Below are 72,089 nucleotides of genomic sequence, written 5' to 3' on the forward strand. Positions count from 1 at the left end.
AAGTAAATCTATATGTAAGTATGTAACTACGTTGTCATTTTGGACTTGTGGTGGTGTCGAAGTAGTGGATAATGGTAGTCCATAAGACTGTTTTATTATTATGCAGGTTCTGAAGACTCTCTCAAAGAAGAATGTCAACCATCCCTAAGCCTGCTAGCTGTGATGTGATTCAGTAGAACTCGAGGGTCCACTTTAGTCAACTCCAAAGCACTCTTAACTATTGAGATTATTGGCTTGCTCAACAACTGCTATATCTAATTAATCCAAAGAAGGAAAATAGTTTGGAGATTTACCACCAAAATACGATTCCTGATTAAATTTTTATTGTTGCAGTTATTGGGCGGCTCAGCCATATATAGGTGGCAGTTGACCACTGTTCCCAGGTTTAGTATTTTAATTATTGGATCAGCCAGCAGGCATTTGATCACTCAACCACTAGTCCCATGTTTCTCCCAAAAATCCCATAGTTTTGTTGCATTTGATGGTAAAATAAAATTAATAAATGAAACAGAAATATTATTTAACAAAAATAAAAACGACAATTTTATTTAAAAAGTAAAACGTAATTAATGATGTAAGCATATAATAAAATATGATATGTACTGTAAACGAAGTTTTGAAGCGATTAAATAAAAAAACAAGTTGAGATTCTTTTAGATTTTTATCGTCATGAAAGTTATATATGTGTCCTCATACATTGATCTTTAAATAAACAATATTTAGTTGCACAAGAACGTCAATTAATAATTTCGTATAAAAATGTATTTAATAAGACAAAAATAAATAGATTAGACCAACAGCAATGATATCTTAGTTGCTTATTAATTAATGAAGAAGTAAAATTTAATTAATATGTTAAAAATTCTTTACATCATACAAATAAAATGCTGTCATCGTTCTTCAGGTCAATGTTTCAAGTCCCGTTGTAAAAAATAAATTTAATTAAAGAGCAGTTTAGAAAAATATTAGATTTGCCATCTATATATATATATATATATATATATATATATATATATATATATATATATATATATATATATATATATATATATATATATATATATATATATATATATACATACTAGATGTGTGTCCGCACAAAGCGGTGACGATAAATAACTTTTTTGGCGAATAGTTTCTTACGGGGAAAAATTTATTAGATTTTAGTATTAGTTATTATGTAGTAAAAAAATATCACTTTTAAATACAATATTTATGTTTATACCTTATGTTTATATTGCATGTCTATATTATTGATGTAAATTAATTAATATTGGTGTTTAGTTTAAGAAATATAAATTAATTTATATACATGAATTTAATATTTTATGATTTTCATTTTGGTTCAAATTTAATTTATTAATTACTTTCTTTATATTTATTCTTCAAACTTTTGATAAATATTAATGAATTATTTAGTAAAAAAGCTTTCTAACTTATATCTCTTTTATAACTAATATGCTTTATAATATAATATGCTTTATAATATATATATATGGTTATGTTATATTGTTTCTAGTAACTATTGTGTGCCAGAATGCACAGATCTGGACCACCGGATGAATAGAATCAACAATCATGATCTGAGGGTCTATGATATTACAATAGGGTATCATGTATCCTATAATCACACAAATTTCAGCAAAAGGGTATTTTGGTCAATTAACCTATTTTAAAAAAGGAAATTTTCGGATTTTAAGGGATCATTAATTCCCTTATTTTTTAAAAATCTGAATTTTTTTTTAAAATTAATTCTAATTCAAATTTTAGTATTACTTTTAATAACAACCGATTTTATTCTGTCAGAATGACAGAAAAGTCAAGAATAAACTAATAAACATATTGTGGTTTTATTCTTGCAAAATATTGTTTCATTTAATATATTTTTTATATTAAACATGCTTAAAGAATTATACAATATATTATCTAGAATAACATTTTCTAAAAAATACAGATTTTATTCTTTAAGAATTACTATTTACATTCATCGGTAAAGAAAAAAATACTATAAACAGTTATTACAATCATTCTAAAAAAATTATGACTAATAATGGTTTAATGATTACATTTATTCTTAAAGATTAAAACTAAAAATGGTTAATAAAAAGAAAAAAACCATCAAAATCTAAGAAAAACACTACTCTATTCCGAAAGAATATTATTGCTAAGAAACAATTTATAAATTCTGACAGAATACATTCTGTTAGAATACAAATATCGTTCTCCATGTTTTCTTCATTTTCCACATTAATGGCAACATCTTCAAAACCTAAATTCACAAGGAAAACATAATCAATTTTCAAAATAATAAAAATTTTAGTGCATTAAATAGAATAAAACAATTAATCCATATTCCATTCCAACAGAACTGGAATTCGTGATTTAAAATCAAAATCAAAAAGCAATTGGATGAAAAGTTCATAGATGATGGTTCATTTTAATTAATAAAATTTGCAAAGTAAATGAGTTACACAGGAGGTTATACCTCCTTTGTTCGGTTTCTAAAAGAATAAAAACTATAAAAAATATCCATATTCCATTCCAACAGAATTGGAATTCTTGATTCCATTCCGATAGAATTTGAATTCAAGATTCAGTTACCGTATGCATTCTATTGGAAAAATATCAAAGTGAAAAATGCATAAATCAGTAGAACAATGGAGATGATATGCAGAATCGATAAACATTCGATAAAAATTCAATCACTAACCATGAATACAATTTGAAGCCATGGCATGTTGAGCGATCAATACGGTAATATTTCTCTTTGGCATTTCATCAAACACTTTTAGGGCAACTGTTAATTTGGTCCTAACAAAACCATCCAATTGCAGTAAAATCGAAGCACACTGATTAAATCTCAGATAATAGAATATTGTAATCAATAAAGAAAATAAGACACCTGATTGAGTTTTAAATTAACTTTTATTATGTTTCAACATGTGTTTCCTTTTGATTGACAGTCAATGAATCACCAAAGAAGCAACATCCAGTTACCTTATTTCTTTTTCTGAGTATCACGTTCCAGTCAAGAACACGGTGTTGTTCTTGACAAATCAATCAAGAAAATGGGACATCACACCTTCATTGCTTCTCCTTCATTTTCCCTGTCAAAACACCAAAGCTCAAACACACAATCAAAACACCCATGGATTTCCTTCAAAACTCAAACCCATATCCCCTTCATTATATCAATTTTCCAGGAAAACCCAAACATCCCAATGATTTCTATTAAACATCAAATAAGAAAAAAGAATTTTTTTTACCTGATTGATGATCGACGACCGGTAAACCAGCCAAACACCCCTTGATTGACGAATGATAACACCTCCTGCGGCCAGTCAAAGACTGGAGACCCTTTCCCTTAGTTCCCGTCGATCCTCACTGCCAAACCACCCTCATCGGAGATGTTGTTTGTCACCACCCACGTTATTGGCTGCAAATCCTTCCTCCCTCGTTCTTTCTGTAAATCAACAACAACCAAACACCCATAGAATAATCGACCACCACCAAGTTCTCTCATCCCCCACTCGTTTTCCTGTCGGGTTTAAGGCTTCAAGGGTGGCTCCCTGCCATACACCACTGTCTTCTCCATCGTAAATCTTCGATTAAAACTTCCATTCTCCTACAAGAAATTCTCGAGAAATTATTTTGAGACGAGATGATTTTGTGATCGACGGCCGACTGATAAAGGGATGTTAGTTTGGTAGGGTTTAACTAATTAAGGAGAGATTAATTGAAATATTTTTTTACCATAATTAGATAAACCAAGTTTACCATTATACCCTTTTTAATTTATTTAATGATTTATTAATTCTTGAATTCTCATTGGTGTATTTAGGCACACAATACTTGCTAAAAACATTTGAACCTAACTCTCTCTCTCTCTCTCTCTCTCTATATATATATATATATATATATATATATATATATATATATATACACACTGTCATTTAAAATTTCAATTATTATAATTTCTTTTAAAAGACATATTGAAACTTTTTACATCATACAAATAATTGTCGCATCTTCTTGACACAAATGAAATACTCTAATTTTTTTTACAGCATTCAGTTATCATACTTTCGTTTAAAATACTCTAATTTCTTTTAGAGTAAGTTAGAGTTTTGGTTTTTGTGGTTGACATTAAGAGCATACGGTGTGAGTCGTGTTGCTTTTTGTTGTAGCTGAGTTAGCAGCCCATAACATCATTATAACATCAAAAACACCACCCCTCATTATTGTTGCATCTTGTTGTGGTGCTTCTTATTGTCTCCATGATAAGAAGAAACGTGATCACCTATTGGTTGCCAAATTATCTCTCTCTCTATCTATCTCCTCTTAACATGGTGTTATAACACCATGAACATCACCCCTTCATCTTGTTGCTTCTTGTTATAACATCACTTCAAGTTGCTCATACCATATGCTCTAATATATAAACCTATTAGTTTTTTTTATTTAAAAAGGAAACGAGAAAAAAACAAATCAGTTTAATCATATTATTTAATTTCCAAGATTTAAACAAAAATTAGCTACAGGACGCCATGATTTCCGCATGTATTATCTACAAAATCTTTCAAACAACATGGTTTTGAGGATATTCACCGATGATATTTGCGAAAATCTAAAATGCTGCTTGTTTTTTTGAACGTAAATTCATGAAGTCTACAGACCACCTCAACAATCCTCTGCAGTAGTAGGGTTGGACCAAACAGTTGGAACTTGTAATAAGAAGTTTGTTTGTTTTTTAACATCTGCATACTGCTGCAACAAATTGAAATTTAAATAAACTGATAGTATAAACTGAAAATAGTTCTCAACAATTAAATTTTTAATAATTTCAGTCTTAAAACACCGAAAGAATACTAAAAAGAACATATAAAAAACAAAAATATAAATTTTTCAAAATAAAAATCTAAAAAAATATAAAAGAACCTATCAGTTTTTTCCTAGAAAAATCAAATTTAAAGAACATAAAAAAGCAAATTATAAAAAAATTAAGAAAATATTGCAAACAATTACTAGAAAATTTATAAAAAAAACATACATATTAAAAAAGATGCAACCAATTGAAAATATTATTAAAAGAAATGGTAAAAAAATTAAAAAAAAAATCAAATTTAAAAAGAATCAAGTTATAAAAAAAATTGTGGAAATATATATATATATATATATATATATATATATATATATATATTATAAAATCCGTAAATAAAAGTTTTTCAAAAAATCAATGTTAAAAAAAATCAAGTTATACAAAATGTCTAAAAAAATCAATTGGAAAAAATAAAAATTAAATAGATCTAAAGTGATAAATCAAGTGTTGCGTCGCGCAGAACGCGCGTAAAGATTTTGTAGTCGAAAGTGATCCAAAAAACAAACTACTGCGAGAAGGAAACTGTTTCGCGTGTCCTGCGCATGACATCAGAAAATGGTCTAAAGAGGTTTTTCTATAAAAAAAAAAAAAAAAAAAAAAAGACAAACAACCTCTAAGCCATCTATGCATAATGGGTCCCCAAACTATATTTGGAGAAAAATTCAAAAAAATAATTCGTAGATTCTGTTTTCGAAAATCCAGGTTATACCTATGTAATTTTGTTAAATAAGAAAAACCATCTTTTTGAAGTTTTTGTTTTAGTAGTTTTCAAAAACTATTTCCAAAAAAAGTTTAATATTGTTTTTTATCTATCAAACTAACAAAAATAGATTTCATATATCTATTGAGATATCTCTATGAATTATAAAGTGTTTGAGATATCTCTATGAATTGTAAATTGTTAGAAATCTTATTTTTTTGTTAGTTTCATAGGTCAAAACTATATAATCAAACTTTCGTTCGTTATGGAAACAATTTTTTGAACGTTTCTAAAATAACAATCTTAAAAATATGATTTTTCTTTTTTATAACTTCCACAGGTGAAAATCAATTTGCGCTAATTAATTTTTTTTTTCCAATCTAGTTGTGGATGTCTCATATTGTCTTTATAATCATCTTGACAATATTATGTAGATCATTTCCTTCAAATTCAATAAACTGAAATAAAAAATTGAAAAATTTGCAAAAATGGTCTTTATGGTTGTCAAAATTATGTGGTTTTGTTCCAAAATTGTTTTGTGATGTAAAACTGGTCCAATTTTAGATACCTTGTGTGACATCCCAAAATATAGGTCTAAAATTGTAAATAGCCAATTTATCGTGAATTTTTTTGTAACTTGACCTCTTGAGCTTTTATACATATTTTGAAAAATAATTAGTGTCAATACAATTAAATAAGATATAATATGGTATCTTATTTATCGTGAATTTTTTTGTAACTTGACCTATTGAATTTTTTTGTAACTTGACCTCTTATGTTGATGGCTGGATTATCCGACGACCACCCAACTTGGATGGACCTTACAGATCCATATGAGCTTCATGAGGTCCCGTTGCAGCTAGCAGGAGACCCGTACTTCCCAGAGGACCCACCAATTGCCCCAACTGACCTCTCAAAAGAGGAGGATCCTTTAGAAGATGAATAGGAAGATGATCCAGAGGAAGTCGAAGAGTCTGAGGTTGAGGGCATACTACATGATTCCTAAGAGGAGATAAATGATGACAACCAAGTAAAAGATGAGGAAGGCCTTACTAATGAGGAACCTGCCCCTCCTACTCCACCACCCTATCCATATAGGCCATATTATCAGCCATACCACCATCATTGAAAGAGTCCCCTACTAATAAGAACCTTGAGGATAAGTGTTCCTCTAGTATATCATTTGGACCTTTCCATTTCGGGACCCATTAGTGTTCAGAAGAGGAAACTGACTCTGGCTCATAAGCTAGCTTGACTCACTTACATGCTCGACAATAGGAGGACTACTGATGATCCCCAACGTTTCGAGATATGAGAGTCTTCTCACGAATCACCACATATACCACTCGAGGATAATCCCAAGAATAACCTGATCCCTCGACTGATGACTCAACGCGGATGATTTTCTAACAGAGTCCAGTCTTTGGAGGAGATCTTTAGAGCTTTAGGCACAACTTCCAGGGCACTTGAGCAGAGATTCGGAAGACTCGAAAAGGAGGAGAAGGATGACAAAGTGATCATAGAGACCCTCTACCATCACATGGGTGCAAGTCGCGCCAATGCGAACACTTTGGGTGCTCATTTTAGAGCCCTAGCGTACTGGACTCAGATTGTTGAGATATCGAGCGGTTGTTGTTAAGAAAAGGCAACGTTAGATTTAGGAGCAATTCGATGAGCTCGTCCACTATTTGATTGCATGTTTTGGGTGATAGACATTTCATCTAGGGTGGCTTATGCCCTACGGTACAGTTAGAACTTTTAGGGAATAGCTATTTAGTGCAAGTGTTAATCAATGCCTATTTAGAAAATGTTATATGTTTGGTACTTTTGTAACCTTTTTAACCGAAAACAAGCATATCTAATCTATGAAACTATTTTCAGCATTTTATAAGTGTTGTTACTCATTATCTGTGTTGCTTGTAAAACACTATCATTACTCAGTTATAAATATCGGTTAAGACTTTTAATCTATAATTTAGAAATCTATAGGAATTCAGGAAAAAATTATACTAATACACTATCATAAAATACAACTCATACGTACTTGTTTATGACTAAATAGTGTAAAACAACTTAACGTGTCTATCTAAGCATATTAGGACGATGCCTCCACAAAAAATTTATGTGAGTTCGTCTACCACCAACTCCGTGTGTCACTTTAGGAGTTTCACTAACGGTAACCCCAACTTTTGGAGAAACTCCAGTCGGAGCCACTAAAACCCCATCAGTTATCAATCCCTCAAACCCACCATTTCAAATAGACCCACATTAATGCAGACCCTACTTGCACAAGGGTTTGCTATAGCCTTAGCTGCATATGAGGTTGCCTTGAACGAAACTTCCGAGAATAGTTGAAATAGTGATGGTATCCCAATTGTTAACCAAAGCAATCCCAAATATTAATCATACAAGGATTTCATGGGCCGCAAACCCTGATCCTCTTTCGACACGTAAGGAGTTATCGATCTATCCCAGTAGATATAGAAAATAGAGGCAACGCTTCGTATCAATTCTTTCACTAAGGACTTCCAATTCAAATATGCCACATGTATGCTAATGCATTCCACCCTGACTTGGTGGAATAATCGTTCCAAGTCCATAGGAATCAATACAATTGATGCCATGGGTTGGGAACTTTAAAATAAATGATGATCGAAGAGGATTGTCCTCGATAAGAAGTCCGAGCTCTGGAGTAGGAGCTTTGGAATCATACCATGAAAGGATCTTAGGTGTTTGCCTACACCTGTCGATTTAACGACCTTGCAAATCTTTATCCGTGGATGTTGAATGCGGAGTACAAGAAGACTAAAAGGTAGATCTGGGGATTAGCTCCACCAGCTCAAGGTCTTGTTACTACATTCATACCTATTACCTTTCAGTGTACCATGACCCTACAAAAAGACAGAAACTAGATAGGGGTAAAAAATGAAAGTTCCATGAAAAGTAAATAGGGAACTTCAAGCATCAAAAGGGAACCAGACATTAGATACAAAACGAATCACTAAGCAAAAATTGTAACCTTAGTTAATACGTCTGAAAAGCTGAAATTCCATATTATGGATTTGTGAGCAAAACAAACACTCAAGTATCGTAGTATATGTTCACCTGTTTCGGAAAATATAAAGAACGTCTAAAACGGAGTTCATATGCAAAATATACGATTGTTATAAGAAACCAAACCAGTATAATACTAGTTTTCTTAAAATTGCATAAACTATTTCAAAATTGGTCCTATAGCTCTTTAAGTGGAAAAAAAATGTGGATGCCTAGGCGTACGTGGCTAACGGACAAACCCTAATTTTTTGGGTTTGTACCTTATTTAAGCATCATTAACTACTAAAACCTCTTCCCCTTATCAACCTCCACCCCTCATTTTGTCCATAGCAAACCCTAATCTCTTGTGTGTGCATTTTGAGCTTGAAAGTGTGTGTTTTGTTGTCATTGAAGCAAGGAGAAGATTAAAGAACCACCTTAGAAGATCTAGTCCACTTAGATCCAGACACTCCTCACCGTCAAGTAGCGTTTGGAGGTATAAAGTTTGAATCTTGATAATCTAGTTGCTTAGATATGCTAGATATAAAGTTTTATGCTTTTAGTCCCATATTCTTGGTCCAAGTGAGTATGGATTACTCTAGACCAAATGAGTTGTGCTTTTTGGATGTTTTACAGTGTTTAAACTTATAAAAATGTGATTGTGGCCCTTCGTTTCCTTCCATGCAAGAGTTGTAATGTCTAAATGGATTATTTAGTTAGGGTTTTAGCTTTTGGGCCTTGTCTAGTCATGCAAAGTCATAAAGGTGGAAACGTTATGACTTAGAACAATGTTTTTGTAACATCCGTCCCTTGAGGTATTATTTAAATTATGTATGTAATATTAGCTTGGACAATGGACACTTTTAGGAGTGGACCTTAGAAAATGGGCCAAGAAGTTGGACTACCCATAAGCCGTATGTCGGGCATAAGCTGGCGTACGCGGGGCGTAGTGGCCATTAGATTCGAGGGACTCGAGGGCGTACGCGCAGCGTACCAAGAGGTACGCACAACATACGTGGGCAGATGCCAAACCCTAATTATTAGTGTTTAAGACATATAAATACCCCATTATAGCCTCCCCTTTGGCCTCCTCACCAGTCCCTCACCCTCAGAAAACCCTAGTTCGTCCCATACTCCATTGCTTTGTCTGCTTAACTTTTTGAGTTCATTTTGGTAAAGGAAGGCTTGGAAGAAGTGAAGAGAAGTTGGAGGAAGAAGCACTTAAGTATCTTAAGCTCAAGGATCTAGAATAAGTTCATATTTTAATACCCAAAGGAGGTATAAAGCTCCAATATTTCCTCTTAGAAGCTTAGATCTAGGGTTTTAAAGATTTAGACCTTTTTAGGTCCAAATAAAGGATTTGTTCATGCAACTTCGTTGTTGAGCTTAGGGTTGACACCCTTGAAGCTCAAAGTGTTCCTTTAGCAGTAAAGTTGTAAGCTTTGAGGATTTTATGTAGCCATTCAAGAGATCTAGCCATTTCCATGACAGTTTATTGCCATTTTTAGTGTTGGGCCCATTTTGTAGGTTGCAAGCCACCAAGTGATCGACTTTACGGGTTAGGATGAAGTATTGGACTTAGATCTGTAATTTGGACGTTGTGTCTTAAGGGATTAAGCAGTTTTGGAGAAAAGCACTTAACATGAGAGTATGCTGGGAGTAGACGCCAGTACGTGCAGCGTACAAGCCATTTCAGCAGTACGCGCAACATACAGAAAGGTACGCCTAACGTACCCTCAGTCAGTGGACTTTTGTTATTGGGCCTCGGTTTGGGCAAAGTTTTGGATATAGCAGTAGTTGGGCCGTGATGGGCCTTCAGAAGTCAGCTAGGGCCCAAGGGGTAGTTGGGCTTTAGAGGAAAGCCCATTTGAGGAGTTGGGCCCAATTTAGAAAATTGGGCCATTTAGGGACTTTAATGGGCCTTGTTGAGTTTGAAAGGACTAGAAAGGTTTGGGCCTAGGTCATGGCCCAAATTAGATAAAATGGGTTAAAATAATTATTTTACCCTTAGAAGGATTCTCAAATTTTGACTAAAATTTTATTTGGTCATAATAGTGAGGAGAGTAGTTGGAGCAGCAAATGGAGTTACTTTGCATGAGTTTTCAGCAGCTTGATTGAGAGGCGAGTTTTCCTCTAGTAGGAACGGGTCTAAGGCATCAATGTCGGCCCTTTTATGTAGCTATAGTATGTTAGGGTAATCTTGATGTTGGGGTTAGCCCGATACAGTTTATACGTTTCCAGACCTCTGTCTGATGTCAGGGCGGTCCCGAGGAGTAGTTATGTATGCTTGATGTCTTTGTGGTTCATGTATGTTATATGTTATGTATGTGTTGTGGACTTCGATCTGATGTCAGGGCGGTCCTGATGCAATTTATGTGATTATGTTATGTGTTTATGATATATGTTATGTTGTATATATATATATATATATATATATATATATATATATATATATATATATATATATATATATATATATATATATCGGGGTAAGCACAATGTCGGGGCAAGCCTAATTCCAGGGTGAGCCCGATGCCCGATATGGTCAGATGTCGGGGCGTACTCAACTAACTGGACATTTCCTTTGATTTTGAGTTGTTGGATTTGACCTATGAAAAGTATTTTGAACAAGTTTGACATAGGGTAATTTTGGGTAATTTGAACAATACTTTGAGACAAGGTCACTATTTGTTGTACATGCGACCTATAGAGTTAGGATACAAAGCACTACCATGTTCTACTAGCTTTCTAGACTGAGAGGGGAGTCTTCCTCAGTATACTTGTTGGTCGAAGGCACTAATGTTGGCTTACTGGCTTATGCATCCTGGTTTTGAGGATGTTGCTATGTTGTATTGATCTGTTAGAACTGACTCTTGATATATAGGATTTTGTTATGTGATAGTGATCTATAGATCTACCTGTTAGTTTCTTGACTGGTTATATGATTATCTGTTTGCTGGATATATGTTATCTGTTATGTATATGTCAACATAGTATAGTTGGGTTCATACAATGCTTCTTTGTGCAGAAGCCAACAAACCTAGAAGCAACCCATACATAAGCTGTGGGCTCGAAAGGCAATCTAGACTTATGTTGTGGGCTCGGGAGCAAGCCATACATGAGTTGTGGGCCACAAGGCAAGCCAAACCCATGTTGTGGACTCAATCGTAATGTTCATGAGGATGTTTGTCAATCTTATTCTTCTAGGTGCCATTAATATGGTAAGGAGGGGCATTATGCGAAGGATTGTCATTAGCAAAACCTAGTATCGAGCACCAAACGTTGTTATCATTGTGATTATACTGTCCATATGAAGACCAACTATCCATTTCTCACTGCAAGGCCGGAACATGCTCCACCATCGGTGACTTTGAGGATCACGGATGGACACCAGGGTAGGGTGCATCCCCCAAGGGCTCGAGGTCGTGCTTTCTAGCTTACAATGGAGGAGGCCAAGCCAGAGCCAACCGTTGTTACTGGTATGTTTTCAATTATTATTCTGTCAATTATTTTATTGTATGCTTATATTTATGATTTTGGTAGGTACCTTATTAGTGAATTCCATGCCTTCTCTTATGCTGCCTGACTCGTGGCACCGAACACAAGTAAAACAACCAATGATAAAAAATTCATAACTTTCGCGTACAACCTCCGTTTTTGATATTATGTATATCCACGTGTAGGTATTGACTGATCTATAACTTTACTTTTGACCCCATTGGCAAATACTTGACCGATTTTAAAATTAACAGACTGAGAAGAATACACTGTTAGTGACTGTGTAAAATTCATAACTTCTACATATAAACTCCGTTTTCGACTGTCTTTTGATCGTCGAACCACTATTTAATGAGATCTTCAAGTCTCATTTAGCTTGTGTTGGCTAGAAATCGATCGATCTAAAATTCAATTTCTGTGTTGTGCACTACTATGCTAAATCTTAGAAAATCATAACTTCCTCAAATGAAGTCAGATTTGGACGTTCTTTTTATGTACGTTCTCGGTTTAACATATACTACAACTTTTTTGTTTAGATTGTTAAGGCTAAAAAGTAGTTTATCACAAACTCACTTTTTACGATACATAGCTTCATGCCGGTTTTGTCGCACTCAGCTACATTTTAGCATGACGTACCACCCCCAGACTGGTGGCCAGAGCGAGAGGACGATCCAGAAACTGTAGGACATTCTTCGAGCATGTGTGTTGGATTTTGGAGGGAGTTAGGACACATACCTCCCGTTGGTAGAGTTTTCATACAACAAAAGCTACCATGCCAATATCAACTGACCGCCATTCGAGATGTTGTATGGTCGGAGGTGCATGACCCTGGTTTGTTGGGACGAGGTTCGACACCGGGACATAGGGAGCACTGAGGTAGTGCTTAAGACTACTGGGTTGATTCAGCATGTGTGTGACCGGCTGCAGGTTGCGCAGATCCGTCATAAAAGTTATGCTGACCACCGGCGATCGGATCTTGAGTTCTAGGTGGGGGACTTTGTGTTTACTAAAAGTGTCGCCCTGGAAGGGGATTATCAAGTTTCTAAAGAGTGGAAAGCTAGGGCCTCGATATATAGGCCCATTCAGGATTACAGCCCGAGTGGGCAAGATGGCGTATCTCTTGGAATTATCGAACGAGCTTAGCTAGATTCACAACACCTTCCATGTGTCACAGCTTCGGAAGTGTGTCCCTGATGAGTCCAACGTTGTTTCTCTGGACGAAATTCAGGTAGATGAGAGCCTAAATTACATTGAGAGGCTTGTTGATATATTGGATAAGAATACAAAGGGTCTTCGGAGCAAGGAAGTGAAGCTTGTTAAGGTGCAATGGCAACACCGAAGGGACTCTGAGTGGACATGGAAGCCGGAGGTGGAGATGTGGGAACATTATCCCGACCTATTCACAACAACGGACTTCGAGGATGAAGTCTAGTTCAAGTGAGGGAGAGTTGTAATACTCGATATCAGGTACTACCTTGAAGTGTAATGAGCTAAGAATCAAGGGTAAAAAATTCATTTTTAAATATAGCTAAAGCAATGATACCATATATTTCAAACATTTCAAATCATCATTAAGTAAAATAATTATCAGAGTTTATCACAAAATCATTCATTGCGGAAATCATAAGTTTGTGCACTGTTATCAATCCGAGGCCATCTTTTCCAAATCAACCGCACTTGAAATCATAAACAAAACTGTAAGCACGAAGCTTAGTGAGTTCCCCAGAGCATACCCGACACAATCCACATAACCACATACTCCATATCTGCTATAATAGCTACGTAAAACCATATCAATCACATATCCATATAAAAAACATATCCATATCAATCACATAGCCATACATATAAACATATATGGATGTCATGGGCTCCCCCAAGGTCTTATTCCAGGATGCCATGGGCTCCCCCATGGTCTTACACCTAAGTGCCATGGGCTCCCCCATGGTCTTACACCTAAGTGCCATGCGCTCCCCATGGTCTTTAATAAGAAAGCCATGGGCTATCCACATAGTCTTACATTTCATGCCATTGGCTCCCCATGGTCTTTAATAGGAAATCCATGGGCTCTCTACATGGTCTTACATCCGGTCTCATGGGCTCCCCCATGGTCTTCCATACAAATACACAAAGACAACTAGCATAACACATACCACATAGTCAATAGCATACTACATACTCACTAGCATACCACATATACATGCATATCAAACATATCAGTAATGAATCTGCAATAAAAACTACACGAACTGAATGGGTCGGCCTTGGTGCCTTATACCCATTCATATGGTGAGGAGGCTCACCCCGCACCACTGAAGTCCCGCAGATGAACTTCCAGCTACTGGTTGACAGATTCTCGAACTACCAACATCAACCACTACCCAATTAATAATTGGGTTTCAATGCATAACCACAACTCCATACTAGGGGTAAATGACTACTTTACCCTAACTTAGCTTTATTCAGTACAAGACCCAATCCAAAGGACCAAAATTCAAATCAAGAACCAAAGCCCAACATAATGCCCAATTTTCCAAATAGGGCCCAAACCTCTATATGGGATTATCTTAAGGCCCAACCATGTAGTCTAGTCCAACCACTCGACATTCTGATGGCCCAATAGCTAATAGTCCTCAAGGCCCACTTTTCCAAATTAGGCCTAAGCCTCTTTAATGGGTCTTATCCTAAGGCCCAATAATTTCCTTAGCCCATAATATGTTCCTAATTGGCCCACAAGGCTTACAACAGCTTAGTCAATAAATGGCCTAATAAGAACCCAAACCCAATTAGGGTTTTTCACATAAAATGACGATTAGGGTTAAGTGTTCCTCACTTAACCCATTAAGGACTTAATCCATTAAGTCCAATATGACCTTAGTTTACTTACAATTGGTTATTCATTTACCTTTTAATTTAGTAAATGATTCTAGTGCGGGTCCCGATCAGTCCAGATCAATAATACAAAAATTAGGGTTTTCTAAATCCTAATTAGGGTTTCTAACGCATTACAATCTAATTAAGCCTAAAAGCTAAGTCCTTAGGCCCATTAGGGTTTCGTTAGGCCCGTTAGGTTTTTGCTAGTTGGGCACCACCCACTACCACCTCAGGTGGTGGTGGTCAACGATGGCCACCACCTCACGGTGGTGGTTATGGGTGTTCTTTTCATTATTTCGCATTGGTTACAATATTACAAGGCAAAACCCAAATAAAACACACCCACACTAATACAAACACATATACAGAACAACCTAATGTTTGTTGGCGGTGGCACGTGGTGGCGGTAGGATCTTTTTCAGATCTCCGGTGAAAAGATGGTCCTGCAGTGTTATACCATCACAACACATGCATACAAACACCATAACATGCACACAACCACCTTTCTCGGTGGCTTATGGCGGCATATTAGGTAAACGAACACCCAAATGTTTTTTCTAGTTCCGAACGCAGCCACTCACCAACAATAAACCCTCAGCCACCCACACACGATGGCAATGTCCTAAGACGCAGCAAGGGAAAGACGGAGGAAGGGGCGGCGACACGAGTTTTAGTGGCATAAGTGGACAGAAGTGGCAAAGAAAGAGGTGCTTGATCCTCGTCCATCATCGTCAAAGTGGCAGCAGCAACATCACTTGTCATGGCGGTGGGTATGGTGGTCGGATGGCAATAAAACAGTTGCGATGATCATCCTCGCCGGTAGATGGGATGATCACGGTGGTTGCTCATGACTGGACGACGACTTTTAATGGCGACAGTGACATCGGCTAGAAACCTATGCACGTCGGTCTTGCTTGATCTGAACTACAAATAGGGAGGTGACGGATGGAGGTTGTCAAAGAGAGGGTGGCGGTTGAAGGATACGTAAGTTTATGGTTAGGGTTAAATGATCAAACGAGTAGGGAAAGATGCACCCGTTAAATCCCGTGTTCCATACAAATCTATACAAAATTGACGATTCCAGTCCCTCCCACGCATAACCTTTTCAAATTAAATCTATTATTTACCAATTAACCCCCATTAATAATAATTCCTTACAATTAAAGTCCCAGAAGTTACCATTTAACCCTCAGCCTTCCAAAAGTTTTTCCATGCAAGTCCAATAATTACCAAACACCCCGTGACTTCTAAAAATCTTTACAAATTAAATCTCAAATTTATACTTTAACCCCCGAATGATCCAACTTATGACATTTAGCTTCCCAAAACCAACACCTTTCCATATAATTATTGATTTTAGGGCTACTATACATTCATTAATTTATTTATTTATCTATTTAATAAACGAGGTGTTACAAATCTCCCCCTCTTAAATTAGATTTTGTCCTCGAAATCATCCCTTACCATCCCTTACACGCCCGATAACTTGGAGGACATGGTCACAACCACAAGTATACCATAGCCTCTCCAAGGCAACCCAAACTGACCCCTCAGGGTTTTAAAACCCGAAGATGAACGAATTCCTTGCAGCATGGTCGCTTCTACTCCGTCTGAGATCTGTAGTCTCGAGATGGTTTGTCTCCCTGACAAATTGCCCACATCAGATCATCATCGAACTGATTCCACATGAACCAACCTAGCTAGAATACTTCCCACCCGTAATACCTTAAGGCTTCCTAAAGGGAAAAATCACCGGTCAACTGTGGCTACCGAATAACAAGCATTTCCATATACGGACCCCAAATCACTGAAGTCGCTCCAACTTCACTTGTTGCCACATAGTTGCTTTCCTGAAGAACAACCGGGACCACCTTGGTCCCAACTTATCTGCCAACTGTCCGAACCACCGGACACCTACCCAATCACTGAGCCAGAAACACACGTACAATAGTCCCACATGATCCCCAAAGGATACCTCGCCCGAAAATAACTGCCCTACCTATACAACCACTTATGGATCCTTTCATCCTTTTGATCCATCCGATCAAGATAGGTGGACAACCTGTCATCACTGAATCCAATGCAAAATGTAGATGCTACCAGTATAACTGTAGTCTTACATCATACCCGAACTCCTTCAACCTACCGACTTCCGATTCTAATTTTGTTGCGACCTACTCACAACCTTACGAATTGGCCCACCCTGGCTTAAGTCGTCTAAAAAAATTTGTGAAGGCTACGTCCATACCCGTAGACTTACAACACTTTCCATAGTATCTAACCATTTGTGAATGCTACAGAACCCTCGTAGTCTTACAACACTCCCCGCACCATCTGGCTGCTAGTGAGTGCTACGGAACCCCCGTAGTCTTACAACACTTCCCGCACCATCCCACCCAAGCTAAACTCAATCCATGACTGGAAGCCTAACTTGATTCCCCAAATTTTGCTATCAAGCATTAATGAGGCGTGATTCATATGTCAGGGAGTTTTCCGAACTCCAGACTCACACAACCCTCAAACCAAATAGCCATTTGGGCTGCCATTTTCCCTCAATGAGGATGAGAAGCCCATCCCAATCTCATACCTATCCCTGTACTAAATACATGTGAGATTCTCCTCCACTTTGATTCGACTAAATTTTCGTAATACATGAGATTTGAATGATTCCCGATCCTTCTTACTCTTTAATAACCAACTGTTGACAACCTGTTTCTTGTCCGTGCGAGTGTCCTATTATGGGCCCAATCCCCAAGTACAACGCAATCCCTAAAGATCAGAAAAACACTTTCCGAATCCCAGTGAGAATAATAATCTCAGACGCCTTGAAATGATACCCACCTATATCTTGAGGTTCGAATAACCGATGTCCAGACCAAAGCCACAATGATAAACCACTTCCCCTGGCGCTTCCAAAAGCCGACTCGAGCATAATGGTCAAGTCACCAATCCTGTCTGTAGGCCTTCCACATCATGTCCCTGGACCAATCTCGACCCTAGACCCAGATGACGTTGAACGCTCCAAACCCGCAAAGTGGGAAACAACTTTTCAATAATCACCTCATAACTCATGGTTTGTAAATGGTATATGACAAATGTTTGAATTTATAGTCCAAGCACAAATAGGGAAACACACCCATAGATACACTTACTAAAACCCTCGAACCAAAACTCCCTCGTGCAGTTTCCTGCAAGTACCTCACTAAATCTGTCCCTACTGGCCTCTCACAACCGACTCGAACCCTTGGGTTCCTTTCCGGGACCCTCCAATGTATGTACTCGATTTGATCCCCTCTTCCCAATGTGCTCCAAATCAATCCCTACTCACGAGCTCTACAAATCATATCATTTAGGGTCTCGCACCCTAGCACACTCACCAGCTCAATCGTCCATGGCCAAAATGCAGTAGCTGAAGCAATATCTGTCCTAAACCGGGCTACAAACTACCCCCAAGACATAGTATCTAATCCAGAAGCGCAATAGACCGCACAATCAATCCTTTCTACCTGATATAAGAGGTCCAAGGTGAACTCCAAGTCCTAGTAGTCTGTGACATCCCCATTTTCACGGCTAGAAAAGACCGATTTTGTTTATGCTTTATAAAAATCAGAGTTCTTCTTTTAATAAAAATGTTGCGGAATTCGTTCTCATAAAAACATGATAAATATGTTATTAAAACATTTTCGAAGAAACGTATTTTATTCATTTTAAAACATTTGGGATGTCATCGTCAATACAGGAACATAAGCATAAGCAGAACTTACATTTATTTATACTAGTGATCTACATCTCTTTAATCTCTCAGTGTAATATGACTTCATATCAACACCTGTGATATAAATAAACTGAGTGAGTCAGGTTGGGAAACCTGGTGAGTACATAAGGTTTTCAAACCACAATAATATAATTATTATGTTTAAACAATCAAAGAATCAACCCAATTACCCATCCCTATTATCTTCTTTACTCTTAAGGATTTATCCTAAGAGTCATCTATTTTGCATTCGTTTATTCCGAAGTCCTTTACTTCCAGGGTTATAGGACTGACACTAAATCCATAGCTGCCAATGTTCGTTCATAAAGCACTAATTCCATAGCTGCTATAGTCTATTCATCGGGTACTAAATCCATAGCTACCAATGTTTATCTAATAGGTACTAAGTCCATAGCTACCAATTCCTTAAGAGGTACTAAATCCATAGCTACCGATGTTTGTCCAATAGGCACTAAGTCCATAGCTGCCAATGTTTATTAGTTAGGCACTAAGTTTATAGATGCCAATGTTTACTCACATCATCTTTTATCTCTCATCATTCATCTACCCGTATCATACCCAACATATTTGTGTATATAAAATACGTATATAGTTTAAATCATCTAAAACATGTATAAAAACGTTCATCCAACATAGACAGCAAGTATACAGATATTATGCACACATAGCACGTAGTTTATATAAAATACTTCAGATCTATGTGTAAGATGAAAGTAACCATGCACTCACTTGAAAAGGTGTGATTCCGAACTCAGACAGCGCTTCACTTCTTGAAAAAAATAATTTCCTTCGACGAAACCTAGTATTATTACCACTAGAGTTTAGTCTATTATTCACAGAGACTAATTAATAGTCTAGCTATTATTACTATTATATAACCATTAAATAATACTTATATAACCCATAATAATAGCCCAATTACTTATTATATGTTCTTAATAATGTTAATATAATTAAATAAAAACTATATTAAAAATAGCGTAGGCGTAGCTCACTTACAGCGGGTTTTATAGAAAACCAGGCTTTGCTTGGAGCAGCATTCCCATGCAAAAAAGCTCTTCTTCTCGGAGCCGTCGAGCACTCAGGGGCTTCCGCCTTGTGTTAGGGAGCTTCCCTAGGCTTTTTGGGGGGGTTTCGGGGCTAGAGAGAGGTTCTAGAGAGAGAGAGAGAGTAAAGAGAAGAAAGAATGAGAAAGGTGTGAAGAAAATGAGGGTGGGAGAGGTTCTATTTATAGGGTGAGAATGGATGAACTTGGTGCCACAAGTCACCATCTAGTGGCAAGACTTGGTGAGAAAGCAATGGCCAAGATTGTGTCATATCACTCATTTTCGCACATCACACTTCCGACTTCTAAAATCCGTAACTTTCACATACGACCTCTGTTTCTGACGTTCAATATATCCAAGCGTAGGTAAAAATAATATCTACAACTTTCATTTTGACTCCGTTGGCTAATTCTCGACCAATCTTAAATTTAATAGTACGAGGCGTTTAGACCCGTTAAATGACCGCGAAGAATTCGTAACTCCTTCATACGGACTTTGTTTTCGTCTGTCTTTTTACTGTTAAGTTCCTATTAATGAGATCTTAAACTCTTATTTAAGTCGCATAAGCCAAAAACCGATCGAACTAAAATTCGAGTTTCGGGTCGTGCACTGCTAAGCCGAATCTTAGAAAAATCATAACTTCTTCATACGAAGTCAGATTTGGGCGTTCTTTTTATGGATTTTCTCGGTTTAACATATTATACGACTTTATTTTAGATCACTAAGGATAAAAAGTCCTCCATCGTAAAATCACTATTTACGCTTCCCGATGTCGTGCCGGTTCCGTCGCGAAACTTCGACGAGTCATAACTTCTTCGTTATAACTCCGATTTCGATGCTCTTTATATGTACGGAAAACTTGTGACATATTCTACAACTTAGTTAAGATTATTTATTCTAAATAATATTTTGTCGAAAAGTCATTTTCGACCCCTATTACCTTTAAATTGACTAGCCCGAATCTACGGGCATTACAATTATCTCCCCCTTAGGATGATTACGTCCCGGAATCATCAACGAAACAGGGCTCGTATAATGACTCCGTATGTCATCTCTTCATCCTAGGTAATATTTGTAACTTCTATATTCCTTCAAGTCTATCTCTTAGACTCATTGACTGTAAGCGGTACTCGATCGTGCACCTGCTCTCTTCCTCAAGCTAGACTCCAAATTATGACCTTCAAGTCATAATCTCGATCCTTACTGGATACGAACTTGAGATAATTTCTTTTATTACTACTATGGATCTATGTGTCATATTCTAATGACCTATCATCGTATGTTGCAACGCTTTAGACTTAGGTCTCTTAGAGTCAAACTCCAAAACAGAGTATACCTTCCTTCATGTTCTAATGTGATATAATCACATTTTAATATGTCGCATTTCTAGCTACCAACTTCTTTAACAATCATCGCGATACTTCTACTGATCGCCCTGGGTTAGCTTTCATTTCAGTCTTTTGGTTTAAGTTAGATGCTACATCGAACTTGGTTCTCTGAACCACGTAACATACTCATCGTATTCGGACTCAATTTGATATGACCACTAGGGTCAGAATAACAACAATCTTCTTAGTCATTACCGAAACGATGGTAACTACATGCTTGAATAAAACATACTTAATTATTGGCTTCTTGGTAACCTTGTGACTTTCCCTGATCCAAGCGTGAGTCATGTGCTTCCGATAGTATATGCATCTACTACCTTTCACACCTACTCATACTCGTCCCAAGTATTGTCTCACAGTTTTCCAAGTCACCATACTGGAAAAATCACATAACAGTTTAACACATCAGATAACAAAACAAGGGCTTTATTATTTCTCGAAACTATTACAAAGGTGTTCAAGTTCACCCTAGACTATGCCTCTAAGACGCTACATCATGTGGTTTTATCTATTAGGCTACCTCGTAACTCGATCTTCGGGTATAGATTCCTTATCCTTGGTTTCTCGCGTTGTTTTCCACTTCGTCGAGGATTATGTGGAATGCCCTTGGCCTTGGTGGCATTTCTGGTCTTGCTGCTTTATTTTTCCTTGGGTAGTCTCTGGACATGTGCCCCTTGCCTCCACATCCATAGCATACTTTATCATTATGTGTGCAATCCTTGGAATAGTGACCAGTCCTTCCACACTTGTAACAAGTTACTTCTTCGTTGCACTTCCCACAATGCTTCTTCTTGCATTTATCACACCATCTCGCTTCACCTCCATTTCCTCTTCCAAGCTTTGAGAATTTGGTTTCCTTGTTGGACCTTGAAGGTCCTTCAAACTTCCGCTTCTCTCCTACCTTATCTTTTTCTAGACCCTTTTCTCTTATCTGGGCCTCTACGTTCTTAGCTGCCCTAACAGCTGTTTTCAAGGTAGTTGCCATTTTGACCATTTGGCCAAAGTCTGTGGGTAATCCGTTAGCAAACCTATCAATCTTGGAGAGTTTAGTAGGCACCGAGTAGGGGAATAGCTTCATCCTCTCGGTGAATGCGGTGGCATACTCATCAACACTCATCTTCCCTTTCTTCAGGTTCTGAAACTCGTTGTTTAGGTCTATCAGATCTATCTCCGAGCAGTACTGCATTTTCAACTGTTCCAAGAACTCTTCCCATGATATCCTTAAGGCTTCTCCTCGTGGCATCGTATCTGCCAATAGCATCCACCAGCTCAAGACTCCAGTTTTTAGTTTTCTTACAGTGAAGACGGTTTTCTGTTTCTCGCTACAGTCGCAGCTCTCAAACACCATCTCCATCTCGGAGATCCAATCCATAATCTCAACCGGCTTTGGGCTTCCTGAGAGACTCGGTGGTTTCGCACCCAGGAAATTCTTGTACATTCTCCCATCCTTGTCGTTTCTCCCCTCCGGACCTTCCCTTCGTTCGCCTTGAGTCCCCACTTGACTCGCTTGGCGGCTGTAGTTCCCTTCCTCAGATTGTTCGGGAATTGGCTCGGTCGGCTCAACATGTATGGTAGGTTCGTCCCTATTTTCGTGGAACATCTGTCTCATTTCTTCCCTTTGTTCATCTAGCATAGCCCGAATCATGGCTTGAACTCCAGCCATGGTGAATGGCTCAGGTGCAACTTCTTCTACAACAGGTATTTGCTGAACCACTTGGGGTTGAGGGGGTTGGTTCCTATTTCCATTTGCGTTTACGTTTCCACTACGGGTCCTTGCCATCTTGATCTATACACCGAATAAGGTGAATCTAGATCTTTATTTAGGATTGACGTTTAAATCATCATTATCACTCCGAAACGTTTATATGCTAGTTCTAATATCGTATTCGTACGTTTAGAATCCTAAACATATAAGGTTTCCAGATCCGGTCAGCAACAGACCATAGATCCGATCAAACTATAGCATAACAAATCATTTAGCACATAAAAGCAATTTAGGCATCATTCCTAAATTAAGCTAGTGCTCACACCTCACAATCATCGCTTAGCATTCTAAGTTTAAGTGTAGAAATAAATCCATATTTCTAGTTCGCTTAAACTAATGCTCTGATACCAACTGTGACATCCCCATTTTCACGGCCAGAAAAGACCGATTTTGTTTATGCTTTATAAAAATCAGAGTTCTTCTTTTAATAAAAATGTTGCAGAATTCGTTCCCAGAAAAACACGATAAATACGTTATTAAAACATTTTCGAAGAAACGTATTTTATTCATTTTAAAACGTTTGGGATGTCATCGTCAATACAGGAACATAAGCATAAACAGAACTTACATTTATTTACACTAGTGATCTACATCTCTTTAATCTCTCAGTGTAATGTGACTTCATATCAACACCTGTGATATAAATAAACTGAGTGGGTCAGGTTGGGAAACCTGGTGAGTACATAGGGTTTTCAACCCACAATAATATAATTATTATGTTTAAGCAATCAAAGAATCAACCCAATTACCCATCCATATTATCTTCTTTACTCTTAAGGATTTATCCTAAGAGTCATCTATTTTGCATTCGTTTATTCCGAAGTCCTTTACTTCCAGGGTTATAGGACTGACACTAAATCCATAGCTGCCAATGTTCGTTCATAAAGCACTAATTCCATAGCTGCTATAGTCTATTCATCGGGTACTAAATCCATAGCTACCAATGTTTATCTAATAGGTACTAAGTCCATAGCTACCAATTACTTAATAGGTACTAAATCCATAGCTACCGATGTTTGTCCAATAGGCACTAAGTCCATAGCTACCAATGTTTATTAGTTAGGTACTAAGTTTATAGATGCCAATGTTTACTCACATCATCTTTTATCTCTCATCATTCATCTACCCGTATCATACCCAACATATTTGTGTATATAAAATACGTATATAGTTTAAATCATCTAAAACATGTATAAAAACGTTCATCCAACATAGACAGCAAGTATACAGATATTATGCACACATAGCACGTAGTTTATATAAAATACTTCAGATCTATGTGTAAGATGAAAGTAACCATTCACTCACTTGAAAAGGTGTGATTCCGAACTCAGACAGCGCTTCACTTCTTGAAAAAAATAATTTCCTTCGACGAAACCTAGTATTATTACCACTAGAGTTTAGTCTATTATTCACTGAGACTAATTAATAGTCTAACTATTATTACTATTATATAACCATTAAATAATACTTATATAACCCATAATAATAGCCCAATTACTTATTATATGTTCTTAATAACGTTAATATAATTAAATAAAAACTATATTAAAAATAGCGTAGACGTAGCTCACTTACAACGGGTTTTATAGAAAATTAGGCTTTGCTTGGAGCAGCATTCCCATGCGGAAAAACTCTTCTTCTCGGAGCCGTCGAGCACTCAGGGGCTTCCGCCTTGTGTTAGGGAGGTTCCCTAGGCTTTTCGGTGGGTTTCGGGGCTAGAGAGAGGTTCTAGAGAGAGAGTAAAGAGAAGAAAGAATGAGAAAGGTGTGAAGAAAATGAGGGTGGGAGAGGTTGTATTTATAGGGTGAAAATGGCTGAACTTGGTGCCACATGTCACCATCTAGTGGCAAGACTTGGGGAGAAAGCAATGGCCAAGATTGTGCCATATCACCCATTTTCGCACAGCACACTCCCGACTTCTAAAATCCGTAACTTTCACATACGACCTCCGTTTTTGATTTTCAATATATCCACACGTAGGTAAAAATAGTATCTACAACTTTCATTTTAACTCTGTCGACTAATTCTCGACCGATCTTAAATTTAACAGTACGAGGCGTTTAGACTTTTAAATGACCGCGAAGAATTCGTAACTCCTTCATACGGACTCTGTTTTCATCTATCTTTTTACTGTTAAGTTCCTATTAATGAGATCTTCAACTCTCATTTAAGTCACGTAAGCTAAAAACCGCTCAAACTAAAATTCGAGTTTCGGGTCGTGCACTGCTAAGCCGAATCTTAGAAAAATCATAACTTCTTCATACGAAGTCAGATTTGGGCGTTCTTTTTATGGATTTTTTCGGTTTAACATATTATACGACTTTCGTTTAGATCACTAAGGCTAAAAAGTCCTCCATCATAAAATCACTATTTACGCTTCCCGGTGCCGTGCCGGTTCCGTCGCGAAACTTCGACGGGTCATAACTTTTTCGTTATAACTCCGATTTTGACGCTCTTTATATGTACAGAAGCCTTGTGACATATTCTAAAACTTGGTTAAGATTATTTATTGTCGAAAAGTCATTTTCGACCCATATTATCTCTAAATTGACTAGCCGGGATCTACGGGCGTTACATAGTCCTTCCACTAACTAGCTCTCCACCAGAGTTGGGACCAAACCCTGGTCCTTCCCCTTGCGTGCTCATCCGCATTCTGCACAACAACTATCCCCACAGTCCAATCTTAACCAAGAATTCTCCTTCCCAGGCTTCTTAGATTCTCCAAGACTTTCCCCAATTCTAGTATGGATCTTGTGCTTTCAATAGTAAGGGCCCAATACTACCTTCCATACCTATCCATTCTTTCCTTCAGGATCATCCTGAATCCTCTAAGTCGCCTACTCCCATGATGTACTAAATGTTTGCTAAACGGGGAGTTTTTCCCAACCTCGCCCTACCATCAGCTGTTGAAAAACTCCCCGTAATGCTAGCCATCAACCTCCTGGATATCATCATATCCACTTAGTAGCTGACTCCCATCACTCAACAGTTACACAAAGCACAAAGAAAGCAATATTTGTGCAGTATCACTCTGATCCAAAGAACTATCATAGAACATTCCGTTGACATATCACGACTCGCGCTGTCCACATCCATCCATCCTCACTGTCGGCTGCCTTATGCATGCAAATTATACACAATAACAGGATCTAATAGATTGTCGAATAACACTCTACCCTAGGACCACAACCAAATAATGAACATGAAATAAGGAAAATTCTATTATTATAAGACTATAAGATCCTAACCGTGTACCATTTTGAAAGCATACACTTAGCAGTTACAAATACCGATTATCATTCTCATTCTAGCATGACATCAAATATTCCCAAGACTACAAGCACCACATATCAGGCCAACCTATTGCTGACTACTCAGCACTAGCATGCAAGTCTACCAGCTCATACAACATATACATGCATCTCCCCTAGCCCTAACTAGCATGTGATTCACAGATTCATAAACCAAGTCATAACAGATATCGTATGTGGGTATTCTGGGGAAACTTACTTGAGCTCAGCTGAATACATGCACCACACCCTTTCTTGTCTTAGAAATTATTTACTTAAAACATTTTTCCTTTTTAAAACTTAACAAATCCTCAGTTTGAGATCAGACACACCCGAAAATATGTCTGAATCCCTCAAACCAAGGCTCTGATACCAAGTTGTAACGACCCAAATATCAAGGGTAAAAAACTCATTTTTAAATATAGCTAAAGCATTGATACCACTTATTTCAAACATTTCAAATCATCATTAAGTAAAATAATTATCAGAGTTTATCCCAAAATCATTCATTATAGAAATCATAGGTGTGAGCACTACTATCAATCTGAGCCCATCTTTTCCAAATCGATGACACCTGAAATGTAACACCCATAATCAGAAAGACCAAGAAAGGAAAAGAAAACCCTAGGTCAAAGGGGTCAACTCGTCGAGTCCAGGGTGTAACTCGACGAGTCTGAGCAAGATCTGGGTCGAAGAATAAGTAACCGACTCAACGAGTCAAAAGTGGACTCGGCAAGTCCAGTCTGAATTGGGAAGCCCTAAGTTCGGGACTTGGTTCCCTATATAAACATCTCATTCTCTCCCTTAGGGTTCTCTATAGCCTCTCTTACCCAGAACACGAAACCCTAAGTCTCCATTTTGCACATTCAAGCTTTCTTGACATTTTGGGTGATTTGAAGGAAGAAGGCGGAAGGGAACCTTTGGTAATTCAAGGATTGGCTTTAGATCCAGAGTTGGTGTGACTTTTCAGATCCCTTGAGGTAATAAGCTGACCCTATTGCATTTAGATCTATCTTATGGTTGAGTTTTGGGTATTTTTGAGTATAGAGGAGATTTATTCCGAGTTTGGAGTAGATCTGAGGTTGCTACCTCAAATCTAGGCTATTAAGGATCCAGAAATCCATAAAGTTTATGCCAATAAGTTGTTGGTGAAGCCCCTTGGTCACAAAATCTATCCCTAGAGTGTTTTAAGCCCATATTTCTTTGGTTTCATGTAAAGTTTGCAACTTTACGTGAGGAATAGAGTTGGGAAGAGTGGGTCTATGAGTTGGAGCCCCTGTATGCCTCGAAAATCCACTGTATGGATTAAGAACTGAAGTGACTATGCGAGTCACATGGGTGAACTCGACGGGTTGGATGAAGATGGGCATGGACTCGATGAGTTAGGGAGAATAACTCGGCGATTCTATTGAAGATTGTCATGGGCTCGGCAAGTCTGTTCTTGGACTCGACGATTCATGACGCAAAGCACTAACCCCTCCTGGTTAAGGCTTAGATCAATGAGTTGAGTGGTGACTCAGTGTGTTGGGCAGGATGGGACTCAGAGATCGTTGAACTCGACGAGTCTTGGGGTAACTCGGCGAGTTGATTCGTTTTATGGGAGTTTCTAAATGCATGGACTCGACGAGTCTTGGGGCGGCTCAGCGAGTAGAGTCAGTCAAGAAGGTTGACTTTGACTAGGAATTTGACTTTGGCAAGAGTGGACTTAGACGAATTCTAAGAGTTCAGTTTGGGACTACGTGTTATATGATATTGATATTGATAGCTCGGGGAGCTAGTGGAGCAGCGGTTCAGAGAATTATCGGACAACAGCCAGAGGGTTATCAGCAAGTTTAGCAATGCATGTGAGTTTCCCTTTGTGTGAATGGGTCTACGGCCACAATGCCGGCCCATGTAGTTATGAGTAGGAAGACCCGGGGGTTAGCCCTAGGCACTGTTTGTTAGTATGATATTCCGAACCAAGGTCCGATGTTGGGCAGGTGCCCAATGAATGGTTTGCATTTTAGAGTATACTTGTGGTCTGTGTGATGCATGTATGTGCCTGGAAGGAAGGTGAGTGTGGTCGAGGTCCCGTATTTCACCAATAGAAGAGTATGGATGGTGTTCTATATCTCATTAGTAGCAGAGCATGGGCGAGGCCCGAGTTAGGCATGGAGTGAGTGTGGGCGTGGCTCATATCTCACTTACCGTAGGAGTTTGGATGGGGTTCCATGACTAACTAGTGACAGGACAGGGGCGAGGCCCAAGACAGGCGAGGCCTAAGGATAAGATTACAGTAGGGTATGTTTAGTTATGTGGTATATGCTAATTGTATTATGTGGTTAGTGGGCGAGGCCCAGAGACAGGCAGGGCGTAAAAGAAACAGATCTATATCCGAGCAGGGCTCGAAGCCAGGCGGGGACTGGAGGGGCGGGGCCCGAAATAGCGGGCGTGACCCAGTACATGCAATATGTATGCTTTGTGATCGTATGGTATGTGGTAGGTTGGGGAACTCACTAAGCTTCGTGCTTACGATTTTTAGTTTTGGTTTCAGGTATTTCCGGTAGCGGAGGGAAGAGCTCGGGGTGATCGCATGGCACACACCATTCATTTGTCAGCCTGGGATGTTTTACTCTAATAATGCAACCATGTTTTGGAATTAATACTCTGAATTATGTTTTGTGTTATGATATGTTATGGTTTTAGTAATGATTTAAAGAAAAATTTTTGGTTCGTATTTTTGGGATGTTACATGAAACCATAAACAAAACTGTAAGCACAAAGCTTAGTGAGTTCCCGAGAGCATACCCCATACAATCCACATAACCACATACTCCATATAAGCTATAACAGCTCCATAAAACCATATGAATCACAAATCCATATCAAACACATATCCATATCAATCACATAACCATGCACATAAACATATACGAATGTCGTGGGCTCCCTCTAAGGTCTTACTCAAGGATGCCATGGGCTCCCGCATGGTCTTACACCTAAGTGTCATGGGCTCCCCCGTGGTCTTTAATAGGAAAGCCATGGGCTCTCCACATGATCTTACATCCGGTGTCATGGGCTCCCCCTATGGTCTTCCATGCAAATATCACAAAGACAGCTAGCATAACACATACCACATAGTCAATAGCATACTACATACTCACTAGCATACCACATATACATGCATATCAGACATATCAGTAATGAATCTACAATAAACACTACAACAAAATGAATTGGCCGACCTTGGTGAAGAAGGAGGCGCTCGATCCTCGTCCGTCGTTGTCGAAGGGGCAGCAGCAATAGCGCTCGTCATGGCGGTGGTTACGGTGGTCAAATGACAATGAAACAGTTGTAATGATCGCCCTCACCGGTAGATGGGATGGTCGCGATGGTTTCTCATGACTGGATAACGGCTTTTAATGGCGGCAGCGACGTCGACTGGAAACCTATGCACACTGTTCTTGCTTGATCGGAACTACAAAGAGGGTTGTAACGACTAGAGGTGATCAAAGAGAGTGTGGCGGCTGAAGGATACGTGAGTCTAGGGTTAGGTTTAAATGATGAAACAAGGAGGGAAAAATACACCCATTAAATCCCATGTTCCATACAAATCTATACAAAATCGAAGATTCCAGTCCTTCCCACGCATAACCTTTTCAAATTAAATATGTTATTTACCAATTAACCCCCATTAGTAATAATTCCTTACAATTAAAGTCCCAAAAGTTACCATTTAACCCACAGCCTTCCAAAATTCTTTCCATGCAAGTCCAATAATTACCAAACACCCCCTGACTTTTAAAACTTTTTACAAATTAAATCTCTACTTTATACTTTAAACCCCGAATGATCCAACTTATGACATTTAGCTTCCCAAAACCAACACCTTGCTATATAATAATTGATTTTAGGGCTACTATACATTCATTAATTAATTAATTTATCTATCTAATAAACAGAGTGTTACATGAAGCCCTTGAGAATTTTAAAATTTGCATAATAAGTCCCTTTAGTACGTTGGCCGTACTCATGGGTACGCTTAGCGTACTATGTATGATTGATCGCGGAGGGACTGCACGTACGTTGGGCGTACGTGGTAGATGTTTAAACTCTAATTTTCGAACTTGAGACCTATGTAAGAAGCCTTATCTTATTTGAGCCTCACCGTAATCATCCTCTTTCACCTACAAACGTCTTTGAAAACCCTAATATCATTTGAGTGTGTGTTTTGAGTTTAAGGAGTGCCTTTTTGGCCATTTTAGTGTCCATTCATGATGAAGAAGTTGTCAAGCAAGCTTGGAGTGGCATTGGGTTTCAAGAATCTACATCTACTTCACCTTGAAGTGCTTTTGGAGGTATAAAGCTTTGATTTTTCCATCTTAATCATTAGATCTAGCTAGGGTTTTCTAGTTTTTTTTCTTCTATTTGTTGGTTTTGGATCTCCTCTTGTGAGTTGAGCAACTCTAGAGGCTGGAAATGTTAGATCTAAGGTCCTTTGGTCCATTCATAACATAAAAATGAAGTCTTGATGGGTGTTTAGACCTCATGCATGTATTAAGATCCATGAAAATGTCTTAATAGGATTGTTGGGAACATATGAGACATGCAAAGGCATAAAGTTGCCAACTTTATGCCCTAGGTTGTCTTAATAAGCTTAGATCTAACTATCCGATGCGAGAAAATCGAGTATTAAGCACTTAATGGAGAAAGTGCTTAATCTGTTAGTAGGTTCGGCGTAACCTAGCGTACGCAGTGCGTAAGGCCCAATAACACAGTACATTGTGCGTACCAGGGTGGTACGCTAAGCGTACGCACATCATATGAACTTGGATTTGTATTGGTCCTTTGAGCTTTTAGGCCTTAATTAGTCATTGGGCCTGGTAATGTTTTGGGGTTAGGCGGGCTAGTTTATATGTTTTGGACAATGGATGTTATAATTGGGCTTTATTGGGCCATGAGGACCATTAATGACTTTGGAAATAGACTTTTGGTCCATTAATTAAGGAAGACCTTTTGGGGCTTTGTGAAAGGACTTAGGGATTTGGGTTCCCTACTTAGATGGTGTTTGATCCTAACATTGAGTAATATTATTATTGTTAAGGACGAGTGTTTACTGATTGTTAGAAGAGCAGCCTTTAGATTCCATAGACAGAGGTGAGTCTCCTTACCATACTAATGGGTCTAAGGCACCAAGGTCGACTCGTTTTATTGTATTTAGCATCCTAGTTGTAGCTGTATTATGTGGTATGATAGTTTGTTGAGCTAGGAAGCATGCTAGTGATATATGTGATTTGTATGTGTAGAAGACCATGGGAGAGCCCATGACACTTGGATGTAAGACCATGTGGGGAGCCAATGGCTTTCCTATCGAAGACCACGGAAGAGACCATGGCACTTAGGTATAAGACCATATGGGGAGCCCATGACATCCTGGAGTAAAACTCTGGGGACGAGCGCACGACATCCCTATCTATTGTATGCATGCTTATATGGTATATATAGTTGTTATACTTAGTATTATATGTTGTATGTGGTTTGTGTGTGGGTATGCTCTGGGGAACTCACTAAACATTAGCTTACAATTTGTGGATTTGTTTCAGATACATCTGAGCCCAAGGGGAAGGGCAATGCTTGATGGTGCGGCGTGCACTCTCTCACCGACGTTTTATGGGACACTCTGGTGTTTTTAAATAAAGTTGTAATGAATGTGGATTTGAAAACAATTGTGTTGGGAATTTCATCGTTTATGGAAATGTATTTAATTAATTAAAAATGAAAATTTTCTTTTGAAAATTTGGTCGTTACATGCTGTGAATCCTAAACAGTAATTTCTCCCCATTCTATAAATCTTAAACCTAAGATGAAAATCTGATGGAGTCTGATTCACTTTAAATGATTTACTTCTACAACATCATTGAAGCTCCGTTCTTCATGTAAGTTAGCTTTGAATGATATTAATCGATCACAACCTTAACATAACCTCAAGAAATGGTCACAATTCACTGAAACTTCCAAAAATTCAAGATTATGAACCTATAACATCATTTTATTTTGGAGGAAATGGGAATACGAACTAGGATTTTTAACAGTAGCGAACTAGGATTCGAAATGCAAAAGCAAAAAACCTATGTTAGGATCGTTTGGGATTTTGCACCAATAATTAGGAATATAGCGATCATAGTTGAACAAACTTTTGGAAGAAATTGTAAAATAGATTTGTTTGAGCATAATTTTTTTGAATATAGCCAAATGTGCATTTTGAAGGGATCTTGATTCTAGTTTGGTTGCCATTAATGAGTTTAATCGTCAGCTGAGAGAGAGAGAGAGAGAGAGAGAGAGAGAGAGAGAGAGAGAGAGAGAGAGAGAGAGAGAGAGAGAGAGAGAGAGAGAGAGAGAGAGAGAGAGAGAGAGAGAGAGAGAGAGAGAGAGAGAGAGAGAGAGAGAGAGAGAGAGAGGCCCTATCATTTTTTAGATATTAAAATGAATACATAATTATTAAACTTTTAAAAAAATGAATTTTATAAATAGAAATAAATACCCAAAAATATTAAAGTTATTTCAGTTTATCCAGTAATCAAATTCACAATGAAACTAACTCAAAATAACTATAAAACCAAAAAAATCGAGGTTTGAACTAAACTCAGAAAAAACGCATACCACAGGTACCATTTTTGCAATTTTTTCTTTAGTTTATAATTTAAATATCTAACAAATGACCAAAATTCACAAAATGTGATAATAGTTTAAAATTAAATGCAATAAAAAGGATACAAAGTAACGAAACACACATCTTTAACCGTTGACCTTTTTTTATTAAAATTTCATTGTTTAAAAATGTTTATTATTTATACAATTATTTTGCAACAATAAGAATTAATAAAAAAAAAACCGGTTTACAGGTCTCGGTCAAATTTCTATAGTCATACATTATATGAATATATTCTATTATATTTTAGATATTTGACAAATAACACATATACCTCAAAATTCAACAGAGTTTTTTTTTTTTTTTTTTTTTTTTTGTCGTAATAGTTTAGAACTAAAAGGCTAAAAGTCAATGATTTTAAACTATTTTCAGTGTCTGTTGATTTGTGGAATTCGAAACCCACTGTTGGAAAAATACGAAATACATTTTCAATCCTCGGTCATTACTGAAATATAGTCATCATCCTCAAATTCCAAGGTTTTTTCCAATCCCATTGGCATTCAACTATATATTATAATCCCATTTGCAGTCACCTACGCTCTCTACTCTATATAAAATACAGCATAGGCATAGATCAAACTCACCAAAACATGAAGAAGTCTCAACTAAGCTCTTCTATCTTCCTCTTGATTATAACTCTTTCATTTTCTCTTTCATGGGCTGCCTTATCTTCCATTCTTAAGGCTACATCAGATGCTGAAGATTTCACAAGCTGCGTATTATCCAATTCCAGCAATGTCACCTCCGTCTCTGAGCTCATTTTCACCCCTGCCAATGCTTCTTTCTTACCCGCTTGGCAAGTGCATGTCCAAAACACTAGGTTCCTTAAACCTTCCACTCCAAAACCATCAGCCATCGTGACACCTGTGAATGAAACACTCATCAGAATAGTTTTATATTGTGCCAAGATGTATGACTACGAGCTCAGAATCAGGAGCGGGGGGCATGACTACGAGGGTCTCTCCTACACTGCTGATGTTCCATTTGTTATGCTTGATTTCACCAACATGAGATCTATAGATGTGGACGTAGCTAATAAGACTGCATGGGTCCAGGCAGGTGCTGCCCTTGGTGAAGTTTACTACGCTATTTCTCAAAAAACCGACACCCTGTACTTTCCGGCAGGTGTTTGCCCTACGGTGGGTGTTGGCGGGTACATGGGCGGTGCTGGCTATGGAAACTTGTTGAGGAAATACGGTACTGCTGCTGATAATGTTGTGGATGTTCGGTTCATGGATGTCAATGGAAATATTCTCGACAGGAATTCGATGGGAGAAGATTTGTTTTGGGCGATTCGAGGTGGTGGTGCTTCCAGTTTCGGAATCGTTCTTGCATGGAAGCTTGGGTTGGTTGAAGTTCCAGAAAGAGTAACTGTCTTTATACTCAACAAAACTTTAGAAGACGGTGTAACCGAGATTTTCCATAAATATCAATACGTTCTACCTCTTATTGATAGAAATTTACATATGAGAACTCAGATTTTTTCCGAGTATATCGGCAACACCACCATGAAAACCATCAGAGTTATGTTCGAAGGTATTTATCAGGGCACAACCGACACATTGCTTCCATTATTGTACGAAAAATTTCCGGAGCTCGGTGTTACACCAGAGATTTGTGAAGAAATTACAATGGTCCAATCGACCCTTGTGTTTTGGGGATTGCCAAGCTCTACCCCAACTGAGTTTCTCACTAACCGATCTGCCATAGCCAAGCTCAACAACAAAAGTAAATCTGACTACGTCCGAAAACCGATCCCTATAAGTGGGCTCAACAAGATATGGAAAAAGCTAATGGAAAATGACGAATCAGCGCTTCTGATGATCAATCCTTTTGGAGGAAGGATGTCTGATTACTCAGAGACAGCCATTCCATATCCTCATAGAGGTGGTGTTGTGTTACAGATGCTCAAGACTGTCAATTTTGCAGGTCAAACTTCAGACACAACACCTGTATCACTGAGCAGGATAGCATGGCTGAATAGCTTGGATGAGTTATTGACGCCTTATGTGTCAAAGAACCCAAGAGAGGCATATTCCAACTACAATGATCTTGATTTCGGTGTTGGAAATGCGAATTATCAGGAAGCAAGTCTATGGGGTGAGAGGTACTGGAAGAGGGCAAATTTCAAGAAGTTGATTAGAATCAAGGCCAAAGTTGATCCCGAGAATTTCTTTAGGCACCCACAAAGTATCCCGGTTTTCTCCACATCTCTCTCAGACATGTGAAGTTCTTGGATTTACATGGTTTGCTTTTTTTTGAATTAATTAGCAATAAGGGCTACTTTGTGTTGGGTTCTACCTGTTTGCTACGTTTCCAATGCCTATACATGAATAAGTATGCTTTCTTTTCTTTTCTTTTTAAAATTATGTATTCAATTTTTGCCTTGCACTCCATATGAAAAAAAAAATTAAACATTACAAATGATTGACGAGGAGAATAAGAGCAACAATTTTGGAAAATTTCAAGGACAAAAAATATGAAAATTTGTTAAAAAAAAAAACAATGGTTGCAGTGAGTTGAAGTTAGGTTTCATGTCCGGCTTCATCCGCCTAAGAGCAACAATTGATTCCCCTGCCAAGTAGTCAGAACAAAAAATAGATTATACTTTTTACAACTTATCTCACTCCTATCTTCAGACTAAGATATCAATCATAATTTATTTTTGAACATTCTCAAATAAGATTAAAAAGGAATTATTCTACATTTGTGAGTAAATATCAAAATTTGTTTTTATTTATCGTAACTTCTAACTGAGTTAATATAAACCCCCTTCATTGGCTTACAAAAATGTAATATATATATATATATATATATATATATATATATATATATATATATATATATATATATATATATATATATATATATATATATATATCTTTACTATCTTATAAAAGAAATCTAACTATTTCTAAAAATAGATTGATTATAATAATAATATTTTTTTAAGACGTCCAAATGATGAAGCTGATAGTATAAGTAATCATTAATAAATTAATATTAAATTTTAACCATATTTTGAATTCAAATATTTATCATCAAATCTCCTTATATTTCTCAACAATTTGATATGGTTTCCTCAAATCTCGGATTCATTCAAATTTTGAACCCTTTTAGATATCCTTAAATTTAGCATGTTGATTCAAATATCCCTCCAATCGCATATACCTCTTTGCTCCCTCCTCTACTATAAAGTCCACTGTCCAGGAACAAAAAATGACTTCATTTCTCAAATAACACCATAGTTTGATTATTTTGTCTTCGACGTGTACTTTCTTTTGTAACATAACATTTTTGTAGAGGAAACATATCACTAAAAGAATTTACACGCCCCGCCGCTTTGCGCGGGTGCACTGCTAGTATATATATATATATATATATATATATATATATATATATATATATATATATATATATATATATATATATATATAACCATTTTTATTAAAGGAATCAATCCAAAGCATCGGAAAGCGATCAACAGTAAAAAGAAAGCTTGTAAATTTTTATGATGGACGCACATGTACCGGATTATAAAAAACCCACTTCATTTTTTTCATTTAAAATTTTTTTAGGCCAATTTTTTTATCAAAAAAAAAATCTGAATATATCGTTGTTCACGATTTTTCGTTCTCTTTCCATAGAGATACATGATGATATATAAAAAACGATTTAAAAAAAAAAAAAAAAAAAACCACTTAATTTTCTTATGTTTTTTCAATATTTAAGCTTTTTTTATATATATAAAAAAAACTAATTATACCAAAAATACTAATTTTTTGTACTCTATTAATAAACATCAACACCGATTAAAAAATAAAAAAAAACCTCGAACAGTGTAGATTCACACTGTGAATCTAAACTGTAAATATTTTAATTTTTAACATTCACAATATGAAAAATCTCGAACAGTTCAGATTCAAAAAAAAAACTCGATCAGTGTACATTCACATTGTGAATCTATACTGTAAATATTTCAAATTTTAACATTCACAATGTGAAAAAGCTCCGATCAGTTCAGATTCACACTGTGAATCTGATTTATTATTATACACACTGTGATTCTGAGGAGGTTCACAATTTGAATCTGAACAGGTTTACAATATGAATCTGAATAGGTTTACAATATGAATCTGAACAAGTTCACAATGTGAACCTGAACTAAAATATCGTTTTTTTTTTAAATTGAATATGAATCCATGTTTAAAAAGTACAAAAAATATGAATTTTGATATATTTATTTATTTTTTTCTATAAAAAATAGACCTTAACTTTTTTAATTAAAGAAAATGAAGTGAGTTATTTACGAAAAAAAATTCATTTTTTATATATCATCATGAAACTCTATGGAAAGAGAACGAAAAATCGTGAACAACGGTATATTCATTTTTTTTTGATAAAACACAAGGCTTAAAAAAAATTTAACGAAAAAAAGTGGTGGATTTTTTTGTAAAGGGTGAATTTTTTTTGTATAATCCGGTGTGTGTGCGTCCAATGTAAAAGTGTACATCTATTTTCTTGGCTGTTGATCGTTATGATTTTCGATGCTTACGATTGGTTCCTTGGTTAATTATGGTTTTTTATTGAACGTCACCCTATATATATATATATATATATATATATATATATATATATATATATATATATAGTGAGAGAGAGAGAGGGGTTCAAATGTGGATTGACATCTATTTTGGTGGATATGTGGACAATGTTATTTTGTGAGAATGATAATGTGAATACGTTTAATCTTACATAACTATTATCATTATCATGCATTCTCACCAACTAAATCATCTATATGGTTATTATAGATTTTTTTTTTATTATTTTCATTCTATCAGAATATTGTTAGGATTTTTATTGAGTCGTATTCCGTAATAATAAAAATGAGGGAGAAAAGATGTGTGCGAACAAAAATGAATACGAATTAGTGAGAATGCATGGAAATATCAATAATTGTGTGAAGTTGAACGTATTTACATTACTAAACAACTTATTCTTTTACTAATTCTCATAGAATAACATTGTCTACACGTCTACACAATAGTTGTCCACCCACATTATATATATATATATATATATATATATATATATATATATATATATATATATATATATATATGGAGAGAGAGAGAGAGAGAGAAAGTTCAAATGAGAACCACCAATTTGTCCATTGATTTAATATAAACCCCTTTCATTCCGCCTGTATCACCGCTGACATCACCGCCAGCAGGAGAATATCGCCGACGGTAGACCACAACTTTCAGATCTGGTACTACCGCCTTCAGATCCTGATCTGACGCCTTCAAATCTAGAACCACCGCCTTTAGATCTAGAACCACCACCTTCAGATCTGCAACCATCACTTCTAGATCTATGTCGATATCACTCTAATATGATTAATTATGTTGTTTTTTGTGTGATTTCTTCAGATATGAAAACGTCACCATCACCATCGAAGACAACTACACATCAACGGACGTTTCCATCGGTCGCACAACGTCCCTTAGATGTGGAACCACCACTGAAAATGACCTCATGAAGCTTTTTCAGCTTCAGATCTATCGTCGACCGCCGCACCATCTACTTCGCCATCTCCTACCACTGGTTAACCACCACTATCAAATGTACAAGCTTTTATCGGTTCCAGAGCTTTAATTTTCGCCTCAGATCTACAATATTTGTCTCTAGATCTATGAACTTATGGTGAGGATCCTCATTTCCCTTTAAATCTGTTTTGTCTCCACCTTCATCCAGATATGTGGTTTATGCTTCTTCAAGATTTTTTCAGCAGCCAACTTCACCGGAGCAAATCTGAAGCCAAAAAAGTGTTGTTGTGATAAGATATGACAAGAAATGACAAAAAATCTCCTTCTCTAGTGACTAATGGTTGTTCCATCGCCTTTTGATGTTTTTTGGTAAGATCTAGTTATTTTTTTTAATAAGATCTATCCTTTTAGTGTTGTTTGGTGGTGGTTCTACCCCCACATCAGATCTATTCCACCATCATCGATTCCTCACCTCGGATCACCAAAAAATCATCAACAACCATTAGCTTTTTAGATCTGAAGTCAAAGACACTGATTTATCAGATCTGGTTAGATCTGATCAAATCTGATGTGTTTGGTGCAATTTCAGGTATATATCTGGTGTATACAAAGCATTTCATGTTGTCAACTAGTGGTTCTACAACCTTAGATCGTCAGAAAAGTCACAAATTACCATCAACCTTTCAGATCTAAAGTTAAAGATGCACTAATTTCTCAGATCTGGTTACACCTTATGTGTTTTGTGTCATTCAGGCATAGATCTAGTGTGCACAAAGCATCTCATGGCGGCTAGCAGTGGTTCCACCACTGAATCATATCTATGTCAGATCTGATTTGTATGATGCACAAAAGGTGTTTGATGAATGTTTCAACAAAATCAGGTATGTTCTTAATTTGTGAATATTATGATTGAGAGTCCTGAATTGTGTTTATTAAACTATGAATGAGAGTCAAGAAATACTCTATTAAATTGTGAATTTGTATGGTGCATTCTCTAAATGAGACTCATAAACTATTTTATTAAATTGTAAATAAAATTCTTGAAATGTAAGTTTTTAGCTGAGAATATATATATATATATATATATATATATATATATATATATATATATATATATATATATATATATATATTGTACTAAACTGAGATTTTCTTATATTAAACTGTGATTTTTGTGTATTAAATGTGAATTTACTGTATTAAGCTATGAATTGAGTGTCTTAAGCTATGAATTTGCTATGAATTTTATGTTTGATCTAAAATATGAGATGAAAGAAGCAATATACATAAATCTAGTCTTACCTAATTTTGAATAAAATACATAAAATTTGAACTATAAATCTTATGTAAATAAACTTTTAAATAACACTAGCCTCCAAATATCAAGGTATAAATACAAGTTTTAAGTTAAAAATATGGTTTGGAATTTATAATTTTTGTGTATTAAATTGTGAATTTATTGTACTAAATGTGAATTGATTGTATTTAAGCTGCAAATTGACTGTATTAAGTTGTGAATTGATTATATTAATCTTTGAATTATTTTTATTTTTATTTTTTTTATGAATTTTATGTTTGCTTCTAAACAATGAGATGAAATATGTTTTTCTCTAATTTTTTAAGAAAGTACATAATATTTAAATAGTAAATATTATGTAAATTAAACTTTGAAAAAAACACATTAACCTCAATATATGAATATATAAATATAAGTGTTCAGTTGAGAATATGGATGTGAATGAATATTTTTTGTTTATTAAACTGTAAATTTATTGTATTAAGCTGTAAATTTTGTATATTAAACTGTGAGCTAACTATATTAAACTGTGAATTTACTATATTGAATTATGAATTTTTTATAAATTTTGTGTTAAATATGAATTTTTTATATATCAATGTTTGTATTAATTTTCTTATGAATATATTTATTATTTGTGCTATATAAATATGTAAGAATGTAATGGTTTTTATTGTTTTGCATTAAAATCAAAATGAGTGAATATGTAACACCTTGTTTGAAAGTACTCGGTTGGATCTCGAGGACCAAAGGGTATGGGAGATTTGTTCTTTTATGGGCTTCGGGTTTTATCCGGAATGTTCTAGACTTAGAGGTGTCGATGGGAGCGTAAGGCTTCCCGCCGCCTTTACGTGGATATAAGTTCGTCGAAAACGGACTTAAAATGAAGGAGTTATGACACTATGAAGCTTTTGTCAATTCTAGCCCCTAATGGAAATTGGTGACAAGAAGATCACATGCATGCAACGTGGCTGGCAAGGGAACGCTCAACGTACGAGGAGTACACCCAACGTACGCTCAGAGTCCCTAAACCTTAAATTTTAGGGTGTACCACTATATAAAGAACATGATACCCTCTAGGATCAGCCTCTTTCTCACCCTTAGACAGTGTTCCCGAAACCCTAATCATCTTTGAGTATTCTTGGAGCTTGGAAGGCTTTGTGAGAGCATTTTGGTGTTTTGGATCCACGCTTCAAGGAAGCAAAGGTCAAGGCAAGGTGTTGGTGCAAAAGAGAAGGTTTAGATCTAGGATTGTTGCTTCACTATAGATATTTTCAAGTATAAAGTCATGAGCTTGATGATTAATCTCTTAGATCTTTCTTAGTATGAGTTTATGGACTCTTTTTGTCCCAAGAATGGACCTTTATGGTGAAATCTCGTTTGTGAGCTTAGGGTTGCCACCCTTAGAGCTAAAAGGGTCCCATAAGCAGTAAAGTCTCCATCTGAATGTCTTAATGGGTTCATGCATGAGATCTAGCCCTTTTCATGGAAGTAGAACATCATTTTTGGAGTTTGGGCTTGTTTAGGCCAAGTAAAGTCACAAAGTCAGTGACTTTATGGATTAAGACGTGGAAAAGGACCAAGATCTGTGATTGTAGCTCCTGAAGTGAAGTATTAAGCACTTAATGAGAAATGGACTTAACATGAGGTTTACGTTGAGCGTACGTGAAGGTACGCCCAACGTATGCACCACTCAGTCAGTACGCTTAGCGTACAAGGATGTACACCCCGCGTACTCTATCAGTTGGGCCTTTTGTTTTTGGGCCATGGTTTGGGCCGTGATTTGGGTCTTTGGGCCTTAGTAGGCCATCAAAAGTTAGATAATTTAGGCCAAGAATATGTATGGGCTTAAAGTAAGGCCCATTAGAGGGGTTAGGCCCAATTTAGCAAATTGGGCCATTAGTGGGCCACTAATGGGCTTGGAAAGCTTACCTAGTGTTGGGTTCTATTTTGAGATTTAGGGCTCAGTTGCTAATTGGATATATTGATCGGTATTGATGGATCAGGAAGTAGGCGGGGCAGTAGCTAAGGATTTCTTTAGGAAGCTTCTGCATTTGAGGTGAGTCTTTTCACTATACCAATGGGTCTAAGGCACCAAGGCCGGCCCATTTTACGATAGTTGGTATACTTATTGTGTAGAGGTGTGTGGCTTTGTTATGCATTAATATGTGGTAGAGATAGCCTTCAGGGTTAATGGTAGAGATAGCCTTCATGTCTAGTGGTAGAGATAGTCATTATGGCTAAGGGTAGAGATAGCCTTTGTGGCTGATCGTCGAGATAGCTTTGTAGCTAATTGAAATGCATTAGGTGGTAGAGGTAGCTTTATAGCTAATGGTTATGTGTTATGTGGTAGAGGTAGCTTTCATAGCTAATATGTTATGTGGTTTGTGTGTGAGGTATGCTCTAGGGAACTCACTAAGGTTCGTGCTTACAGGTTTGTTTATGGCTTCAGGTACTTCAGATTCCAAGGGCAAGGGAAGGCATGATGGCGGCGTGCACTCTCTCGCAGATACTTTATAGGACACTATGATGTTTGGAATAAAAGTTGTTTTGACTTATGTTTTGAAAACAGTTATAACTAAATTTCTTAATGTATGAGAAAATGTTTGCTTATTCGAAAATGAAAAATTTACTTTGAAAATTGGGTCGTTACAAAATATTAAACTGTGAATATAGTATTTAACTTGTCAATGCATAATTGTATATGCAGATCGGATTTAGAAGGAATCATGGTTGCAACGATGACACAAATGGTTGTTGGCGGCCTGTGGTAGTTGGTGGTTGTGGTAAAGTTTGGGTTTGACTTTTCTGAATCTTGAATTAGTGTAAAATGTATTGTATTAAGTTGTGAATTTTATTTATTAAACTATAATGGACTGTATATTATTGTGTATTGTCTATATATTTTGTGTTAAAATAGGAACGAAAATATTAGATTATAAAAATTATGATTTTGCCATTTCTCACCAAAAAAGACAAAATAAAATCAAGATTTTTACATATTTAATAAGTATTCACATGTTTAATAACTATGAACTTGGAGTTCTTAGGGTTCTTAATTTTTTTTTGTTCTCATTTGAATCACTCCATATATATATATATATATATATATATATATATATATATATATATATATATATATATATATATATATATATATATATATATATATATACATATATATAAAAGCGTTCAATTGAGAACATTTCTTATTGCGAGAACATTTAAGAACAAATTTGGACTACATAATTTTTTTAATTTAAACTATAAAAATAATATTCATAAAAATCAATCAATTGTTACAAACAATTAAAAAACCCACTAACCAAACCACTCACCACCTAACCAACTCCACCCATTACCACTACCTACGACCCACTGCCACCTCCACCACCAACCACCACACCCACCACCACCACCCACCACCATGCACTACCACTCATCACTACCGACCACCACCCACCTCTACCACCACCCGCTACCACCACCCCCACCCAACACCCACCAAAACCTCCACTAGCTACAACCATCACCACCTATCTCCACCACCCGCCACTACCCTCTACCACCTATCACCAACCACTAAAACCACCACCTTCAATGACTAGCACTCGCCACCACCATCACCACCCACCACCATCACCACCCCCACCCATCAACCACCAAAACCACCACTCACCACCACTTACCTCTACCACCCATCACCACCACCCCTACCCACCTCAATCACCCATCACTACCACCCGCCAACCACCACCACCTATGACCACCCACCCACTACCCACCATTATGACTACCACTTTCCATACCACCAACCATCACCCACTGCTTATCACTACCACTCGCCTTCACCACTCAACACCACTACTCACTTGCACCGTCTCATTGATCGTAAATCTTTGAATCAAATTTTGAGTTGATATTGAAAGCCTGACATATGATACACATATGTTATTGTTGTTCTTGTTCCCTTTTGCTTCTGTCATATTGGTATATGTAAGGCATAAGATTATATTGTATCTATTTATTGAATTCACTAAGCGTTATCGTTTATCCATCTCAATATTTAACAATTGCAGGTGATGAGTATCCAATATAGCTTTATACTGCTGAAAGATTTAGAATAGTTAATAGAATTTCTCTGTATTTTAATGTTCATGTATGTATATGAATAGTAGATTCCCGGGTAGACATGAAATGTAATAAAACTTAGTCGGTTTGTATCCAATCCTTTGTAATCATTTTATCAATATAAAATATTGTTTTATAAATATGCATGTAGCATGTTTTGAGGAAGTAACTTAAGAATAATGTTGTGAAGTATGAAATTTTGGGTCTTTTAGAAATACGAAAGTTAGGGTCTTTCAATCATGGTATCAGAGCAATGGTTTAAGTGTACTAAATATCACGGATTGGTATTTAGACTTAAACTGTTGGAAGCTCAATATATGAGCTGATTCATAATAAGTATATGAATACAAACCATAAGAAATATTTAAGTGGGGAATTGGGTAGTGATAAACCCTAGTATTCTAAGATATTAAGTTACTTCAGAATTTTAAGAAAATTAGTTAAGTAAACTAGAAATTTTAAGAATTTCTAAACTTAAACAAGAATTATTAAGTAAAGATGATACGATATATTTTAGGTTGAATACCTAATGGAGGCAAACACTAGAATATTAAGAGGATATATGCCTTATATTTTATTATGTGCTAAATAAATATAGAGAAGAGATATGCCTTATATTCTATTATGTGAAAAAGCTTAAGGTCTGTTGCCTACCATGGTTTAGAAAATTTTAAGAATTTTCATAATAGAAATTTTCGGAGTGATAAAGAGACTTATGATAGTTAACATCGATAAGTTTATAAATAAACGATCGCGAGATATCGTAAAATAAATATGAATTGTTATCGTAATAAGTGTATAAATACCAATAGAGTGGTAATATATATTTAAAGTATGTTTGATATATAATAACATCTTTAGAAGAAATATGTGCGTTTGAAATACGTTTGGACAAGATAAATGTGTTGGTACAAATCCACGAAGTTGTTCTATCGCTGTTCAGATTGAAGAAGTGATTGTTTAATAGAGTCAAAAGAACCGAAGATGGTGATAAGTACTTCGACGGTATCACAATAAATGTTGTGCAAGATTTAGAAGAATTAAATGAAGATAAAAAAAAAAGGCTAATGAAGTTTTCAGACTCAATAGGCCAAGACTTTGTGAGATAAAGTTCCATTGTGTGTTAAGCCGACTTTAACATACAAGATTGAGATGGTGAATTGAGTCATTTAGTGGTAAATGGTTAAGCAACTTACTTGTTTAAGTAAGGTAGAATGCTTAATTGAAGAAGAAATACACCCATAGTATCGTATGAGAAGAGATGTTGTAGTCAGGAATGACAGAGAACCAAGTTGAAGCTAGTAAAGCTTGCTAAGATGCAGCTAAGATGTAGACTTCTTAGGATAGATTCCTATGAAGTAGGCTTAGACTTACTCAGATACAAGAATAACGATGTCAAGGAAGAATAATGAAATGAACAAAAGTGCATGATGGATTGCATGAGTTAGAAGATGATGCAGGTAGTAGAAGACCGTTTGTCTCCATGCTGCTAAAGTAAATTTTGGAATAGTGTGTCTTGTAGAGTAGACACTACTCAAGAAAGAATTAATATGAAGAAATGGAAGTAAAATTTCTATCGACCTATGGAAAATTATTAGGATATATTAAATCGAGCATATGCATGAGAAGAATCCTAAAAAGCGAGTATAGGTAATCCAATATATGTTTGATAGAATCGTAAAAACCCTAGTTGAGTCTAGGAGGAACTATTGTACGTATTTGTTTGAACACATTCATGTGTAATAAGTTGCTTTGTGAAAACTTTTGAATGGTGACTTGGGAACTGCGAGACAATACTTGGGACGAGTATGAGTATGTGTTAGTAGTAGTAGAGGCCTATACTACTGGAAGCACAGGACTCACACTTGGATCAGGAAAAGTCACAAGGTTACCAAGAAGCTAGTAAATGATTCCATTTTATTCATGTGTGTCATTACCTTTGATTCGGTAATGACTAAGAAGACAAGTATTGTTCAACTCTTAAAGAATCGAGTTCGATTAGTACAAATCTGCGAAAGGAGTTAATTGGTTCAGAGAACCATGTCTTATATAGTGACAAAACTTCAGTAGGAATACTGAAGAAGTAAATGGTCGAGGTAGTCGATAGAAATATAACAATCTTCATTAAAGAATTGAGCAATCATTAGCCAGAGATGTGACTTGCTATGTGGTGTTACTAGCCACAAGAAACGTATCCGCCCTACTCTTACTAGTCAAATGGCGGGGAGTCAAGTTGCCGTTCAACAATTAAAGAGTACTCCAACTAAAAAGGAGGAGGTGCCAAAAGCTAAAAGATATGTAGGTCTGAAAGCACGAATTAGAGATACGTGGTGCTATTCTTTCTGTTCCAAAGCATCTACGTGTTGATCAAACTCTTTTCATTTTCTTTATTCTATCAGCTCGATTTATTCGATCTGATTCTAATACAAGAGTTTGGATCGTTATGTGTCTTGTGCGAGATAAAATCAAAGGTCATTAGAATATGACCATTCGAGTTGTTGTTATAGCAAAAGTAAATACCTTTACTTGGGTTTAGTCTATAAACCAAGAAGGAGTAGGAGTCTGCTATGAGAATTGAGTTTTAACTCAAAGATTAGGATCGAATGTTCAATAGAGAATGAAGAGTGGGTGCAAATTTGAACACCGCCAGTAATTAGGAAGTTTGAAGAATTTGATAATCGTTTGGCAAACTAAAAGTTAAATATCGTACATTTTAGATTACCACAAAGGAAGTAAGTTAAAACTCGAATGTTGTTTGATTTCAATGCCTCAGATTCTTTCGTGCATCTGATACGCATATCAGCAAGCTTGAGTTGATATTGAAAGCCTCAGATTCTTTCGAATGTTCAATAGAGAATGAATGTTGTTCGAGTTGTTGTTATGTCTCATTGATCGTAAATCTTTGAATCAAATCTTGAGTTGATATTGAAAGCCTGACATATGATACGCATATGCTATTGTTGTTCTTGTTCCCTTTTGCTTCTGTCATATTGGTATATGTAAGGCATAAGATTATATTGTATCTATTTATTGAATTCACTAAGCGTTATCGCTTATCCCTCTCAATATTTAACAATTGCAGGTGATGAGTATTCAATATAGCTTTATACTGCTGAAAGATTTAGAATAGTTAATAGTATTTTTCTGTATTTTAATGTTAATATATGTATATGAACAGTAGATTCCTGGGTAGACATGAAATGTAATAAAACTTAGTCGGTTTATATCCAATCCTTTGTAATCATTTTATCAATATAAAATATTGTTTTATAAATATGCATGTAGCATGTTTTGAGGAAGTAACTTAAGAATAATGCTGTGAAGTATGAAAATTTGGGTGTTTCAGAAATACGAAAGTTGGGGTCTTTCAAATAACTTTTCAATTTTTTTTAATGTTCTTTACCTATAGTATATAATTTATCCATTTCGAAACAATATATTGTAGTATTTTAAATATTTAACTATTTATATATAGTGATTATATTTTTTTAAATATATTATTTGTCTAAAACCAAGTAATTAAATATGAGGTTTTATAGTATGTTAAAGATAGATATGAATAAATTACTTAAATTAAAAAAAAAAAAAAAAAAACAATTAGAAAAAGTTAACCTTTCAAAAGTTTACTTAAGTAGAAGTTAAATTAAAAAAAAAAAAAAATGATGATAGACAATAATTTTAAATAATAATAAAAATTACCATCAAAATCCTCTTGATCTCAGCCTACGTAAATCAAAAGACATGATATCCCAAATCAAATAAAGTATAAAAAGTTTTTTGTATTGATTATTGTTCTATGCTATCACCTAAACTGTTAAATTATAAAAATACATAAATTATACCAAAAAAAAAAAAAAAATCGTGGATCTAAAAAACATTTAAAAAATCGAACTCTAAAACAAAATCAAATAAACAAACAAACCTTAAACTATCAAATAGAAAAAAACAAAACGAAAGAACCAAATCGAAAAGTGTAACTTTTTTCATTATCTTGTAAACTTTGTATATATATCCGGGCAATAATAGAAAAAACAGTAGTTGTTTTTAATTTAAATAAAAATGGATGTAACGTGTACTTTGACAGAAAATTTAATAGAGTTGGTGAGCAGGTGAGGATTAAGTAGGGTGGTCGCGTGGTGGGTTTCGGTAATGTGATTATTTATTTATTTATTTCAAGTAGTGATCTTTATGAGTTATAACTAATACATAAATATCACGTTATAATAAATACATAAATATCACGTTAGCGATCATTATACATATACTGAAATTACATTGCGTCTTACTGTTAAATATTAGTAAAAAGTAGTTCCACGAGAAGTAACTTTTATTTCGATACAAAAGCTAAGAGTCTAGGGATATTGGCTGTTATCCTTTTTTTATCCGGGTTTTGAGAGTTAAAATCCCATCATCTAAGACTACTTATAACAGAGTCAGAAGCCACCATTTGTTTTATTGATTGATCATAAGGATTGAATTTAGTTATAATGCAATTGACGACCACATATAAAAACCTATACTAGCGTATCTTAAGGAAAAAGATAATGATAAGTAAAGAGATAAGAATTGTGGCTTTTAATAATTATCCTTATGACACCAAGGATAATATCGACTCCTTTATTCCCCCTGAAGCTCCTCTGGAACATGAAGAATACTAATGCCCAACTTAATAGATAAAGATTGCAAATCGTTCTAAACCCAAAGGTTTGGTCAACAAATATGCTAACCGATCATTAGTGTGAATACCAATTGTTGTGATTTCTTTTGATTCTACTAGTTCTCTTGTAAAGTAGCAATCCATCTCAATATGCTTTGTTCACTCATGGAAGAGAGGATTGTAGGTAATATGACGTGCTGACTCATTGTCATACAAGAGATGTGTTGGCTTACTCAGAAGCACATCAAAATCTATTAATAACCAAAGGGTCCAAACTATTTCATTGACGGTGGTAGTCATTGTTCTATATTCCACTTCAGCTGACGATGGAGAAACAACCAATTGTTTCTTGGACTTCTAGGATATTGGTGCACCACCTAAGATTAACAAGTATCCAGTTCACGATCTTCTAGAGAAAGGACATCCCAACCAATCGAAATCACTGTAGGCAGTTAATTCTGTCTCTCGTTCTTTTGGTAATAGAATTCCTTGACCCAAAGTAGCCTTAAGGTATCTAAGGACTCTTATAGTTGCTTCCCAATGATTTTGTCTTGGTTCGGAGACAAAATGGCTTAAGACATTGACCACGTAAGTGATATCGGGTCTTGTTGCTTAAATATACAAAAGTCTGCCAACTAAAAGTCGATACATGCTAGCATCAATCGGTTTATGTTCACCTCCCTTATCAAGCTTTAGGTTTGGTTCCATGGGAAAACGGCTAGGTCTGCAGCCAAGTAAACCAAAATTCTTATTAATGTCTAGAGTGTATTTTCTTTGGCTCAACACAAGACCTTCTTTAACACGTGCTACCTCAATTCCTAAGAAATACTTTAAATTTCTAAGGTCTTTAATGCTGAAACTTTCATCAAGATTGGATTTTGTGCTTTCGATCTTTCTTATGTCATTTCTAAGAATGATCACATCATCAACATAAATCAAGGTTGCCACGCAGGTGTTCCCATTTTTGTGAATGAAAAGAGAATGGTCCGTGTGTGATTGTCAAAAATCAAGACTAAGAAGAGTAGTTGTGAACTTATGAAACCAATTCCAAGAGGCTTGCTTTAATCCATACAAGGATTTCTTGAGTTTGCAAACTCGTGTATCATTCTTTTTTCGAAAACCTTGTAGGACCTTCATATATATATATATATATATATATATATATATATATATATATATATATATATATATATATATATATATATCTTCTTCCAAATCACTGTGTAAAAATGTGTTATTTACATCCAACTGATGTATGATCCAGTTATTTTTCACGACCATCGTTAGTAATACACGAACTGTCACGAGTTTGGCCATCAGTGCAAACGTGTCATGGAAATCCACACCTTCCATTTTAGTATATCCCTTTGCTACAAGTAGTGCCTTGTATCGCTCCACGTCTCCATTTGGTTTGTACTTTATTTTGTACACCCATTTGGAGTCGATTGCCCTCTTTTCTTCTGGTAAATGTTGAAGTTGCCATGTTCCATTTTGTTCAAGTGCATCGACTTCTTTTTTCATCACTTCTTCTCATCATTCGTCCTATACCACTTCACTAAAAACTTGTGGCTCACTGTGTGTAACTATAACATCCTGAAATTTAAGACCAAAAATTTCAAATTAAATTTAATAATTATAAAACCATTTGTCTGTAAACATCCATAGCATCAACTCATATCAAACCCAATGTATCAATAGTCAAAACATGTCATGATAAAACAACATCAGAGTATAACTCCCAAAGATCTCATGTGTGGAAAACGTAGTGTGATGCGCTGCGATCATGCCGGCTCCTTTCCCTTCGAAGAGGAAGTACATGAAACCAAAACTGAAAATCGTAAGCACAAAGCTTAGTTAGTCCCCCCAGCATACCATATACCATACAATAAACATATTGCCAAACATATATGGGTGCCCGACCTACTTTCTTGAGCATACTTGGGTGCTCAACCAGTCAACCTACCCATGTCAGGCATATTGGGGTGCCCGATCTACCCCTGTCAGACATATATGGGTGCCCAACCTACCCGACCAAGCATATCTGGTTTCCTGACCTACCCTCTGGTATATCTCAACCGGTTATGGGGTCTATTTCACCCCTACCACGACCACATAATAACATATCATATCATACTGTCAGGCATATCTGCGTGCGTGACCTACCCTCCAGTTTATCTCAACCGGTTACGAGGTTTAACCCACTCCTCCTGCCACTATCATATAATATCATAGCATACTAGCACATAAAGCATAAAAGATAGTGGGATACTAGATAATTATCACAAACACAATCATCTCTACTATAATCAGCTACTAGTGGGCCGGCGTGCCTTCGACCCACTTATACTAGAAGGCAACTCACCTCAAATGTTGTAAAGTAGCTGAACAGTCCCCGACTCTGAAATCAACCCCACTTAAACTACTACACACAAAATATTTCCTTTAATTCCCCTTTCATACTCATAACCCCTTAAGGGTCAATATTGGTCAAAGTCAAAGTCAACATTCTGAGTTGACTCAGCTCGATGAGTTAGCACTTCAATTCACAAAGTCTTTAAATCATAAAACCCTAAAATCGCTATCCAAATCATCAAGTTCTTTCATGAACTCGTCGAGTTCCTCCTATCAAAAGAATCGGGACTTTCCAAGTTAACTCGTCGATTCCTTCCTCTAACAGAATCGGGACACTTCAACTCAACTCGCCGAGTTCCTCTATGAACTCATTGAGTTCTTCAACTGTTAAGCTTTCTTAATGCATTGAGCCATTATTCTTTAAATCTAAGTCCCATATTCCAGATCTGGGTTGAATACACATCTAGGAGGGTAATGTTTTCGACTTTACCCAATAAGACCCATACTAGAAGAAATGAGCTCTAACCCTAACTCAAAATGGCTTAGATCCAACTCCAAAATTCATCAAAACTTCAAAATAAGCCATGGGGCCAAAGATTTGGACTCTAGGGACAGTTTGATCACGTAAAGTTCCTATCTTTACTTGCATGCATGACCTACTTGGATCACAAGACCAAGAAGATGGCCTAAAAGTTGCATGGGACTTCTATGGCCATAAAGTTGGCACCTTTATGCATTCAAGACCCTAGATCTGAAGGGTTTGCCCACATAGGACGTCCAAATCCCAAAAACCGACATACTTGCACCAAAACATGAAGAAAGCATCCTAAAACTAGATCTAAGCATGCTATGGACAAGGTAGGAGCTTTATACCTATAATGAACCAAAAATGAAGCCTAAATTCTAGATCTACTATCCTCTTACACGTCCTTGCTCATTCTTAGAGCACATTCTTCTTCAAAATCACCAAGAATACACAAAAGTAGGCTCAAAACTTTTAATAGTGAATTAGGGTTACGAGGCTAGGGTTTGGGACAATGGAGGCTGGAAATGAGGCCAACTTATAGGGGTTAAGGTGTTTAAATAGGGTGAAAAACCCTCAAAATTAGGATTTCATTATGCCATCCTACTCGTCGAGTTGAGGCTTCTCAACTCGTCGAGTAGACTTCTTAACCCGCATCCTACTCCATTTCTACTCGACGAGTTTGGGGCCTCCAACTCGTCGAATTTCTATACAAAAATGAATAATTATGAATTAAATACATATCAGGAACCAGGCGTTACAGTAACAATGGCAGCTAAGAATGCTTTGTGAGTATTAGAAAAATTATAATAAGAAACGCAGTTAGCAAAAGGATGTACCATTGAGGCAATGAGATTGGATTTAGGTTGTGGATGATGTATTGAAGGGGGAAATTCAACCTCATAGTCCTTGAATTGTGTATGTTGAGTTTTGACTGGTTTTCCTCTTTGATCTTCATGGGTAATGTCATCATTGGTTTTCATGGGAGTTTCATCGGTTTGCATCGGAGATTCTAATTCGGATGTATTTGTTTCTTCACCTGTGTAATTTTCGTGAGTGAGATTCTCGACTGTAGGCAAGTGGTGAGTGGAGGATGACGTTTGAGTGCCTAGTGGCACATCCTTTTTGACAAATTGAAACATCTCTTCTTCATCCTGTACCTCCTCATTAGGGTGTATACATTTCCTAGGGAATTTGTTTTCGAGGAACCCGACATCTCTCGAAACTACCAATTTCTTATGTTCCATGTTATAGATCTTATATCCCTTTGTGCCTTGGGGATACCCAATGAAAATTCCCGGTCTACCCCATGGTTCAAATTTATCTCCATTTGTTTCTATGCTTCGGTAGTATGTTAAACACCCAAAAACACGCATGTGATCATAACTTGGTTTTTGATTGAAGAGAATCTCATAGGGTGTGGCGCCATGAAGAACTTTAGTGGGTAGACGGTTGATCATATTAGTGGCCGTTAAAATGCATGAAATCTTAGGGCCCATGCTGTCTCCAACATGTGTCTATGCTTGCATTCTACCATCCCCTTTTGTTGCGGGGTTTATGGGCAAGACGTTTCAAACAATATTTCTTCTTATGCATAAAATTCATGCATTTTATTTGAAACGAATTCCCCTCCGTTGTCGCACCTTATCCATTTGATTTGTTTTCCAAACTGAGTTTTGACCATTTTATGAAAAAAAAAAACAATGAGACAATCGCTTGACTTGTGTTTATGTTTAACAATAAACGTCCATACAGATCGTTTGAAATCATCAACTATCATTAAGAAATAAAACTCTTTTGACAAATATGGAGTTATATATTTTCTCCAAGCATCACAATGCACTAAATCAAAACAAGTTGTTGTCTTTATTTTATTAATTAGAAAAGGAAGTCTAGTATGTTTTTCCATAAAATTGGCATTACACACTTAAGCTTTATTATTTCTAGAAAAATCTTTAATAAAATCCAAACATGAAATCTTCTCTAGTGACAGATGACCAAGTCTCTTATGCCAACTTCAAATGTCATGGATAGAGCTTCTCTTCTTTCCATTGTCCCCATCCGATATAATTCCAATGAAATTGCTTGATCCAATTAAGTCCCTTGTCACTAATTTTTGCATGACAAAGAAATTAGGAAAGAATGTTATAACACAATTAAGATTGTTTATAACCTTGCTAACAGATAGGATATCGTAATTAAAGTTTGGCACATGCAAAACTTATTTTATTTTAACTCTTCCTGGTACGGTATGCTCTCCTTCACCTTCAACACGAAATTTATCCCCATTAGGAATGATGAAGGGTGCTGCTTTTAATTTTTTGACTTCATTATCTAGAAAATCATCTCTATGTGTGATGTGCTCATCTGCACTCGTGTCAACCACCCATTCACATTGTACATGTGGTGTCTCTAACTATGAAGTTGGCCCTCAGATTGGTCTCATTCTTTATTCTCTCCTTGAGTGCTCAATGAACAAACGATATTATTCATCTGATAGCCCTAGTATAGGACCAATGTTGACTTCCACGCAAGCTGCCTTGAGCTTTGGCTTATCCTTCTCTCTGGGCCACCAATCAGGATACCCGGTCCTTTTGAAGCAACCGTCTTTGTTGTGCCCGTCTTTTCCATAAAAAGTGCAATTTTCTGCCTTTTAATTGCCTGGTTTGAAGTTTTTCTATGGTACTTTGCATACCACTTGTGTAGTCTATTCCCCTTATGTTTGGTGAGATCCTTTTTTGCCTGTGTAATTGACCTGAAAAGCAGCGGCTTCACTTCCTGTTCTCTTGGTGTTCCATGTAATGGCGCGTTGCTGCTCATCTTCAGCAACCAGGTGGTAGGTGGTCCCCAATGTGGGTGTAGGCTTCATAGCTAATATCTAGGTTTGTATGACAACAAAGTCCTCATTGAGTCACATAAAGAACTCATAGGTTCTTTCCTTCTCTCTTACTTCGTTCAGACGCTTCCCTATGGCACAATCACATCCACTGTAGGTGCATCATGCGTGGGGAGGACAATCTACAACTCATCCCAAATGGATTTCAATTATATATAGTAAGAGGACACATAATTATCATCATGTCTTGTAATATTGAGAGACTGTTTTAGTTCGTAGGCACGAGTTGCCCCTTCTTTCTCGAATCTCTCCACCAAGTCCTTCCAAATTTCTGGTAAGGTGCTGGCATACCTCACACTTGTATGAATCTCTCTTTCCATTGCAGTTGTTAGCCAACCTTTGATCATGGCGTCGAATCTTAGCTATACCATGTACATGGGATCTGTGGTTTATGGTTTCTTGATCGATCCATCCACAATGGTCATCTTGTTCTTTGCAAACAAGAAGTTCATCATCTCATGTTTCCACTCATTGAAGTTGTTATCATTTAGAATATCATTCACTTGCATTTATGTTTGATAATTTGATGGGTGAATGTAATATGGTGAATTGACATCAATCGTCTCTTCGGTCTTTTTGCTTCCTTCTTTTTCTCCAGTCATGGTCGTCGAAAGTTTGATGTTCTTTTAATGGATCGTACGTTCTAATACCATATAAAATTTCATAATAGAAGCCACCATTTGTTTTATTGATTGATCATAAGGATAGAATTAAGTTACAATGCAATTGACGAATACATATATAAAAGACAAAACTGCACAAATGGTCCCTGTGGTATGTTAAAAATTGACACTTTGGTCCAAAAAAGTTTGGACTAGCACCAGAGATCCAAAGTTTTTATTTTGTTGCAAGTTTGGTTCATTTCATAATTGGAAGGATGTTAAATGACCTTTTTGCCCTTTCTATTTGGTTTTCCCTATTCTTTTTATTAATTTTGAATTTTCTGATTAACAATTAAAAAAAACAAATATAACCCTACTCTACCGATACTCCCTCCCCTAACTCCTTTTCTCTCTACTGCCGGACAACTATGAACCCCACCCTCGTTTTTTTCCGGTACCGACTTCTCTCACACTCACAACTCACCCAACTTCACCTTCCTTCCCCCAGAAACTGATGACTACGAATTCAGATGCACCAAAAACCCAGCCTACCTAGTTTCACCTTCTCGAATCGGCAGTTCGGCACCCTTCTTTCCTCTCTCTCAAATCGCTGCTCTTCTCTCCATCACCTTCGTATTTCTCCTTATCTAGTCAGCCGCTGATGATCTAGGTTTTCTGCTGATCATTTAGCATCGCCACCTATCTCATTTGAATTAGAATTTTCGAAGCCCTAACTGAGACCGGCGATGAACGTCGATTTTTAGCGCCACCGTCGAGTTACAGCCGCTGCCATGGAGGTTTCAGATATGAATACCTTTAAAAACCCTAGACTATCGCCTTTGTCGAGGTTTCATCTAGGTGTAATCCAGATTTATCACACCATGGTGTCGCTAAGGTAGTGGTGATGGGGCTACAGATCTGAACCATTGAACACAAGGCTCCATCGAAAGGTTTTCAACACCATTAAAGTGCTTAGAAAAGGTGTTCCTTCTTGGAGCTACAAATCCCTTCGTTATCGGAGCTAAGAAGACCTTTCTTTGTCTTTCCAAATCAGGAATCAAACTTTCCAAATAGATAGATAAAGAGGTTTTGGTGTGGTTAGGGTTTGAACGATTTTTTGTACATAATTTTTGTTCTTTTACAAATCGGGTTGTTCTTGAGGTTTACAAATCTAGTAATGTTTTATTGTTAAAAATCTGATTGTTCTTGTGGGTTTACAGATCTAGTTCTTGAGTTTGAGTTTGCAGATAAAAGTAAAATGATTGTTCTTGAGTTTGAGTTTGAGTTTGTAAATTAGAAAAAATGGAATGTTTTGTTCTTTAGATCTGGAAAAAATATATTTGAATTCGTCATATGTTAGTGGTAGTTCTTGAAACTGGTGGCCAACGGTGGTGGTGTTGGTGGCATTCTGATATTCCGACAAGTGGTGGTGGTAGAATCTATTGGCGGAGAGGTGGTAGTGATGGGGAATAATCGTGGTAGCAAATATTGTTTATAAAAGGTTTTGAATTTGTTAGAGAGATGGGTATTTTTTCTATAATAAAAAAATTAAAAAAAAGAAAATACAAATGGCAAAATCGGTATTTTAAAAAAATCCAAAACAAATTGGACTAAACATACAATAAAATGAAAACTTTTGATTTCTGGTGCTAATCTAAATCTTTTTGGACCGACAATTTTTTACATACCACAGCGACCATTTGTGGAGTTTTGTCTATATAGAAACCTATACTAGGTATCTTAAGGAAAAAGATAATGATAAGCAAAGTAAGAATGGTGCCATGGTGGCTTCTAGTAATTATCCTTGATGACACCGAGGATAATATCGACTCCTTTAAGGACATGTATAACATTAGGAGTGGAAATGTTGAAAGAAAGAAAAATTTATTATATTAGAACTAATAAATGCGGTACTAGTATTAAATATGTTAGCAATGGGATACCAATGATGGAACTACTCCAGACTCCACTTTTAATAGAACGTCTTAGCTAACTATTCCATTAATTACAAGTTGGGTTGGGTAACAAGAAGGTCTATAATCTAACAACTAACTAGAAGGTTATGGGTTCAATCCTAGATATAGGAGATATTTATATTATTTACCGTTTAAAAAAAACTATTTCATTAATTTGATTTAGTTTTATTTTTTTTCTTTTTTTGCTAAAAAAGTTTTTTTGGTTAGAGTTTTTAAAAACTATTTTCATAACAAATAAATTGTTTTATGGTGTAAAAATGATTTTTTTTTTTTTTTTTTTTTTTTTTTTTTTTAAGAAATCATTTCAGCTACAAAAATGAAAAGAAACATGCAGGTGAATAGTAAACGTACTTATAGGTAAAACCTTCCAAAATTACTATTCAAATGCGAAAATTACGGTTATTTGGTCAAAAAAATTTATTTTTTCAAAAGTGTTTCTATAATAGGAATCTCCATAAATCAACTTTGACAGCAAAATAAAGTTATATATGATTTAAAACTAAAATTTAATAAAAATAAATGAATTTTAGAAGTAAACATTATTTTTTGCAGGTTTCAACTGGGGAAGTACTTTTTTAGTTCATCACCTACGTCATTTTCTTAGGATTTTTTCTTTAAGCATAAGAAAATGTAGTATATAATTTAATTTAAAATCTTGTTTTAACTTCTTTCTCATATACAATTTATTCCGGTATCTTTGGAGGAAGTTTTCTGGTCATCCCTTTGTGTAGGTCAGAGTCTGCAGAGAGAAGATGGTATGCAGTGTATTTGCCATGAAAAAGTTAAGAAATATGAAAGGCTTTGTAGGGGCCAAGTATGTGATATTGTTGTTCTAAATAATGTTAATCTTTGTTAAATTGAATTAAATTTTTAGCTTCTTGCAGTCTTGCTGATTGCTGCACATTTCAATCAGGCCTTTAAGGTTCACTAGTTTTAGCTTTTTGTGGTTTATGCTTTGTCGACTCTTTCAAGTGATAGTTTTACTTATTAAATAGAACAATTAGGTCCGAACTGGAGTTTAAAACCAGTAATGTATTTGTGTTACGCCCACTTCTTGATGGTGATCTTATACTTTTACACAAGACACTCGAATACTCGATCATATTTTTTAGTAAGGTCCTCCATCAATCAAAATAGAGTTTTGACCACTATAAAAGGTCACCACTCACCAGGTCTCACTTTGTCTTTTTATTATCATTCAAGGCCTTTGCAATCTCCTTGATTCTTGTTACAATATCGAAAATTTCCCTGACTATTATAAGGATGTCCACTAGCTAGTTTTAACATGGCCATTATATATAATTCCGTCTCCACTAGTTAGTTTCAAAATGATGATCATAGTTCTCTTGTGAAAGCAATAACAATAGGTACTCCACTAATCCATGGTGTAATGATGCGGGCTTAATTAAGGTTTGGTCGATTTCTGCTTCAGGTCTGGATCGGTGAGAACCCAAAATAACTTTAACCGCCCATTTTATTAAGGGCTCAACTGTAAAAACGTAATCTTTGGATATGACGCGGGCACATGTGATACGAATCCACATAAAAAGGACCGACTCGAGGATATGATCATATGTTCGACACATCCATATATTATAACCAAGTTTTGTTTCTTTAAGCCATTTTTATTATCTATTATCTTTTTAATTTTTAATTTTTTCATTTTAGCTTAGTTAATATATATATATATATATATATATATATATATATATATATATATATATATATATATATATATATATATATATATATATATATATATATATATATATATATATATATATATATAGGGAAGAGTTATATGGAAAATTAATTATTAAGGCAACACATATTTGAACCAATGAAAACATAACAACACATCACTTCCACAATAACTTCCACAATACATTACTTGTGAAGAAAGAAATGGACACGTATCATTTGATTATTGGTTCCGATAGATGTTGCCTTAGTTATTTATTTTCCATAGAACTCATTCCTATATATATATATATATATATATATATATATATATATATATATATATATATATATATATATATATATATATATATATATATATATATATATATATATATATATATATATTAGTTTTTTGATCTAATAGCCAAAAAAAGATCATAATATTTTGTACCATAACATTTTCAAACAAATTAACTTTTTGTTTTATAACAAGCTTTATATCATATCATTTTTTAATCATATCATTTTAAATAAAAAAAAAATTACAATTAAGGATCATAACTTTGTTGAATCATATTATTTGAATTATTTTTAGATCTTAACAAATTAAAGATTATAAACAAGATAATCATAATACTTTAGATTATTATTTCTCAACCCCAAAGACAAACATTATAATATTTTTGAATCATAATATTTTTGGATCACAATTTTGAATAATAATATCATAACTTCATAACATTATCAAAATTTTGAGTAAAAATATTTTGAATTGTCAATTTTGGACCATATCATTTTGAACCTTAGTTTTATAAAAACTTCCAATTTTATAAAATAATGTATGACATCCACATAATTTTGTTTTTGAAAATTTTATAATATTAAACATACAAGAAGCCTATAAAAGATTTTTGAATAGGAGAACAAAAGTTTTCATCTCTTAGTTTTTATAGCAACTTGGATTCTTTTAAAAAAAGTGAAAACTTTTAACGAATAAATAACGTTAGATGTAACTTTGCGATAATGTCAAGTATCAAATTTTTACGAGCATTGGCGAGCCATGTCGTATTTAAGGCGTGACTTAAGGCGGAAAATTTGTATATAATTTAAAATATAATTTTCTACTATTATTCATATTTATATACATATATGATTTAATGCGACATCTTGTTAAAACATAACGTCAAGTACAAGTCTTAGAGTCATGATGCGTTATGACGATCTTTTTAGAATTTTGCTCTTAACAATTATATTTTAAAAAACTCTTTTGCAAACTCACTAAAATAGTATGAAAAAAAAACCTCTTAATTTTTTTCTTTGATTATTATGAGAAAAAAAAATATCTCATTATATTTTATAAAAAAAGTAATGTTCCTCTAAATTAAAGTACCAACCCAAAAAACAATATTATTATTATTATTATTATTATTATTATTATTATTATTATTGCAAACTTACTAACATAATGATGAGAATAATCACTTAAATTTTCATGATAATGAGAATAATTACTTAAATTTTCATGATATTTGGAGACAATTGTTTTTGTGTTTTCAATAAAATAAACATTTGTATTTTTTTTTTATTTCATGATTATGTTCATATTCATTTAAGAACATTTGTTTATTTAGTTTCTTTTTACATAAACAATGAAGAAGAATTTATTAATGATTCAGGTGGTACTGTGAAATCTAAAGTTTAGTCTTTAAGTTTAAACAATCCCACAGATAGTCTCTATGGTTTCAAAACTTTTGACGTTTGGTCCTTATTGTTTACTCTGTTATCTTTTGTCCGTTAACTGAGTGACATTTTTGTCATTTCACTCAAGGACCATTTATGAAGTTTTGTCTTATTTAAAAAATGAAGTTTGTAGAGTTAGATTCTTATTCTTAGAGTGTAATTTGTTCCTTATAGTTGAAAAAATCGGGTGATCATTCGACATATCTTCATATTTGTGTTTGTTCTTATTTTCCGCATCTTGTTCATCAAATCACAATTAGGGTTTTATTTTTATCAAGTGGTATCAGAACGGGTCTTTGAAGATCTATTGATTTTTGAAGTATCGGTTCTTGATTTGATGATTTTCTACACAAGTTATTGAAGATTTTTTGTGTTTTGGCGGTATGAAATCAAAATTTTTGTTCGATCTACTGTTCATGGGGACTTATGTATTATATTACTGTTCATCTTGGTGATTTCGATCCTACTCTCTTTTATTCATTATTTTTTTTGGATCTGTTTTGTTTTCTACCTTTAATAATAAATTTATTGCTCTTGGTATTTCTTCTCACTGTTATATTCGGCTAATCATGGACCAATTGTTTGTCAAGCCCATTACCGTCGATATATGTTCATCATTTGATCCAACAGCTTCCTAATTCACAAGTCAAAATCCCTCATTCGTTCATACTCATGTAGATTTAGCGTTGTCGACTTCTGTTCATTGTTTGATTTGCTGGATTCCTTAAACTTTTGATTTCTATTTGATTTGCCATTTTTTGATTTTGCACTTGAGTTTTGATCTTAAAATTGATTTTGATAAACCCAATAGACTTTGTTCTTGTAGCTTGTTTAAGTGAACGAGAATCATCACTTGTAATCTGTGTATGATCGATTGTGATAATGGGTCTAAATTTAAGTCAAAATCAAATGATGAAATTGAATTGATGTTGCAAGTGTGATGTTTGGAACGAATGAAATCGTGATTGAAACTTAACTGGGATTATTTAGGGTTGTTCGCCATTTGCAGGTCATACCTCCAAAGTCAAAATTGGTGTGAAAAATCATACCTGTGAATAAATGAAATTGGTGCTGGAAATCAATTGGTATGAACAATGGTCAAACCAAAATGCCAAAGTTGTGATAATGAGAAGGTCTTACCTACGAAAGTTTAGACTATGGATTTTTGGTTGTCTTTGATTCACATTGGAACTGTGGTCGATTGATTCGAAACGAAAGGATTTTGAATTGATTTATGGGCTCGCTCTAACATTCGTTGATTGTGATTTACAAGATCACCTTTGCTTGGGTTTGGGGTATAATCAATGGACTTGGAACGAACCTGGAACGAACTTGGGTTCATGTGTTAGTGGTTGGAACGAAAGAAGGGAGGACAGAAAGTGAACCAGTGATTGGATTCGGTTTGGCTAAGGATTCACATTTGGTCTATGATCTATTGAGTTGAAGCGAAAGGTCATGGAATCGGATTCGCATTGTGATGCTTGGAACGAACTTGGATTCGCTTTGGCATCAGTGTGCTCGGAGTGAAAGTATGATTCATGGCTACTGGTTTTGGAGGTTTTGCGTACGTTTGAGTCGTTGTGTTGTTTTTATCAGACATTAAATGGGGATGAAGATGACTCAAGTTATAATCCTGGTCCCTGCAACTTCAAGAATTTGACGATCTGGTCCCTATACTTTTCATGACTTGGCAGTTTTGGACCATTCCCAGAAATTGTTACAATTAAAAGGGAAACTGATGCAGAGTTACACTTTCAGTCCCAGAATTTCAACAAAGTGACAATTTCAGCCCATTTTTCGAAAAGTTTACAATTTGAGGGCTGGTGAACAGTTTTGGATTTTTTTATCGCACATATTCTTTCGTGAGCAGAAAATTAAAGATTCCATCAAGTCTTGACGGTTCGTAAATTCATTTTTTTGCAATAAAGTCAAACTTTTTCGACTTTCACGGATTTTATACTTCATTGTGTATATCTTTTTGTCACGGGGGAGCACCGTGATTTTTTATCCATTCAAGATCATTCTCATGACCATTTGAAGGCTTTATAATCACATATTTTATTATAAACCGGGGGAGAATTTGGTATGGCCTGTCGAAATTGGATTTATGACTTTTCAAATTTGAAGATTTTTGATAAAGCTTATGGTAGAATTATGAATGTAGCTTTTACAGTAGTAGTTTTTCATTAAACACTTTTAATGCTTTTGCAGAGAAGTATCCTTTACAGTAGCAGTTCTTCATCGAGCTCCTCTAAGGACTTGTTATATCTCCGACTTCTAGTATTTTCTCGATCAAGTGGCATTACGAATCTTAAAATTTGGGTTGTTACATGATAATTTTTTGTGGCTTATATCATTAGCTTATTTGAAGATTAATGTGACTTGGAGGGGGAGCTCTTCCAAGACAAGAAGTGATTTGGTTTCTTTGTTCTGAAATAGGTTTTTATGGCGGGTTTGGCTTTACTGAAGATCTTTGGGATTACATCAGAAAATGAAGTTTAAAAACATTACTTCAGTGCTTGATTATATATATATATATATATATATATATATATATATATATATATATATATATATATATATCCTAGAACCCGTGGTTGAAGACTATTGAAGAATCAAGATTCGTGGATTGCTTCAAATATTCCTCGTTGCAAGATCATTTCTTATTTGCTAGATGCTTGTGTTGGAAGTTGAAGCATTGTCATCCATTCCATACTCATAGGGGAGATTGTAGGGTTTCAAAGTACTCAATGGATGATGGAAATGGGCCCCTTTGATGAAGTGTAGGTTAAAAGCCCAAGACTTGTATTTTCCCTATAATAGTCATGTATTATTCATAATTAGGGTTAAGAGTGAGGCAAAATGTAACCGCCACGTTGTGAGGTTTCTTGTAGAGTTGGATTCTTATTCTTAAAGTGTAATCTATTCCTCATAATTGAATAACTCGAGTGATCATTTGACATATCTTCATATTTGTGTTTGTTCTTATTTTCCACATCTTGTTCATCAAATCATAATTAGGATTTTATTCCCAACAGAGGACATGGGTGTTATTTCAAGTATAGAAAGTGAACTTGTCACCAGCAGTAGAGAACCAAAAGAAATTCTTGAAAACCCAGATACTAGGAAGAAAGCCTTGAGAACAGCAAAGCATCTTAAAGGCTAATCATCTTGGTCACGACATTAGGAGTAAGATCATATATGTTTACTCCATTTTTACATAGCACCTCATCCAGAAAATTGGTGGTCGGAAGCCGATAACCGACGTCAAAGCCCATAACATGCAGAGTTTTCCTACTCCCTTCTCTCTCGATACTAATACACTCTTCTCCTAAGACTCATTTGACTATTGGAGTGTAACAGACCAAATTTCCAATAAAAATTTTCATTTTTAAGTAACAAAATCATTTCCATAAAATATAAAATTGCAATCACATTTGTTTTCAAAATCTATAACATCAAACAATTTATTCATAATATCAGAGTGTCCCCAATAAAACGTTAGAGAGTGCATGTCGTGCCATCATGCCAAGCTCTTGCCCTTAGATCTAGAAGTAACTGAAACAACCAATAAACTAAAAGCTAACACTTAGTGAGTTCCCCATAATATACCCCACACAATCAACATAATCAGATAAACCATATCAGCCATATAAGCTACATCAACCATGCATATAAACATATAAGGATGCTATGCAAACCCTCCAAGGTCTTACACTACGTGCCACTCGAACCCCTACGTGGTCTTAACCCACTGCCTGGGGAACCCCCACATTGTGACATCCCCAAAATCTCGGCCAGAAAAGACCGATTTCATTTATGCTTTTCAAAATAATTTTCAGAGTAAATCCTTTTAATTTTAAAAGAGATGCGGAATTTGTTCCCAAAAACAAAACATGATAAAATAGATATTTATCAAAACATTTCATAAAGAAATATGATTTCATTTCATAATCAAAAGTCGGGATGTCATGTTCCGATACAGGTCATAAAGCATAAACGATAACATTACAAGTCGTTCAACAAATATATACATATACAGACTTGTAAACAAAAACAACTTGATGTTCGCCCATCTTAAGCTCTTGCGCCACTTCCTGTAAAATAAATCAACTGAGTGGGTCAGGCTTGGGAGCCTGGTGAGCATATAGGGTTTTCAACCCACAATAATTATATTTAATTTCAACAATTAACAATAAACCCGATTACCCATTCCCGTTATCCTCACCTTACGTTCCTAAAAATAACGTCTATTATAAGGAACTTATTTTAGGATTTTTCATCGGGACAGATATTACTGCAGAGGGGCTTCCTCAACAATAAGTATCCTAAAGGCAACCATGTGGGGGATAGAGTACACCGGTGAACACGTCGTTCACAACACCTACAGGTAATGAGCCTGCTAGTGTTCCACAGGACAGTCTAGAATAGTCCGTGGTCGTCATCCATACTCTGCTGAATGACTAGAATAACACCAATAACACCGAGGCCTCTCATCTGTTTATTATACACCAATTATCTACCCATGTTCTACCCAACATATTAGTAGATAAAAATATACATTTTTATACATAGTTTAAAAACCTGTATAACATGTTTTAATCAATACATATTCCACATAACAGATGAGGCATACACACATAACACGTATTTCATAGAGAATACATCAGATCTATAAGATAGAAGAGAGTGAATATACACTCACACGTATAACAACCAAGTATATACACATAACACGTATTTTATAGGAAATACTTCATAATATTGCATTGGAATGAAAATAACTACACACTCACTTGATCAAAAGATGATCGGGCAGCACTCCGGCTTGTAGAAGAGGTGTTTCTCCGTAGATCTGGAAGATCTTCACAAAACCGGGCTCCTCGCGGGCAGCGTTTTGGCTCGGGAATAACGCTCTTCGGGATCCTCGGGGCTTCGGATCTTACTTCGGGGCTCGGGAATATTACCGGGGCTTTGGGGTATAAACGGCACGCAAAACGAGGCAAAACTTAGAGAGAGGGAAGAGTTTGAACAAGAGAAAATGGCTGAATTCGAGTTCTATTTATAGGCTGCTGGGTCTGGGATTACGCGGGGCGTACTCAAATTACGCGGGGCGTACTTTGACGTCACTGCGTGCGTCGACTGGTGGCACTCGAGTATTGGTCAGACAAGTTGCATCCGACTGAGTACGCGGGGCGTACTCAAATTACGCGGGGCGTAATTGACTTGTCAAACTTCTAAATTGCGTAACTTTCGCATACGAGCTCCGTTTTTGACGTTCTTTATATCCACGCGAAGGTTAGACCATACTCTACAACTTTCATTTAGACTCCGTCGGCTAATTTTGACTTTTATTTTTATTATTTATTTTTAGAAGGCCGGGACAGAAAAACTTCGTTATAAATTTATAACTTCTTCGTCTGACGTCCGTTCTCGCCTAACTTTTCATCGTTTCGCTACTAACAACAAGATCTTCGATTCTCATTTAGATTGTTTCGGCTAAAAACCGCTCGATCTCAAATCGAGTATTCGGGCTGCATACTGCCACGTCGAAACTTCAGAAAATCATAACTTCCTCATACGAAGTCAGATTTGGGCGTTCCTTTTATGCATGCTCTCGGTTTAACGAAATCTACGACTTTCGTTTAGATCGCTAAGGCTAAATATCGCTCTATCTTAAATTCATATTTTACGTCACTCAGCGTCGTACCGGTTCTGTCGCGAAACTTCGACAGGTCATAACTTCTTCGTTATAACTCGGATTTTAGCATTCCTTATATCTCCGGAATCCTTGTTTCGACCACTACAACTTTATGCAAAGATATCGGGCTTATCTCACATTTTAATTTTGACGCTTATTTTATTCTTAATTCATTAAATTATAATAATTAAGAAAATAAACACATAAATCACATAATTCACAAATAATACATTTTTATTATTTCAAGTTGAGTTACAAGGTTAACCTAGACTATTACATTGCTAAAAATGGCAAGCCTAGAAACACGGGCGTTACACACATGGTCTTAACTACCTGCCATGGGAACCCCCACATGGTCTTCAGTAACTGCTATAGGAACCCCCACATGGTCTTCACTACATGCCACAGGAACCCCCACATGGTCTTCACTAACTACCATGGGAACCACCACATGGTCTTCACTACATGCCATGGGAACACCCACATGGTCTTAACTAACCAAGGAAATATCATACAAGCTAAACATGTAAACATACTAGGTTGCCATGGAAACCCTCCAATATCTTATACTGAATGTCATGGGAACCCCCACATGGTCTTAGTCCACTACCATGGGAACCCCCACATGGTCTTTACATAATACCTAACACACTGATATCACGTATGCAATAAACATCCTAACTAAATAACATGGGCCGACCTTGGTGCCTTTGACCCATTTGTATGGTGAGGAGACTCACCTCAAATGCAAACTACAACTGAGTAGGTCCAAACTCCGAGTATCAGCTCTGCCACCTCTCTAATCACAAACAATTCCTTAGATACAACTCAACCCTTCAAACCCCTTAAAAGTTTACCCTTGTCAAGGTCAAACTCAAGGTCAAAATCATCGCTCCGAGTTGACCAGACTCGTCGAGTTATCCATGTAACTCGTCGAATCCATCCCAAAGCCATAATCGCGAATGCATTAAGCCCTTTTTCTCATTCCGTTAACTCACTCAATGAATGCATTAAGCCCTTTTTCTCGAATCCAAAGGTTTCAAACTTCAATTCCCTAACCATAAAGACGTCTAGAAGGGAAAAGTTTCCAACTTTACCCCCAAAGATCATCTAATAAGCTTTAGACCCAAACCCTAGCTCCTTTGAGGAGGGTCTTGACCCATTAAACCTCTAACCCTTGCTTCAACATTTCATATTACAAATCTGAGGTCCTAAGGTGGTTTAATCACATAAAGTTTCCACCTTTACGTCCATGCATGCTAGAAACACCCTCTAAGGTTCATTTTTGGCTTCATAATGGACATATTGCATGAATCGTACATGGAGGCTATTAATGTTTGCAACTTTAATCCTCTAGAGGTCTTATAGAGGCCAGATGTACACCCTCAACCTCTAGAAACCTCTTTTCTTTGGACATCCAATCCAAAGTCCCAAAACCAAGCCTAAAACTTCAAAAGATGAGATCTAATAAGCTACATGTCAAGGTTATAACTTTATACCTCCAAGATGCAACCTTTGAGGTAGAGTTTCTGGATCCAAGATCTCTCTTCCAAGCTTGATATTTCTTTCTTAAAAACTCCTTTCAAAATCTCCAACAATCACTCTAAAACTCAATGCACAAAGGGAAAGATGATCTAGGGTTTCTTCTGGACAAAGAGGCTGGCAGGAGGCCAGCCCTATGTAATAATTTATATCAAAATAAATAAAATAAAAATATGATCAGATTATATTAATAGAATAATGATTAGTCATAGTTAATGATTCAATTAGGGGCAAATTTTGGAGATTAATGTCTAAAATCGTCACTTTCAATGGGGCTGTAAATTCGAGCAAATGAAAGGGTTGCACCAGTTATAGACTTAGGTGATATATATAGCTTGAGAAATCAATTGGAAACCCCACTGAAATTGCGAAAAAGGGTGAAGAATAGAGGAAGAATCGGAGGTAGAAGGTTGTGAAGGATTTCAGAGTTTTCTTAGAAATTAAGGTATGATTATTCGAATTAAGCTTGATATAGTTGCTTAGATAGATCTATATGCATGCTAGACATATTTTGGTTCAGTCTACTATCTCAATTTCGTCCAACTAGAATAAATTTGACAAGTAATTTAATGGAACATTTTTTTATAATTTGTTTAATCTAGAATGTATGGAGCGAAATTCAAATAACTAATTATGGAATATTGGTTAACAGAGGTGGAGACAAATAATAGTGATTTTTGTTTAAATATTTGATGTTATTTAGAAAATAATAAAAATAAAAAATATCAGAGTTTCAGTAAGCTTAAAAGAAATGGTAGAAATAAGGTATAGGAAATTGCGGATAAAGAAGGAGATGTCGTTGGGTCGGATAAAGTTATTTTCATGAATGGGTTAAAAGGCAATTTTGTCTTGCAAGAAAAAAAAAATTCAATTTTTTTTAAAAGGCTACGAGTTTATAAAATTGGTCAACTGGAAAAGGCTTGGTGGTTGCACTCGAGTTACTTTGCACTTTTCATTTTACAAACTAAAGAATATAACATTTCCTTTTTACAAGTATTTAGAATTATGGATTTATCCCCTGAACTTTTAAAAGATGTTATTCTTAGACTATGATAAAGGAAGTTAAATGTTTCATATATAACCCTCAGTTTTAATAATTTCTTGACTATTTTCACTGTATGTTTTCGACATATCTTAGTTTTAGCCCAACACCTTTGTATTCCACTTAATGAAAAGTATTATAAAACATTTTAGCTTCGAATTATTAAATTGTATTTTGGAGTAACATTTTAAAGGAAGTATTATAATTTTTCACGAAGGTATTTAAAAAAATAATCAACATCTAAATTTGCAATTAGTCGGTTGGATGAGACATACGGACGATTGAACCAAAATATCACAAGATGTTTTTTTAGGGTTATGGCCTAAGGAAAATATGTTGGTTAAATGTAGGGTGCGTGTAGCGTGACAAGCCTTGGTTAGGACCTAACGCCAACAATGTGAGTTTCATGTGAATTTTGTGGTTGCTTGCATGAAAAGTTGATTCTAAATTATTTGCAATTATACGTTACTGTTGCTATTGCTATGCATATTTGTGTGAAATTTTGTGAATTATTTCATATAAAAGGGTGAAAACGGTGGGTGACATATATATAGGGAACAAGTGTATTTACACGGTCTTATTATTAGTCGTCGTACAGGGTGTTAGTACGCGGCGAAGAGCTTACGCTCTATTTATCTAGCCGTAAGCATATTTGTTGTGCCTGACGGAGGGACTTGTTCCCTGGAAATGATAGTAGTTCCCTAATGTATCATCATGGGTGGAAAGAAATAAAAAGAATTATATTGATAAATTGTTGCATTATTTTTATTTTATTGACGTCAATATGCATGAAAACCACGAACTCACTTGGCCCTAGGCTTACCCATTAGAATCTTTAAATGCACGCAAACTAGGAAATAACGTAGCAAGTGGAAGCGGGAATGGAAAGGATAAAGTTCATACTTGAAGAAGGCGACAAGTTTTGAGGAAGACGTAGCGCGTCAAGTGTTTACTAAATTTCTATTTGCTTCCGCTATTATTATTATTAATAATTACATTAGTATTTGAATCTTGAATTTTGGAAGTTTTGGGACTATGTTAAGTTATATTGGCATTTGAAATTTGGGGCGTTACACCCTAGAAGTTAAGTTCTTTAAATAGGGTGCAACACCTAGAAAAATTAGGGTTTTCGATCCCAACGTCAACTCGTCGAGTTGGATCCTTAAATTTCGCGGCCAAATAGATTCCTACACGACGAGCTGGAGCTCCCCAACTTGTCGAGTTCCAGTCCAAACCCTAAAATGTTGAAAATTGAATAATACATGAACCAAATGTTACAAATCTCCCCCACTTGAACTTGACTTCATCCTCGAAGTCTTCTAATGCAAAAAGTTCTAGATGATGCTTTCTTATTTCATCTTCTGGCTCCCAGGTCCATTCAGAGCCTCTTTGGTGCTGCCATTGCACCCTAAGTAGCCTCACTTCCTTATTTCGTAGGGTTTTCGTTTTCCTATCCAAAATTGCTATTGGTTTCTCCACATAATTCAGGCTCACATCGACTTGAACATCATCCAAGGAAATGATTGCGGCCTCATCAGCGACACACTTCCGAAGGTGAGACACATGGAAGCTGTTATGGATCTGACTAAGCTCAATCATAGATCCAATCGATAGGCTACCTTGCCTACAAGGGCATAAATCCTGAACGGTCCAATAAACCGAGGCCCTAGCTTGCCCCTCATCTGAAACCTAATGACACCCTTCCATGGCGACACTTTCAGCAAAACGAAATCACCCACTTGAAACTCGAGATCTGAGCGACGCTGGTCAGCATAGCTCTTCTTAAGACTATGTGCAAACCTTAGCCTATCACGTACATGTTGAATCAATTCTGTGGTTCTGAGCACCACCTCGGTGCTTCCCATGACTCGGTGCCCAACCTCCCCCCAACATATGGGAGTCCTGCACCTCCGACCATAAAAAATCTTAAATAGGGGTCAGTCGATACTAGCATGATAACTATTGTTATATGAAAACTTTGCTAGTGGGAGGTATGTATCCCAACTCCCTCCGAAATCCAAATTGCATTCCCGTAGCATATCCTCGAGTGTCTGGATCGTCTACTCGCTCTGGCCATCTATCTGGGGGTGGTACGCAGTGCTGAAGTGTAACTATGTGCCTAGTTCCTCGTGGAACTTCCTCTAGAATTTGTAGGTGAGTCGAACATCGTGGTTCTTGATCATTGATATTGGCACTCCGTGCCTGACCTCCACCTCTCGCATATAGATATTTGCTAATTTCTTATCAAAAATACTCTTGGGGATTGGAATAAACTGGGCACTCTTCGTCAATCTATCCACAATGATCCAAATAGAGTCCACACCCCTCGTCGTCCTCGGTAACTTTGTAATGAAGTCCATGGTGATCTCTTCCCACTTCCACATGGTAATGGGAAACAGCTGAACCTTGTCATGGGGCCTCTAATGTTCGGCCTTGACCTTCCTTCAGGTCAAGAACCGCTCCACAAACCATGCGATCTCCCGCTTCATGCAGGGCCACCAGTAAATCAACTTCAGATCTTTGTACATTTTTGTGGCCCCCGGATGAATAGAAAACTTGGACTTGTATGCCTCCTCCAAGATCCTCTACCTCACACCCCCGGATACCGGTAGCCACACTGTGTCAAAAGGCCCCGGCCATCCTAAAAAAAATGGGAATTTGATCCCAAATCCGCTTTATATTCCAATTCTCTTTCTTCAAACCCTCCACTTGAGCTTCCTTGATCATATCTAACAATGGAGAAATCACCGTCATCCTCAAACAAATGTTCCCGATGGGAGCACTTTCCGCCTTGTAGCTCAAGGCATCGGCCACCACATTGGCCTTCACTAGATGGTACAAAATCTCGCAATTGTAATCTTTTAGTACATCCAACCATCTCCTATGTCACATGTTAAGGTTCTGCTGATCCATCAAATATGTCAAACTTTTGAGGTCAGTGAAGATGGTGCACCAAACTCCGTACAACTAATGCCTCCAAATTTTAAGGGAAAACACCACCGCCCCAATTCCAGGTCGTGAGTGGGGTAGTTCGCCTCATGAGTCTTCAACTGCCTCAAGGCATACACGATCATATGCCCCCTCTGCATCAAAACAACCCCTAATCCTGTGATAGATGCATGACAATACACGACCAAATCATCCAATCCTTCGTGTAGTGCTAAAATCGGGGCCTCATATAGTCTCTATCTAAAAGTCTCGAAAGCCAACTGCTGATCTGGGCCCCACCGAAATGTCACATTCTTCTTCGTCAAGCGAGTCAAAGGTACCGCAATCTTAGAGAAATCATGAATAAATCTCCGGTAATACCCTGCTAGGCCCAAGAGGCTACGAATCTCATATCCATTCTTTGGTATTTCCTATCGCATCACTGCCTCAATCTTGGCTGGATCAACTAGAACATCCTCTTGGTTGATGATGTGCCCCGAAAAATGCACCTCATGCAGCTAGAAATCA

The 72,089-nt window shown here is 36.1% G+C and overlaps 1 protein-coding gene, 1 long non-coding RNA gene and 1 pseudogene across 2 annotated transcripts; 2 read left to right on the top strand and 1 right to left on the bottom strand.

Annotated features, from left to right (window-relative positions):
* Nucleotides 1-33,499: 33,499 nt before the first annotated feature.
* Nucleotides 33,500-35,305, top strand: LOC145034999 (berberine bridge enzyme-like 8 pseudogene; annotated as a pseudogene).
* A 3,075-nt stretch (nucleotides 35,306-38,380) lies between these two features.
* Nucleotides 38,381-42,399, top strand: LOC145033509 (uncharacterized). Its single transcript, XR_013677598.1, has 3 exons — nucleotides 38,381-38,648; nucleotides 38,737-39,372; nucleotides 42,241-42,399. It is a non-coding gene; the product is annotated as an uncharacterized LOC145033509 (long non-coding RNA).
* A 6,789-nt stretch (nucleotides 42,400-49,188) lies between these two features.
* Nucleotides 49,189-50,097, bottom strand: LOC145035320 (putative mitochondrial protein AtMg00820). The gene is made up of 2 exons (XM_078983882.1): nucleotides 49,904-50,097; nucleotides 49,189-49,483 (listed from the first exon to the last, which is right to left on the bottom strand). The coding sequence occupies exons 1-2, from the start codon at nucleotides 50,095-50,097 to the stop codon at nucleotides 49,189-49,191; spliced, it is 489 nt and encodes a 162-aa protein (XP_078840008.1).
* Between the last annotated feature and the right edge of the window lie 21,992 nt (nucleotides 50,098-72,089).

This window comes from Lactuca saligna, chromosome 3 (assembly GCF_052625555.1).
Source record: "Lactuca saligna cultivar CGN05327 chromosome 3, ASM5262555v1, whole genome shotgun sequence".
In the NCBI taxonomy this organism is placed as follows: Eukaryota; Viridiplantae; Streptophyta; class Magnoliopsida; order Asterales; family Asteraceae; genus Lactuca; species Lactuca saligna.

Bases quoted from the DNA above. Each gene is read 5' to 3' on its own strand.
- LOC145035320 (XM_078983882.1), bottom strand. From the start codon at position 50,097: ATGAAAAAAGAAGTCGATGCACTTGAACAAAATGGAACATGGCAACTT. The intron at 49,484-49,903 runs GTTTGCACTGAT...GATCATTCTTAG, and splicing joins GGTGTGGATTTCCATGACAC to AAATGACATAAGAAAGATCG.